The 72,089-nt window shown below is 35.5% G+C and overlaps 2 protein-coding genes across 5 annotated transcripts; one reads left to right on the forward strand and one right to left on the reverse strand.

Annotated features, from left to right (window-relative positions):
• Positions 1-10,476: 10,476 nt before the first annotated feature.
• Positions 10,477-10,950, forward strand: LOC148782680 (VQ motif-containing protein 25-like). The gene has a single exon (XM_088862589.1). It carries the CDS (start codon positions 10,477-10,479, stop codon positions 10,948-10,950), a length of 474 nt encoding a protein of 157 aa, XP_088718715.1.
• A 4,255-nt stretch (positions 10,951-15,205) lies between these two features.
• On the reverse strand, positions 15,206-47,474 carry LOC105421080 (putative plastid-lipid-associated protein 13, chloroplastic). 4 transcript variants are annotated; one of them, XR_966862.3, is made up of 7 exons: positions 47,153-47,474; positions 45,491-45,612; positions 45,237-45,320; positions 32,766-32,862; positions 16,357-16,573; positions 15,645-15,751; positions 15,206-15,490 (listed from the first exon to the last, which is right to left on the reverse strand). XR_966862.3 is itself a non-coding variant. In XM_011627129.3 (7 exons), the coding sequence occupies exons 1-7, from the start codon at positions 47,363-47,365 to the stop codon at positions 15,392-15,394; spliced, it is 885 nt and encodes a 294-aa protein (XP_011625431.1). In that variant the 5' UTR covers positions 47,366-47,474; the 3' UTR covers positions 15,206-15,391. The 4 variants fall into 4 exon arrangements, 2 of the variants coding, with proteins under 2 accessions (XP_011625431.1, XP_088718974.1); XR_016052705.1 differs by having other exon boundaries at positions 15,645-15,697; positions 16,357-16,602; XM_011627129.3 differs by having other exon boundaries at positions 15,645-15,697.
• Between the last annotated feature and the right edge of the window lie 24,615 nt (positions 47,475-72,089).

The raw sequence follows: 72,089 nt of genomic DNA on the forward strand, positions 1-72,089 counted from the left end.
AATTCATTAATTCGATCATGGATTACATAAAATTCAATCATGGATTACATAAAATTCGATCATGGATTACAAAAAAAAACAAACAAAAAAAAACAAAAAATTTAATCGTGGATTACAAAAAAAGAAAAAAACAATTCGATCATGGATTAAAAAAAATTCAATCTTGGATTATAAAAAACTCTATCATGGGTTACAAAAAAAGCAAAAAACAAAAAACAATCATGGATTACAAAAAAAAAAACAAACATTTCGATCATGGATTATAAAAAAAAAACAAGCATTTCGATCATGTATTACAAAACATTCGATCATGGATTACAAAAAATTCTATCATGGGTTACAAAAAAAAAAAAAAAAACAAAAAATTCGATCATGGATTACAAGAAAAAAAAACAAACATTTCGATCATGGATTACAAAAAATTCGATCATGGATTACAAAAAATTCTATCATGGGTTACAAAAAAACAAAAAATTCGATCATGGATTACAAAAAAACAAAAACAATTCGATCATGGATTACAAAAAAATCGATCAAGTATTACAAAAAAATCTATCATGGATTACAAAAAAAAAAAAAATCCGTACGGGACTCGACGATTCACTGTTCGGACTCGCCGATTCCGTACAGTGAATCGGCGATTCACTGTACAGAATCGTCCAATTCTCTCTAGAACCGGACGATTTTCGATTTTTCAACCGATACGATCCACTTTTGCGATTTTCGAGTCGAACCGGGCGAGTCCGGTTCGACTCGGCGTTTTTTAAAACACTGGATAGAAGTATTTAAAAGAATAATTTTGCACTTCAATTCCATTCCCCTCGACCACCATGCCATGTAATTAGTTTTTAAGTACCCATGTTTTACTAACTGGATTGGGCCGTATGCTCGACCTTGGTCCGGACGGAGTGGACTTTACAATGTCAAAAAAAGTTGAGAAAAAAAAAAAAAAAAATTGTTAAAACTTATTAAAAATCAGAAAACTGTGAAATAAGTAATATAATTCACTAGGAATCCATAAAAGCCCAAAAGAGAACACTAAAGATGGATTATTCAAATTTGATTTATATCTTGAAATATTCAAAAAAAAATTAAACGAATTAGAATTAAAATTAGAATATATTGAGAGTAAACTTCCGAAATCATCATAAAAACTAGGGAAAATTATAGATGCCCTACTGTCTCGCCATTCCATCCCCCATTACTCTGTAAATCACACTCTTAATCCCAAAAAGTTCTATATTTGCTATCAACCTCCAAAGTTAAAAAGTAAGCCTTTTCTTTTTTTCTAACCAAAATACCGCCGTTTTAGGCCACATTTTCCACTTACATTTTGTGTCGGTCTGACACTTTTTTGTGCAAGACCAGCACAAGCTTGTCCAACATATTTGTGCGAAATCGATGCATGTTAGGCGTCACATTTTGGAATCATGGGTTAAAACATAATAGTATTTTGATACAAAAAATTAACTTTTTTACTTGGGGGTGGATGCAATGAAAAATGGTGTTAAAGTTAATAGTGTGATATCAAAAATGCTGAGGTGGGGGAAGATGTCTAAAGAGTATAAATTGGGGGGTGTTAACAAAATCATTTAATTAATTTTTTTTAACAAAAGTTAGCTTTTTTTGTACATTTGGAACAAAGCTCCCTGGAACACGTCTCAACTATAAGCCAAGGCCAAGTTACTTAGCTGAGTTCAAGTAAAATAAACTTAAGGCCTTGAACGCTGCTAAGTACGATTAGTTTACATGTTTGGCTTTCGGAATACATCTTGCGAAAGAAATTCCGTTTCCCTTTCTTCACTAACTATTTGGAAAATCAGCTCTATGCAGTGGATATAAGCATGGAATCTTTAGCTTAATTATCCTCTAAATGGGTGATTAAGTTATATATACGCACGTTTACATTCTTAAAGCTAACCAGTGTCATTGATACAATAGGGGATTAGCATGGATAATGACTATTAAGCCTTAAAACGGCTGCAATTAGGTAGTGGGTCGCTTGATTTGCATTTTATACTGTACATATTTCATGTTGACAAAAAGAATTGTTATCTTTATATGCAATTTGGTCTCACAATAAACTCATTTGGATTGCTATTTTCAGCCATGGGAATAAAGCCTTCCTTGCACTTGCACTTGAATGGGTGTTGTGTTGGCCTCGCATGTGACTATTCATTGATGCAACTTTAGGTATTATTCTAATTATTCCTAATTCACCTCTGTTGGCAGGATTTGGTAATAGCGAGAAAAAAAAAAGGCTTTTACTAGACTTGAATACTATTCCGGATGGTTAATGCATGCCTATTTATACAAGGATTTGGATTTTTATAAGTCGGCCGACTCATATGTACACATGCGGTCTAAAATCCATTTCAGATATGGATTTTTTATCTAATTTTTTACGGATTCATCATCTAGCCAAGTTGATCATGAAAATGAAAAGAAAAATAAAATTTTGAAATAAAAAATCTATTTCTTAGGTTTTTTTTTGTGCACCATCTATATATAGAATCTATGAAGGAAACCTTTTATTCAACGTCCATCTTTATGATGGACGTTTGTGAGCAAGGGGGCTCTTTTGGCCGCTGACTCACGCAACACTCGTCCTTTATACAATTGCCCACAAAGGCAACTTAAGCTAAGGGTTGAATGTAGCTAACAGGACATCCAAACAGGGTGTAAAGAAATATTTTAATTCAAATCCAAGCTGAGGAAAATCTAAACTCACAAAAGAAATGGTGCTTTCAACAGGGAGAGAGAGCTATGAAGCAATCCCTATTTTGTCATGCACATGTTATCATAAACAATCACGAGAGAGAGAGAGAGAGAGAGAGAGAGAGATTCTCTAAACATTAAGCATATTATAGTGTAGAGAGAGAGAGAGACTCTAAACACAAGCATATTAAGCATATTATAGTGGTTCTTTGTCACAATTTCCCCATTCTAATTACCCAAGTTGCTTGCTTTCCCACCAAGCAACTGCCCTCTTGACTTGTGAAGGGATGTGCATTGACGTCCATCTACCAACCATTATAAAGTCAGACACATTTCTTTTAAGCTCTTATCAATCAATAGGAACTTTTCTTAATTTTTCTTGGGGCTAACTAAAATACTTTTAATTAATTTAATCCTATATTAATGAAAGTAAGCCCCATGTTCGTCTTTGAACTAATATAGTAAGCCCCATGTTCGTCTTTGAACTAATATCTTCCATACATGTGCTTAGGTTGCATTGACATTAGGGGGTCACACTACCAAACCCCCATCTTCTTCTTTCAAAAGTTATTACAGCAAAAGAGATTTTATCTGCAGCCTATTAATAAATTTTAAATATTGCATAATATTTTCGTCCCCATTAACATTAACATGGACTTTTTTGTTTGAAAACTAAGATTAGCTTGCAGTTTTATGTCAACTAGAATAAATGATTTATTTTTAGGGAATAATTGAAATTTTAATCTCAATAGACAGGCAGGCAGGTACACACACTCTCGCTCTTGAACTTTCACATGCTACTATTCATTGCTCTCTTTCTCTCGCTCTCTCTTGAACCTTCACATTCTACTGTTTCATTGCTCTCTCTCTCTCTCTCCATCACACTCTTGCACATGTAAGCGCGAATGTCCCTGTGGCATGGTCGAGAGAGAGTAATAAAAGCTATGGGTAAAAAACCACAAGGCATATCATAGTTAGCAAGTCTCAATTTAAAACATGATTTTTTCAAAAAAAAAAGACTTCGATTATTTGAAATCAATTAAGAACACCGAGTGTTCAAAAGATCTTCAAAAAATAGCATATTTTTTAGTGGAATGGATATAAATCCATACTTTATCTCTTTTTACAAAAGAACACTTCTTTCCTATAACTTGTTTTCGTCATAAACTTTATAGTATTGAATTTGGTTTAAAGATAAGAACATTAACAGTAAGAGTAAATTAAGAGTCTTGATTTAACAAAAAAATTCCATCAAAAAATTCACCAATAAGGTACCTTGGAAATTTGTACAATAAAATATAAATAACATATTCTCCAAAAATAAGATATCAAAAAAATCGTATATCTCAAAATAATTGGTAGAGTAGGAAGAAGAGTAACCGAATGAATTATCTTTTTTTCTTTCAATCCAAAGAGTATATATAAAGAGCAAGAAAGATATTCAATGATACTAAAGATTTAGACGGCTAGGAATTAATGTGAAAATCAAAATTTGCTTAAGCATTTTGTTGTTTTCTATATATATATATATATATATATATATATATATATCACTTAAAGACATTCATGAACAATTTACGCTCCGACCTACGCCGATCTCCATATGAGATCAACTTAAATCTTTGTAAAATTAAGTTATTTTTATGAAAAGTAGAGAAGCTAGGATCGCTCAAATTATGGGAACTAAAAAATCACAGATCTATACAGATCCAATCTTTTTCTTAGTCAAATATGTATTATGACTTAAAAACATTTCTAAATTTTACTAACTAATTAATAACAAAAAATTACAAGAAATAAACTAAAATTAATAGAAAAGACACTAAATTAAATAAAGGAACCCGGAGTTTTGGGCTTAGATCAGGTTGTTCTGATTTGCACCACCATCTCTTTTTTTGATGCATTTGGTTGCTAAAATTAGTAGATATAAGGTTCTTTGACATAGATCTATAGTTCATGAGGTAAGGGGAAAAACTTGGGAGTTTTAGCTAGAGTCTACCTAGGCATTTTTTGGGATTAGAGATGTTTTCCTTAATTTTCTAAGGATTTGGTGATCTCAGGTTTTGGGGATCTCCTAAGGTAGAATCTGAATTTTGGAATTTTTAAGGAATGTTTGGGATTTTTTCTAATTTTTTAGGAATTTCTTTGGGTTTTTTTTAAAAAAATTTAGGTATTTTTGGGATTTTTTTTTTAATTTCAAAATTTTTTCCTATTTTCTAAGGATTTATCAGGTTTTTCTGATGATTTTTTCAGGTTTTGGAAGAGGGTATTTATAGGCTTGAAATAGGGATTTTTCTTGATTGTTTTGGATTTTTTTCCAAATGTTTCTAGACTTATTCAATTTTTTTGAATTTATCCCAATTAGAAAACACTTTACTATATCATCAGGCCATGTGGCATGTCACACGATGACATGTGTCCAGCCCTAGCAACGACTAATTTGACATTTTATCTAATAATTTCCCTTGAGCTTTAACTTTCTAAACCTTATGTCTGATTCAAGCGATTCTTGGACCCTTAAAAAGCTTGTGACCTCCTTTATAATATAAAACCAAATTTGGTTAAATTTGATATATTTTTTAGGGGTCTATAACGTTAGGAATTCAGGATCTCGATTTCAAGTATTTGGATGTCCGATCGGTGTTTGGGTCAGTTTTCTGGATTCATAACGCTCATGGGTGTCTAATGTGACTATGTGAGGGTATTGTGATAAGTTTTGAGATAATTCTATTGGGTTTAGGTCACCTATGACTAAGGTTTGTGTGATCTTTTGGATTCAGAATCAAAGGTTTTAGGAATTCCCCTAGTCAGAATTTTAAGAGGGTATCTACATGAGCGAATTTCTACGGTATTTTTCTCATGGCTCATTACCATCCAAAATAATCCATCAAACAATTAAGATTGTTATATAGTGTTTTGAATTTTAATAATGTTTCAACAAATCAGATTAACCTGCAAATTTGTAGGTTGTGCGCCATAGTGCACCTAAGTAAAATATTAATCAAAAAATAAAATAACAAAAATACTTTGGTTATTTTCATTATTCGGATTATAGTTTCTATTTTACTTAGGTGTGCTTCACTATGGCGCACAACCCCACAAATTTTTAGGTCAATATGATTTGTAGAAATATTATTCAATTTAAATACTATCAAACAATTGTAACCATCTGATAGACTTTGGATATTAATGAGCCATGAGCGAAGTATTGCATAAATTTGCTCATGAGCATTCGTAAGTACTTTTCATGTATATTATATACAATTGGACTATCTACTTTTGGTATAAAGAAGTCACAATTACTTATAACCATATGATATGAAATATGATAGCTTGAGTGTGTCACAATATATAATTACTAATTATGTAGTTTTAAAAAAAAAATTATTTTTTGTGATATCTTGATCGTTAAATAAGGGTGTTTGTGTAAATATCACTAAAAGACAATAGGTACTTTTTTCATCTTCAAAAGGGATAAAGCAAAAATTTTACTAAAAGATAAGATTACTCTACAAATAAAATTTCAAGACACTAATTTCGAAAATATCATTATACTTTTGTAAAAATTTTCAAATTTTTCCTTACTATATATAATTCACATAAAGTGTTATTATAGAGAAAAAAAGGTTCATAGAAAGCTTTTTATACTTCCCCGACTATAAAGAAGTTATATACTTCTCCGCCCATCCAGCTGTCCCTATTTATGTGCATAGATGGTACAATTAGGATTTATTTATTTATTTATTTATTTATTTATTTTATGTGCATAGATGGTACAATTAGTATAAAGAAGTTATATACTTCAATGCGGTTTGGGATAAAAATCATCACAGACGGAGAGATGTACGCATGGATGAATGGGTAAGAAAAAAGGGTGATGCATATTAGTCATTAAAAAAATAGGAAAATAAAAATAATATGATCGATGGCCTTATCATCAAAAAGTGGAGGTTAAGAGTTTTCATAGACAAACAAAGCACTTAAGCTCATAAAGCATTTGCCAGGCAATTTGGGTCTTATACTTTCTCCATATCAAATCAAATTGATTACTTTCTCCTTCACTTTGGCATTGTTTTGTCATGGCTAAGCAATATTTGGTATCTATCACTTCATTGCAAACCACAAAAATCAGCCAGACATCTCATTCTTTCAAGGCTAGATCACATACAGTTATCAAGACTAGAGAAAGGGTTTTGAGACAACCTTTCACTAAAATTACCCCTGGAAATTATACATTATGAGACTATTTATTTTTATTATAAAGATGTCATGTTACTGGTCATTAGATGTCAAATTGGATGGTTTAGGTATGTCGTAAAATTCAAGAATTTTTTTTAACCTTTGAGACTAATTAGTGACACTCACAATCAATTTTTTTTAACCTTTAGAGTCTAATTAGTGACACACTCACGATCATCTGATTTGAAATTTAATCCCCCCATTTATTCCTAAACTTGTAGTGCACACGGGCACAATAAGGACTCTAACCCACGTGCATACAGATCCACACATAAGAGAGAGAGAGAGCGTGTGAATTAGCGAAACGTTGTTGTCTCCGTGAGAGAAGCAATCGGCCGGCAGGTAAAGATTGTACGGCAAACGCCACTTGGCACGGCGCAGAGTTCAACTAACCACTCTCTCTCCAGTACTCTTGTTTGTTTCGATGGACCTTTTCTATCTCTCTCTCTCTCTCTCTCTAGTAGTACTCTTGTTTGTTTCAATGGATTTTCTCTGTCTCTCTGGCCGACTCAATCCCTTTTTGTCAACCAGCACAACTCTCGTGCACCCTCGCTGGGCCCCACTTCAACCGGCACCTCACTCTACCATTCTCTCGCTCTAAATAGGCTGTTGATCAGTAAAGAATTATATATGGGAAGTGTTTAGTGAATTTGATTTGAGATTAATTGATTGGCGATTAGTTGTCCGAATTTGTTGGGTGTACAGGAAAGGTACGTAAAGATAAAGAGAAGAAGACAAAATAAAAGGGAGAAGAGTTGCAGGAGAATCAGTTTAAAATATCAAAACTCTGGGGTTGCAGTAGTAGGGACACGGGCTTTGCATGTCCACCATTTTACAGGGGATGTATTCCCCTTTCCTCTCTTTTTTAAGCACTTGAAACGCGGATTTGTTTAGTTTTTCTTCTTCTTTTTTGGGATGAGAGAGAAAGTGGATGGGGATTTTATTTACTTGGGTTGATAGATAGAGAGAGTTGGTTGGAGACCCGACTTTTGAGTCGTTGAAACGCGGATTGGATAGCTTTGTCGATAGTGAAAATTCGGACTCGCTTGTTCGTTCGTTCGTTCGTTCGTTCAGTGGGATTTGTGGAGAGAGAGAGAGAGATTAAAATATGAATGGTCCGGGACTCAACTGTACACTTTGTTTCATTAGAGATACGGGCTACACGAGACGGTTTTTATTGTCCACTTTAGAATTAGGTAATCCAATTGCCAAATGACTATTTTTCAGAATAAAAAGAAATTTTGATATTCACTTTCTAAAGACTTCAAAGCTCATTTAAGAAAATTTGAATGCTCCTTACTCAATCCTAGGAGACCTGGTATTGGTGTTTGAAAACCTCGAGATCCAAATCACGAATCGCCAAGTTAAACGGTTGTATAAAATAATGTACTTTAGAAAACCAATTTACCGAGTAGTATATAGAATATGAGTTGAAGAGGTTACATCCCCATAATTAGGGGTCTTAAACGTATTCCATGGTTGGGTTTTGCCTAAAGAGTGAATAGATAGTATGCTCCCTCAGAAGCATGATATCTTTTGGCATAGATAAAGTGAGATGTATATTAGGGGTGGCAATGGACGCCAACCCAACTCCGGACCGTTGGGTATATCTGAAATGGGTTGCAATATGGGTCCAAATACTATTTAATTTTAGATCTGGATTCTATTGGACCCAACCTGTACCTTACCCATTACCAATAAATAATTGGAGATAAAATACTTCAAGTTCTATTCGTTTAGGTGTATTAAGGATCATATATAATAAAAACTCATCGTCACTTTTAACTATTAAACGACAAATCAAATGACTTGAAATCTAATGGTGAGTGATCGTGACCTTGTTGCCAGTAATATAGGTATATGATAGAATAAAAAGGGCGAAAAAAAAACAAAAGAAGCTCATCATGGGAGTTGTAATGGACCAACCAGACCTGAGACCCTACGTGATAGACCCAAGACCTGACGGGTACAGGTATGGGTTCGGGTCCAAAACCTAGACCTAGAAACTATTTCGGTCTAAGTCTAGGTCCTGCTGGACCGACCCATATCCAACTCATTGCCACCCCTATATACTACGTCCTAAGGGGAAAAAAAAAAATATTTACCCCCTCATGAAGTAGATATTTTGAACATAAATTTATCCACTATCGAAATAACATTTTCGAATTAGAGGATTTTCCAATATCAATTAAAAAAAAAAAATTTGAAATCTTAAAAATAGTGCTTTTTGTAATGCGTTCAGGTTTCAAAACTTTCAAAGGTTTACAGATATATCTTTCAATAGGGTCTGAGTCTGGATGTATGCCATACTTTGGCTTTTTTAAGGTTCGACTCCTTGTACAAATTGCACTCCTATCTAAATTTAATGGATCTCAGTATATGTTTGCGCATGACAGAGAAAAGTTGGGCGAAAGAGAGAGAGGGCAATGGGATTGGGCTCCATTGGCTAACGATTGCAAAACTACATCCCAAGTTCGATTCAGCTACTCAGCTCTACAAATAAAAGAAGGAATTGTATTGTTAGTACAAGGAGGTCGCAGAGCTATTGACTATAAAATTTTGATAATCAAAATAACAAGAAATTTTTTATTAGGGGCTTCGTGCCGAAGATATCCTTGTTCATTCGATTTTAAATTTAATGGATTCTTTATACTAAAAATAATTGGTTTTTAATATATTCATTTTCATAAAAAAATTAAAGAAAAAAAAAAACAAAAGTATGTAAAAAGAAAGGGGAGGGGAGGGGTGGGGTGGGGTGGGCTGGGGTGGGGTGGGGTGGGGTTGCCTTTTTTGGGAGAAAGTAGGGGTGGCAATGGACCCGTCCAGACTTGAGACTTGACTTGTAGACCCGACCTTGGGTCCGGTATGGGTGCAAATTCTGGATCCAAAAGATCGGGTCCGGGTCCAAAAACTGGCTATTCAGGTCAAGGGTCGGGTCGGGTCGAGCGACTGCCACCCGTAGTGAGCTGGGGGAGCGTTGGTTGTCAACAGAAATGGGGTGGGGTGATTTTGGGAATTTGGAGTGTGGGCCCCGTGTTTCCCTAATTGACTTCATCACACCCGCATTTTTTTCTCCCATTGTCATTGTCAGGCACTGCAATCATTCAATCGTCGCCTCCATTAATTTCAACATTTTTTTTTATAAAAAACAATTTCCTTGTCAAAAATATGCACACTCGTTTTCACCACCCCACCCCACCCCCTCCCCTCTACTTAAACCCCTCCTCTCCCTCTCACCTTTCACTTGACACACCTCTCTCTCTCTCTCTCTCTCTCTCTCTCTCTCTCTCTCTCTCTCTCTCTCTCTCTCTCTCTCTCTCTCTCTCTCTCTCTCTCTCTCTCTCTCTCTCTCTCTCTCTCTCTCTCTCTCTCTCTCTCTCTCTGAGATTCATCCATTCTGCTACAATACGTGCTCCCTCAAATCTACATTGTGAATCCCCTCACAAATCCATTCCCTCTGCCTCCACACGTGCCTGCAAATTGCATCACTTTGAAACCTCTCTTTCTCTTTCTACTTCCATGGAGAACAAGAAAATGGTTCACTCCCGCAGTTGCGCACCCGACCTTGGCACTTGTCAACCCTCTCACGCCATAACCAAAGAGAGACCAAACCAACAAGCCATCAGAATTATCCACATATTTGCGCCCAAGGTAATCAAGACCGATGCCGCAAATTTCCGGCAACTGGTCCAGAAACTCACTGGAAAACCTGCTGGAAAAAAGATGCGGCGACCCCCAAGAGAAACCAAGCTTGTTGGGTCCCCGAAGAGTCGAGAATTCAGGCTTGAAGCCCCATTGCCCACTATGAAGGAAGATGGGGAGAGATGGGAGGCACCTGGTTCAAGTTTTTTCTCTGATTTCGATAGGCTAATTGCTGGACTTATGCATAATGGTGATTCTCCTTCTTCTTCTTCGGATATGGGTGATTTCCCATTAATTCCAATGGGTTCTTCTCACCATGACCTTCTTGTTGCTGAGACCCATATGTCCTAGGATGTGGGCTCCAAATTTTTTTGTGTTTTTAATGCTCTCTCCCTCTCTCTCTCCCCACACTGTAAATAGATGGAAGACCTGGGGCCTCTCGGGCTTTCACACTTTGACAAATTTTAACAGGTTTAACGCGATGTTTGGACTCTCTCTCTCTCTCTCTCTCTCTCTCTCTCTCATGCTGGATAGGTCATTTAGCTAAAGTCTCTCTCTCTCTCTCTCTCTCATGCTGGATAAGTCATTTAGCTAAAGTCTCTCTCTCTCTAAAAATTTATTTATGATTTGATTGTCGATAGTAATGTGCTAACCATAGGTGGGTGCTAAAGAATAAAGATTGGGAAAATATATCATGAGCAAAGCCGGCTTCCAAAGTGAAGAAAGTGAGACAGAAGCTCCACACAAATTTAAACAAAAGTAGTCATGTCTGAGATAGGTCCAATCAATGTTGGACCTTCCTAATTTTGACATGCCAACAAACCTAATTTTACAAGCCATATTCTCCACCTTGGCAACAAAAACCTAATTTAGTTCCCACAATATAACTGGGCTTCCTATAAAATTGAACTCTCTCTCTCTCTCTCTCTCTCTCTCTCTCTCTCTCTCTCTCTCTCTCTCTCTCTCTCTCTCTCTCTCTCTCTCCACATTATTGTTTATTGCAATGTGCATCTAAATGAACATTTGAATGTGTTGGTAAAAAGCTGTCCATCGGTAAGAGCTCAGACACACACATACAGATGATGTTGGGAGAGGGAGTACTCAAAACCACGTTAGAACCTAAAGGAAAATGGTTTGATAGGGCTGCAGCCCTATCTAAATAAGTAAAACCTTACCTTACAATTCATTAAAAATTACAATCTTTACATCGGACATCTCGGCTTGAACATTATGGTTGTGTAAACAAAATAGGATTTTAAGCTCTAAAAGTTGGGTATATTGTAACAAATTATCTGCAACTAAAAAATTCAGTGTTCATATATATCCAAGAAGATATGTATCATTTTTTTGAGTTTCAAATTTTATTTTTGGTGATGGAAATTGATTTTAGATCTATCATGGAGATTTTCGTTGCCTAAAGTACTCTCAAGATGAGTATTTGAAGTGAAACTTTATTTTGTTTTCATAAACCTAAGCCTTATGGAAACTTCATCGAGAAATAAATAAACAACACTTTTCTAAATCATAAAGCCTGGCCAGGTCGGTAAAGTAACATTAACATATCTTTTCTAAATCAGTCTTGTATCCATGTTTAGAAGATGCAGACTCGGCCTCAAACCAGCCAAATTACCGAGCCAAAGTTGGTCAGAGTTTGGCCAAGTCAGAGGGCCAACGCCACCAACTTCTTTTATCTAAGAACATAACAAAAGGACCCTAGGATCAAGAACTCGACTCAATTTTTGCATGTCTCCCTCCAAAATTGTTAGGTCGTTAACTACCTATGATTCTGAGCCAGCTCAACGAGTTTCAGGCTATAGGTTTTAATCAATGAACTGTTTTGTTCAGAAAAGAGGTAACGGAACAAATTTAAATGGCGTTGCTACTTTGCTCTTAAACTTTTCAATTTTGTCATTATTGATTCGGACATATGGTTTTTTAGTTTTCTCTGAGTTTTTCTTTAATTTTACTACAAGAACTACTGACCTCCATACAACGAACCATCTATTATTCACAAATAATCTCCTTTTTTTTTAGTGTTACAAATAATCTCCTTTTGAAATGACATGATTGGTCAAGAACATATTTCTTTTACATTTCTCTTACTAACTCTTCTATGATTAACTTAGCACGCCTATGATCAAGATAACGTGCTTCCCACTTTAGGAGGCTTAACGCTTGTCCCAAAATATCAACACTTCCAATTTAGGCAAGTAACAAATAATGGGCACCTTAAATTTTAAAACTTTTCTAGCCAATTCACATCTATCCAATATAATCCAAATCAATTTCCACCTCCCTCTCTATTTAGGGCAAGCCTTCATGTATAAAACTTATATAGTTCTCCTATCCAACCATCCATTTTAAATAGATGGTTGAGATAGCTTGTATCAAAATGTCATGTTTCTACACTATTTTATTTTTAACTTTTTTTTACAAAATATTTTATTTCTAAATTTTTGGTGTCCACTCTTCTCTTGAAATCACAAGTGTAAAAAATATAAAAATAATTCTCAATAAAATAAAATAACCAAAATGGCTCTAAAAGGGTATTTTGGTTATTTTATTTTACAAAAAAAATAAGATTTTTTAAATGTGCCCCATTGAAATGATGATACATACCAAATTTATTATTCATATAACTTGTAAAAAGAAATTAAAATAAAAAACTGAAGTGTCGGATCTAAATCAAACGGTCAGTGGCTCACTTGATCAAAATTAGAGGGCCAGATGGGGGGAAGCCCTCTATTTAACCCCGGTTTAGATTTTCAATTTACAGTCATGATGATTCAATTTTCCCCTCTCTCTCTCTCTCTCTCTCTGTCTCTCTCTCTGTGGCTGTTTTAATTCACATTTCCATTTACATTTTCAAACTGCAAACATGGGGATTCAAACTACAGTTCTAGTCCCAACCATCATTATTAAGAAATTCAATCTGGGTAACTCTTTAAGCAGTGCCTAAGGACTCGGATGGATTCGACCAAGTAACTTTGCATCCAACTATGGCTTAGGTTAGTTTGAAAGGCCAACTCGTCACTTAAAAAACTCAAAAAAAATTAGTAAAATGTCTTTAATATATGATTTATAAATACATTTTTGTAAGATTTGTATGGTTTTTATTATTTACAATCTTCTCTTATTACATACTTCAAATTTTTATTTTCCATTTTTTATTTTTTTAAATTATTTTAAGATATAAATCAAATTTTTCAATAATCCACTAGGTATATGCGAATTTCTCAGAGATCGTGAATAGCAACTCCCCCAAAAGCGCACATTATACAGTTACTCCTTTGCGTAAAAGACCTACTTACGAATATTTTTTCGCTTTCAAATTTCGGGATTCGCTTTAGAATCGCCGTATGAGGATTTTCGGGAAAAAAAAATGAAATTTTTAAGCTTTTAAGACCTAGATCTGACTACCCAAAAATTGGATGGTCCATAGGATGATTTTTTCCTTTTTTCAATTTTTTTTTTTTTTGAGGTTAGTCACTAAGTCGAAGAAGTTACATCCTCAAAATTTGCGGTCTAGGGTTTTCATTCGAGGGATCATGCACCCATGGGAACAATCTTTTAACCTTTTTGGATATTCATCTCTCTCTAAACACCGAATATACAAATATCTCACCAATTAAATTGTCATGTGAGATGTTTCTCACTGAGTCTCCTTATGAGATATTATATTTACATCCAGGTCATCCACTCCCTCTTCAAAATGGGATTAACTGTTCCCAGGTGAATCACTGTCACTGAAGTTACAGTTAATCTACACCGTAAATCATTGAAAATTAAAGTTGGGTGGCCCAGTCGTGTACAATACACCATACACGGGATGTGTTATATTTCTTTTAAATGAAAATAAATAAGTTCATTTTGCAAATTGCTCATCTTCTCTACTCTTGCTCATTCGCTTGCTCCTTAACAATATTAACAGTCACAAAGTTCAATTCCTTTAAAAAAATCTCAAAAGAAAGAGATAAAATTGATGTTGTTCTTAATATCACACAATTTTGTTGATTTTTGTTGTACTTCTTCAGACGGTTGTTTTTTTTTTCTAATTAAATTTCTTCTTGAATGCATCCATATTTCACAAAAAGCAGACAAGTCGACCGCTCATAAATTTTAATACACCAGGCAACAATATGTTCAATTATTCTTTAATATTTCTAGTTTTTCATTGTCATTTTTGCCTACTTCATTTATGCTAAGGTTCTATGTTGGCCATCTTTCTTTTCAGTAGGCAAGTCACTTTGTATTAAGAATAAGCTCCGAGTGTGAACACCCCTTGTATTTTCCACGCTTTCACCAGCTTCAGTACTGCAAAAACAGAGTGAGAAAGCACTCATTTACTGCAAAACTATGAGAGCATTAGGAATCCAAGACACAAACAGCCTCTTGCGTCTGCTATAAATGGTTTGGAGGCACAGAAGTGTCTGCATGTTCGGTTCATTTTCAATTAGTCATTTCCAATCCCCCAAACCTTACCTCACATTTGAAACATCCGTTCAAATAGAACAAATCCAGTCATTGTGGACAAGAAAAAAAACCTACTACTAACTGTTTTGAGCTCTTTTTCGGGCACAAGGTGGCAGGTAATTGATCCAAGAACTTTGTCACCTCAACTTTTGTGAGTTTTCATTGCAAGAGGAGTGGATTCAATAAAACACAAGAAAACATAGTTCCACTACCATCCGTTTAAGAACGAGATTGACTTATTCTGGTGCTACACAAATAAATACACATCCCAAGAGGGATATGTCCCACGTGATACATTTAGGAATCCAATTACAAAATACTAGCTTTCATATTCGTCAATTCGATCAGGAGAGATAGGCGATGGGGGTGCATCTTGTCTTGATAGAACCTCTGGTTCACCATTAACATTTCTTAATATCTGCAGGAAACCAATCGAGGAAACCGTGGATATTAGAGAGAGAGAGAGAGAGAGCAATAAATACTAGCCTAACCAGCCCAAAAAAAATATGCAAATTGCATGAATAATTAATTTTTTTTGGTGCTTATTTACAAGCGGGAAAAGCATAACATACGAAGATTTCTTCATCTAGATAAGATATCATGATCATCCTTTGGAATGTCCCACCTGCAAAAATAGAATGCATTTACAATTCAACGGGGACAGTGGCTCGTATTGTACCTGAGAGAGCCATGGGTTATGCAGAGACAAGAATAACAGAAAAAAAATATGAAGAACCAAAAAAGATGAGAACAAGAACTCCCACAATAATCCTGCCCCAGATAGCTAGGTGCCATAGTGATCAAATCCAATAATATTAAGTGTATTGTTTGTTTTTCTTGCTCAGATAGGAAATTGAAGGATTCAAACCCACAATCTGGGATGTCAAACCAAAATCATCAAATCACCAGGTTACAAGGTTTCAAACAAAAGTTTATGGTAAGTTTGGTGGAAAGAATTAGTTAATGAAGCATGAAATTTAAAACTGGTGACATATAAAGTCTATTTTTCTGGGCTAGATGAAGAGATATAAAGTCATTTCAAACTCGTGACATAAAGTCAATGGATTTTAGTAATAGATCTACCATGTATTCATTAACTTCTCATAATCAAATAAATCTTTTAAGTTCTTAAGTTTCATGCCACAAATAAGTAACCCATCATAATTTAAAGACGTTGAAAAAAAGGAAAAAAAAAAAAAACCATCCCTTAAATGCTAAAAGTTTCAGAAACGGAATCCAAAAACAAGAAGTATGGAAGGCTCCAAAAACAAAAGCATATCCTACTTAATGGGATTTTCAGTCCATTGGAAATGGCATCCTTTATAGGATCAGGAAATTGCTGGAGAGTCCCAGACGCTTGTCCATATGCCCCCTTAAGCTGTTCTGGAATTGCCTCTTCACTAACAGATGGTGGTTCTAACAAACCTTCAACATATTCTTCTCTCAACCGAATTGGTCCCTCAACAGTAAACTTTGTTTTCACAGTGACCTTGCTTTCTATCTGTATTTCATATATTAAACTTCAATAAGCTGCCCACAGATTGACACAACACTTAATGAATATACATTCAGATGGATATCCAATAAGAGCACCACAAACAAGGGGCACAGGAACAAGGAAGTCCAATAAAAGCAAGAAAGATTAGGCCAAGATGCTATGAACTTGCATTAAAGAAAGTAACAAATTGTAAGGGCGCTTTTGATTTCAGGGATTTTTTGGAAGTGGGAATGGAAAGTCCCACTTCCATGCTTGATTTTGCTGTGTGAAAGGCGATGCATGAAAGTGCGGCCTTCCACACAGCATTTTTTAGCATCAAAAGTAGTCCATTTTTTAAACACCGCCCTTTCATCAAAAATGACAGATAGGCGGTCTTCCATAATTTGTTGGAGACTCTATCCCACTCCTTTAAGCTCCCGGTGTCAAATACGCACTAGAAGATAGTAAGCAAAGAAAACAATAACTAATCAATACCTACAACAATTAATAAAGCAAATTTAATAAGAAATATAACAATATTTTAATATAATACAATAACTGATTGGGGGCTAGTTCTTATGCCCACTTTTTAGTAAATGCACTTGTCCATGATATTAAACTGCCAAATTGTATATCATGACAGAGAAGACTTTTTCTAGTAAGAAATTCAAATGAGGAGAACACAAAACTGTAACAAATTAAGCATGTCCAAGTAGACCCAGACCAGACCCACCATGTCCAGTGTCAGGTTGACCTCCAGAGTCAGCTGGTCAAACACACCTGTTTAACACCCCTACATATACCATCTTGGAAGAACAATATTTGGAAATTGTCTCATAGATCATCATTTTTTATACTTGGCAATATTTAAACACTTCATTCATCTACAGGATGGAGAATTAAATTTTTATTTGGATACAAATATATATAAGGAAAAATGTTTCATGCGGGCTGGACCGCATTTCTACATATGCGGTCCAGAAAGTGTAAAGCATCCATCTTAAAGATGGATGTCAGTAGGTGTTCCATCTAAAAACAATGGAAACTTACGCTCCAAATTTTTTCTCACTAGAATTGTTATTTCTAGTTTTTAAAATTTATTTATGTTTTCACATTCACGATCTCCATGTTAGAGAGTACATGTCCTTAAAAATTAAATCCTAAAATCCATCTCAAAAATAGATTTATTAAGAGGCCCGCATTTCTAAATATGCGGGCTTGGCCACATAGAAACCAGGTCCTATATATAATAACAATGCGAACATTTAAGTTGTACACAAGTAAAGGAATAGAACTTGCAATGGAAGAATGAGATCTCAAAACATGATAAAGTAGATATCTATATTGATGATATTTGATAGCATTAAAACAATTATGTTATATTTATGAATCCAAACAAGAAATTCAAAAGTAGCAATTCCATAACGATTTATATCCAGGTCAATCAATTTTCACCTGCCAAAATACATTTTCAAGTAATGCTCTCATAACATAATTTGTAATCATTAAAAATGCATTTGTAATGAAATAACATGCTGTGACAATTCTGGATATAAATGTTTGCTTCTTGAATCCCATGCAATAACACCCCCACCATAAGTGAAAATCATCCGCTAGTAAATTTGGATTTTTCAGAATCCGGTATCCAATTAGCATTGTTGTTCCTTCCAATACAGTGGGTTCCCCTACATCATGCAGATCATAATCTGTAGTTCTTTTAAGACATATTGGGACCCCATAGACCGCATTCTAATGTTCTTGAACTGGTTTGCTAGTAAAAATCTACTCAATTTTCCCATAGCATAGGCTATATATGGTCTAGTACAATGACATTATGTGCATAATACTCCAGGGACTCTTCGTCTGATTGGGAAACAAGAACTTTAGTATTCCTTTTGAGTTTAATATGAGGACCATGTGGGGTTGGACACTTAGCACACATTTAAAGTAATCAAATCTTTTGAGTACTTGTTCTACGTAGTGAGACTGGGTTGAAACTGGAAACTTAGGTTCCCTCAGTAACTTGATTCCAAGAATCACACGAGCTTACCCCATGTCCTTCTGTTAAACTCAAAAGATAGAAACAGCTTGGTGCCCTTAATTCATACCATGTCATCGCCAAGTATGAGCGCAGCATCTAATACAGGCAAAAGCAATAACCACAATTCCTTCAAACACTTCGGAGTATATACATGTGTCAATATCGTTGATTCAAAACTCATGTGACAGAACTACTCCGTCAGCCTGTCTTAACATTTTATAACATTGTTTTGATACTTGCTACAACCTATACAAGGATTCACGAGTTTACATACCTTGTTTTTCTGTCCTTTTAGGATAAATTCTTTAGGTTGCTATATGTCCAACTCTACATCTAGTAAGAATGACCATTTGATGAATCTCTAGATAGCATCTCAATGCCAATGCAATGAGTACTCAGATGGCAGCTATTCGAGCTATAGGTGCATAGGCTTCAAAAACATCGACACCTGCCTTACTTATAGCCTTTTGCAATCAGTCAAGACATATTTGCTTGAGGCAAAATCCAGAAATCTTGTGTTTCATATCGATTCTTCACTTCAATACTTCGAAATTCAATAACTTCGAATTCACATCCAGAGAGGTCAACACCCCCTCTTCATGTGTTCCATGTCCCAAAAGTCCAGAAAAATCCTGTGTCAACGTATCTGTTAAATAACAGGAGTTTTAATTATGTCTTTGAGTAAGACAAGTTTTGCCTTGTCAAACAATGATTTCTTTGTAGGTATGGGCTACACTTATAGAGGGCATGTTCAAACATAATGACGTAATGAACCCGATATCTCTTCATATGTGCATATGATTGACTCCTTTGCATTGTGGCATGGCAGATCAAGACAAGCTTAAAAGAAAATAAGTATGTTGGAAGTAGAAAAACATTGAAAATGCATTGTGTAATGTATGCGTACAATCCATATTGTTGGAATCGGGAGTGGAAGAAGAGAATTATGAAATGCTAGAAGATCCCTATAATCGAGAGCCCTGTCCGCACAATGCGAATGTTAGGAATCGAGAGTCAAGATCCCCCAATGTTAGAGATCTTAATCCTAAACTTCTAGGCATCTCAATCCCAAACTTTTGGGATCTTAATCCCAAACTTTGGACAACCTTCAAAAGTATAAATAGTCTAGGATTATGTGTATTCTGTAATGTAACGATCTCTTTATTCATAGCCAGCAAGCAATGCAACAATATTACTAGTATAGTGGCATTGCTAGTAGGCCATAACTAAAGAAAATTATCAGTTTGGTCATTTCATGGTCTTTAAGGTGTGGACCACTATCCCTAGAAGTGGGGAAAAAGATCCCCAAATTTAACAATCGAGATCCTAGAAAGATTCATTTCCCGGAGCAGGATCGCCGCCTAGCTTGAGAGATTCCAGCAAGCATAGTACGATCTAAGATCACAAAGAAACCCTTTCCACAAGCAGAAAGAAGTTTCGAACTATTGAAACTAGTACACAACAATATTTATGATCTAAAAGACATACAGGATTGTTGTGCGAAACAATACGACATGAGTTTCAAACTATTGAAATTAGTACACAACAATATTTATGATCTAAAAGACACATGGTTGTGTGAAACAATATGCCATTTTTATAGATGATTTCTCAAGATAAACTTATATTTATAAAATAAGAAACAAACATGAATCATTTAAGAAATTCAAGGTTCGCAAACTGAAGTTAAAAACCAATTGAATTTGAAAGTTAGAATTTCTGAAATGACAAAAGTGGTGAATGTTATCCCATAGACTTCACTAGAATTTAATGAAATATATGGCGTTATTTACCAAGAAACAACCCCATACACTTCCAAACAAACGGTCTAGCTGAAAGAAAAAAACCAGACTCATGGATATGGTCAATGTCATGCTCATCAGCTCTAACATCCCTACTAACACATAGAGATAAGCCTTAATGACTGCATGCATCAAGGTTTAAAAAAACGGATCAGTGTCCAAGATCGGCATCACAAAAACCACGTCAAAACAATGGATCAGCGATCCGGATCGGAGAATTGACTAGATCAGCCGGTTTCAGCCTCAAAAACATTTTCAAAAATCATTAAAAACCCTAAAAATATTATTTTTTGAGTTTCAAAAAAAATATGTACTTTAATTATTTTACAAAAAAAGGTGAAATATGGAGATGTTATTTCCCTATTTGGATGTCTGTATAATTATTAATTGTAATAAAATATTGTAATATTGCATCAAACATGATTCAAAAAACACTTTCATATCATAAGATTAAAAAAAATTACCCCCTATAAAATCAAATTAGTATCACATCAAACATTTGTTAACTCTGTCTCCTCATCCAAAATTATCACAACCTAACCAAATATAATACTATACACTAAAAATAGAATTATTAGTTTATATTTTATAATTATTTTATTATACAAATAACAACAAATTTAAGCTTTGTCTTATAATATCATTGAATTTAAAAAAATATTATTCACAACTATAAAAAAAATTTATGCAATTTATAATATAAATAAATTAGTATGTAAAATACAAAATTTAGTTATTAACATACAATTACTAATAATATTATAATATTGCATTAAACATGATTCAAAAAATACTAGAAAACACTTCATATCATAAGATTAAAAATTAAAATAAAACCCCTTATAAATTTTGATGTTATGACATCAATAAAAAATAAAAAAAAATCTTCAAACAATGATTGGACTCCAAAAGAATAGCCCTCTTAACATGAAATGAAGCCTCTCTCTGTAGAAGTCATACTTTCCAAAAAAAATTACGGCTAGATAAAATAGACTTGATAACGAAACCTTGAAATTAAAACATACATTACATATATTTACAAACTTGAAATACCTCCTCATCTTCAAATATATGCAACCCACATACATATATTCACAACATACGTCTTGATAGAGACAGCGAGAGAGTTGATAGAGAGAGCAAGAGAGTTGATGTATTTATAAGATATGTTGTGGCAATTTTTGATATGGACATTGCAAGATCTTTATATAGAGAGAGTGTGAGAGAGAGACTAATTTCATATAATTGAGAGAACGAAAAATTAGTTTAAAATCCCACATGGAGCCAAAGCCCTATAAATAGGCGTCATACCTAAGAAAGCCCATATACAGTTGATGGCACCACTTGCGCTGTGTGGTGGGTCCCATGTAAAGAAAAAGATATAAAATAAATAATTTAAAAAAATAAGAAACACAAATTATATTAAAAAAGGGTGAATGGGGCTGATTTGCTGACATCACCTATTGATTTGATGATATCACTGGCCGGTTTGTTGAGCGAACTAGCCGTGTCGTGGGGGAACTGGCCAGTTCTTGATATTTAGCAGGAACCGGCTCATCCCCAACGAAAATATCAGGAACCAGCTCATCCCTGATGATTCCCCATCCGGATTGGCTGGTTTTGATTGGATCGGTAATTTTTGAAATATTGTTTTGAAAAAATACCATATTCAAAATCCAATATTACACCCTATGAACTTCGTAAAGGCAGGAAACCTTCTCTTGGATTCCTCAAAGTCTGGGGATGCATGGCCTTGGTTAGGTTGCCTGATCTTGAGAGGCAGCGAACTTGGACCTGAAAGTATAAGGTTTTGCTTTTGTAGGATATGCTAAACACAACAACGCCTAGATGTTTTTGGACCTAGACTCGAATTCATCATTGAGTACAAGGATGTAGAATTTTTCAAACACACATTCATAGGTGAGCGAGAGAGAGAATATGAAGAACAACATGACAAACATAGATTAAATGAGCACGAGAACCATGAAGACATAGAACCCAATAGAAGTAAGAGAGCCAAAAGACCTGACTTTTAGATGTATCATTTGGAAGATGATCCTCAAAGCAACGTTCAAGAAGGCAGAGGTGCCCAGAAGTTATACCTTGGCTATGGTCTATCTATTTCAGACCTAGACCTTTTTTTTCTTGCGCTATAGTATGCAATACTTTTTTACTTTTTACACAACTTCTTTGTTGTGTAATACGAAAATATATATTGCACCAATTCGTACTCATTTCTTATAAGTTTTTGTGGGGTTTAGCCAAATTTCTTGATTTTCTTATAATTAATCTCCCATCTAACTAAACTATGCAACTAACCCCAAATTTTTTGGGTCCCTTGCACATTTAGTACCACATATCATCGAGACTAGTCCTTTTCATCATCAAGCATCATTTCAAAAATCACTTTTAAAGAATAAAAGAAGCCATCTTTTTAAAATAATCAACAAAAATTACAACTCAATTCCTTAAATTAACCATTAATTGCTCCCAATTAACCATTAGTTTCCATTAGAGCAGCCAAAAATCAGTAATATAATCCCAAAACCTATTAAGACCCTTACGCTTTGCGCCGCCAATGAGACCGCCTTGAGGCGACTGCCTAGGCATGCATCTAGGCAAGGACGCCCAATGTGCTCGTCTAGGCGTTTTGGCTGCTAAATTTTCAAACAATGCCTAAAAGTTTCCAAGAAGCCATAACCTCGCGTGATGCTCCATTTTGGAGAGAGGTCATCAACGATGAGATGGACTTGATATTGGAAAACAACACTTGGATACTTGTGGGTTTATCTCCTAATTCTAAGCATCTAGGATGTAAATGGGTTTTCAAAAAGAAAATCAAGGACGACGGTAGTATTGAAAAACATAGAGCAAGACTGGTTGCAAAAGGCTATAGGCAAATGAAGATCTAAAAGTTCCTTTACCTATACATCAGTAGCTTGAAGAGCTAAATTCCGAGTACTCATTGCATTAGCATCAATATACCATCTACAAAATTTAACAAATTGATGTTAAGATAGAATTTCTACATGGTGAACTACATGAAGGGATACACATAGAGCATCCTAAAGGATCTCTCCTGAAACGACAGGAACACAAGGCATGTAAACTTGTGAAATCCTTGTATAGGTTGAAACCCGCACTAAACAAATAGCATGAAAAGTATGACATACCATTTTTTTTGTTTGTTTATTCCATTGTATCACATTCTTATGGGACAAAATGTTGGGCGGTCAAGAAACAACATACCATAGAATAAGTATAATTGAGATGAGGATGTTGAGATAGATGAGTGGCAAGACAAGAAAGGATATAATTTGAAAGTAATACATTCTGAAGAATTTAGGTGTAGTACCAATACATGATGATAAGATGAGAGAAAGTAGACTTAGGTAGGCTAGTCATGTTTTGTGTGGACCTAGTATAGTATGTTCAAATGGAAGGCTCAAAAAAGACAAGGGGTAGGCCCAAAAAGGCATGGTTGGAAGTAATGAGAGAAGATATGGAGACTTATAACCCTACTTATAACCATTGTTTGCACTCCAACGGCTTCATTAAATGCTATCTACATGAGATTAACACAAAAATATTTTGTGGAATGATCATGTTTATTTTAGATACACATTGCTACAACATATAAAAGTTTTTGTACCCTTTCTTTTAGAAAACATATTTCTGCTCCCCCTCTTTCTCTCATGTACTCATGAACCATCAGCAAGGAAAAAACTCTCTGTCATCAATCTTTAACCTCTTCAATTCAATACCAAAACTATCCCCCCTTCCTCTCCAGCAAGGCACAAGATTTTTTTTTGCCATTTTTCTTATTTTTTTCTCTTTTATCAATCTGAATCAATATTCCAAAAAGCGGACCGTCCAACGCCTAGGAGCCCTCCTAGGTGGATATCCCTGGTCCCCCGCCTGAACCCGCCTAGGCGGCCGGCCAGGGACTGAAATGCGACACTTTGTGGGTACTTTTGGGTCATTTTTTTAATACTAAAGGGGCAAAATTGTAGGTTTTAGGTTTATTTGAAACCTAAAACCCATTAGAGGCTATTTTAGAGAGAGAAAGCCTAAAAAAAAAGAGTATTCTACTAGGCCGCCCAAGTTTTGGGTGTCTGCCTGGGCACCCGCCTAGGCGCTGGGCGGCCTGGACCCCCGCGACCGCCTAAGTGCCGCCTAGCACTTTTTGAAACACTGATCTGAATTTTATTTTTGTTGAGGTTTGTGGCCTTTAAAGCATGTGAGAGCATGAAAATAAAGAACTATAGAAGATTATGCACTTCAGTGGGAGTGTGTGTGCTGGTGGACAGACCTAAAGTTAGGCGATCTATGACCCTAATCATGTCCAAAACCCTTACATCTGGGCATATGACATTACTATAAAGGGTTTTCTTAGAGGGTCATCCCCTGTTGAGGTCGAAGAGATGCCCAAGAATGGTTTATAGCCAAAGAGCTTCATGGTCTCATGTGTTCTGATGTAGGCCTGTGAAAATAAGAGCTAAATCCTCAACAAACTTTCACATGGCATGTACACAAGACCATAATTGTTAGGACTAGGAGTAGGTATGTGTACGGGGGCAGGAGCGGATGCAGGCACAGGCAAAGGTGCGGGAACCTCGGATCGACCCTTAGCTGAAGCTCCCTACCCTGGGAGCGCTTGGGAGTCCTACTCAAGGAGCAACCGAAGAGTGATATCCTATACATGCACTAGATATATATGAGATTCTTATCTATATATATTATTGCAATTACCTTAATGATAATCATAAATATATGTGCGTGCTTGTTGTTAAAATTATGTCCTATCAATTTTTCATAAGTGATATCTTAAAAATAAAAGAATGAACAACCAATCTTTTAGCATTATCCATATGTTGACTACATGAGAATAACAACTCAGAAAGTACCATAAAAAATTACAAAATACAAAAAAGAATAATACACTTAGAGCCCGTAGAGTACACCAATGTTTCCAAAAGCAGACCGGCCAGTGCCTAGGTGGTTCTGGGGGCCAAGGCACATCGTCCAGGTCTAGACGCCCAAAAAAAGCGGCATACCCTAGGCGCTAGCCTAGGCGCCCAAGAAACCGCCTTGGCGGCAACCAAAACCCAGACCTGGGCGGCCGCCAACACCCAGACCTAGGCGACCGCCCATGGACAGCGCCCTGCCTAGGAAAAAACACTCGTTGGGGGCATTTTTTGTCATTTGTTTTATACTAAGAGCCCAAAAAATTGGGTTTTAGGTTCATTTGAAACCTAAAATTCATTAAAGCCCATTTTAGAGAGAGAAAACCCCCAAAAAACTAGTTTTTGGTGATTTCTTTAGGATCGAATGGTTTCTCAAAGTTATGAGAAATTGATCAAAACATCACCCATTGATAATATATTTAATTTTGATGTTTTATAAATCTATTGGGGCGTTTTCTAGAAGATTTTGAGTCCTTAGAAGCATCTTTAAGGTGGAAGTTTGGAGATTGAGTAATCAAAGTAAGTGATTTTCTTATTGCTTGTATAAGTTATAATATTTTGAGATGTCTTCTTCAGGATCTAATAGGAGTGGTGATCCTAGTTGGAAATATGGCTACAACCAAAATCCTATGATAAAAATTGCATAAGATGCAAGTTTTATGAGAACAATACAAACGGAGGCATAAACCGATTCAAAAAACATCTTGTCGGTATCAAGGGGGATGTTGCCCCACGTAAAAAGGCCCCTGATGCTATTAAAGATGAAATAACCAATTTTTTTAGTATGGTAAAAATGAAAAAAAATGAGAGATTTGCCTCCATAGCAGAGATTAGGTTTGGGGTTCGCGTCAATTATGATGATGATGATAGTGATGAGGATGGGATTGTGGAGGGATGTCAAGAGGTAGAACAATCCATTATTAGGGGAAAGGGAAAGGGAGTTGTAATAGGTTCTGGTTCTGGGAGTAAGAAGCCTCGGGTTAAAGGCCCTGTGGATAGTTTTTTGCCTCAGCCTGCCCTGAGGTTGCAGTAGAGAAAACAAAGAAGCAAACCACCCTTGAAAATAGAATGAAAAAAAAAGAGATATAGAGCTACTTATTATGTTGCTACATAGTTTTATGAGGCGAGCATTCCTTTCAATACCGCTAGCCTAAGCAGCTTCTATGCCGCGATAGAGGCAATTGGCCAATTTGGGCCTGAGATGAAACCCCCAACCCCATATGAGCTTTCAGAACCTCTTTTGAAAACAAAGGCAAGTGTTATGAAGGAAGAGATAGAAGTTAAGAAGGATGCATGGGCTCAGTATGGGGTTTCTATTATGACTGAAGATTGGACTGATAAGAAGAGAAGAAATCAGATGAATTTGCTTGTGAATTGTCCTTTTGGGACCGTTTTTTTTAAGTCTATTGTTGCCTTTGATCATATCCATGATGCCCATTACATATTCCAAGTTATAGATAAGAGAATCAAGGAGGTTGGGAAACATCTTGTTGTACAGGTTGTCTCAGACAATGCTGCTCCTAATGTTGTTGCAGCTAAATTGTTGCGCATAGCTTATCCTAGAATCTTTTGGACACCATGTGCAGCACATTATATAGACCTCATGCTTGAGTATCTTGGCGGTTTAACTGAGATATCAAGTGCAGTGAAGAAGGCAAAGTCAATTACAAATTTCATTTATACCCACCATCTCACCCTCAACAATGATGCGTAGATTTACAAAAAAGAAAGAGATTGTAAGGCTCAGGGTCACGAGATTTGCAACCTGGTACTTATGCTTAGATAGCATACATTTGAGGACAGTGCAGTTGAGGCATATGTTTACCTCGGATGACTGGAGAGCATGCATATGGTCCAAGGATCAGATTGGAAAGAAGGCGAGAGATATCCTTTCTAAGGCGTTTTGACGAGGGGTGAAGGGCGGTCTTAAGGTATTTTTTTCCTCTTGTCAAAGTCCTTCGCATGGTTGATAGTGACAAGGCTTCTATGGGCTACGCTATGGAGAAATGCAAAAGAGAGATAGCCCAAAATTTGGATGATGATAAGAACAGCTACAAGCCTGTTTGGGAGATTATTGATGAGAAGTGGGATAGGCAGCTACACCGGCCATTGCATGCAGCTTGTTATTATTTGAACCCAACTTTTTTTTATGTTGACAAAGATATACACATAAATGACACAATTATGACGGAATTTAATAAGTATGTAGATGTGTCAGTCCCTGATCTTGATATCCAGGATATTATATGCACTGATGAGCTGATAAATTACAAGTGCTCATTAAAGTCTTTTGGGAGTCCAATGGCAATGAGGCAAAGGAGCAAAATTGATCCAGGTAGAAATAATATTATTAAGTTCATCAAGTTCAAGTAATCAAGTTTCATTTTTATAATTCTATTATTTACATATGATTTTAGTCTATATCTTTGCAGCCAATTGGTGGAACCAACATGGGTGCAGTTCTCCAAATTTACAAAAGTTGGCCATTCAGATCTTAAACCTAACCACTTCCTCATCCGGTTGTGAGTGCAATTGGAATACTTTTGGAGGGGTAAGGCCATAACGGTAATTTGTATAAATGTATTAATAATACAAGAACCATAGATTTTCATTACTTTCATTTGATTTTGTTAAATTCATACAAAGAAAAGGAACAGGCTTGAATCAAAGGGGCTCAATGACCTAGTCTATGTCAGGTATAATCGATTCTTGAATGACAGGTTTGCTAAAAGAGATAAGAGAGACCCCATCAAATCAAAAAATATGGACAATGCTATGGAGTGGTTAGTTGATGATGATGAGGTCGAGGTGCATGAAGGATTGACATGGGACATGGTCATGGATGCTTCAGGGACATCAGTTGACCCTCCTAGGGCCACTAGATCTTCTAAAACAGATGACAAGGGTGGAAGAAGAGGAGGAAGAAGAGGCAGATTCAGAAGATACGGAGGAAGACGACCAATATGTCGAGGAGGGTGATGAATCCAATGAATATGATGCACATGTAGATGACCCTACGTTCTCTGATGATGAATGATGAATGTTGAATAACGATTAAACTTTGAACATTGATTGAACTATTGAAGATTCTTTTGAGTCTTCAAGTATTACTTTTCATTTTTGTTTTCTTTTTCTTGGTTGTGTGTTGTGGATAGTGGATTTGTAGTTCCACTGGTTTGGTATTTGATAACTTTGGTTTGGTAATTTGGTTAGGTAAATTTTAAGTTTTAATTGGATATGGACCGACTTATGGTTATGCTTATAGAGTATGTGCTAATGTGTAGTATACTTTGAATTATGATGTTCCCTAAATACCTAATTTTTATAGTTTATACAATATATAACTGTAGAATCCTTTTTAGATTCAACTGGGCCGCCTAGGTTCTGGGCGCCAACCTAGCCGCTGAGCGGCTTGGACCCCCCAGGCCGCCTAGGACCGGCCTAGTGCTTTTTGAAACACTGGAGTACACATAGAAAGAGTACATTTAGAGTATATAAAGTACACTTAAGGGTCTATACACATAAGAAGCAAATGATAGACATAAGAAAGCCCGGAATCCAAAATTAGACTTTCTATTATAAATAGTACAATTTATACGAAATTAAAAAGGAAATTTGTATTAAAAATATAACATACGAAAATCTTAATAATAAAATATCAATGAAAATATTTTAGGAGAAACTAAACACATAAGGGCACTACGAAATCCAAGAAAATATTTTCTACTATAAACAGAAGTTTTCAAATGAAATTAATAGAATAAATAAATCAACGAAAAAAGCAATTATTTTTATGCACTTTCATATAATATAAAACAAAATTGAGCAGACACTTTTAGAAGAGAAGAAAAGACATTTTGCATTAAAAAGCATAATGTTATTAAAATATTATTAATTACAAATAAAGGAACAGATTTTAGGGAATATATGAAGTGAGATACAATAAATGCATGACATGACACAAAGGGATGACATGACACAAAGGGCATTACGAAATCCACAATAAAAATTTATTACACAATCATAGATTTTAAATGAAAGAGAAGAAAAAAAAACAAATATATGAAAAAATTCCATCATTATAATGCACTTTGGAATAATATTAAACAATAAAAATCATCAATTAAGTAGACAATTTGGAGGAGTGGATCAAGATCCTTTGCAGTTGAGGATCGAGATCCCTTTAAGTTATAGGAACTGAGAACCCAATATGTAGGGATTGGGATCCCCTGATAGTAGGAGGCACGTATTGCTCGAGCTCCGGATAAAGGATAGCCGGATCGAGATCGCCACCTTGCCCAAGATCCCCTCAACTATGCACATGACAATTGCATGAAGTAACCCTGAAAATGTGCATAGAGATAGTCCCCCTTTCACTATAGTAAAATGTGCGTGTGACTTGCTCGTAAGGGGAGGAATTGTAATCTACATTCCGAGATTGTGGTTCTATTATTTATTGGTCACCTTTGACTAGTCACTAACGAGCCCTTGCATGAGATCATGGGCCTCATTGGTTTGGTTTGAGAAGATAGTTGAGGATCACGGTTATTGGGTCAGGTGAAGTGCCCTGACAATCACTTATCTTGACCCTTCTAGAATTTTTAGAATTTTTAAAATTATTTTCAGCAGTAAAAGCCCTTGGATCCAAACCCACATTACCATCACATTCACAAGGGTGGGGAGTGGAGCCCATGGGGCCTAAACCTCACACGTGAGGTGGCACACCCCTCCGCTTTTTCTTGTTTCTATTAAAAAATTAAAAGGTGTTTAAATTGGTTAGAAAATCTTTTGAAAACATTACATCCTTACTTTGTGGGAGTCGATTTTTGAAAATATGTTTTGTATCATTGACCAATCTTTTATTTTTGACTTCCTACAATTTATGGATCAAAGATTCAAGCGATAAGGTTCCTAGATTCCTTTCTAAATTCTGATGGTTAATTCATGGGACGGTTGGCTCAGTTTTCATCTCTCTCACCTCACAGATTTTCTAAAATCTGATTGGTCATGATGAGTCATAAATTGGATAGGTATACCTAAGGCCCTTGAGGCCTATATAAAGAGAAGAATCCTCCTCATTTTTTGGGTAAAATGTGGGGACTACAATTTTCCTAGCCTCTCTCTCTCTCTCTCTCTCTCTCTCTCTCTCTCTCTCTCTCTCTCTCGCACGCGAAGCCCCACTCTCCTATCTCTCTCCTCTCTAGTCACCAAACAGTGGCACACACCAACCTAAGTTACTGGGGTTGGCATGCCACCCAAAGATAATAGAGAGGGGAACACCCAGCCCACAGTAGAACCAAGGGAAGTGCCTTTCAAGGCATGCCCTAGAGAGGTCTAAAAGGGGTCTAGAAACCCTAACCTTATTTATGCTCTAAAACACCTACATATGAAAGGTATTGCCCAAGAGAGCTTCTCGACTCAGAGAATTCAACAGGATTAGTGTGCTCCATTGGTCAAGAAATCAAATATGGGGTATACTAAGTCCTACGGGGGTCAGCCTTGACAAATTCATGTAAGTCTTTCCAACTGTTTAGTTTTATTATCAGTCATTCTTTGCTTGTTTATTTGAATTTCCAGGATTATTATTTGTATTACCATTTATAGTCAAAGCTTGTTTTTCAATCCTCGATCAAGTCTATTTATTTGACAGTAAAAGGAAAGATCCTAGGTTGTATTTTGGGTTTTCTTTCTTGTTTACTGCAGTGTTTTGTGGCACTTGTAAGTGAAATTCAGATACAGTAATAAAAGAAAATAGAAATTTTGATTTTAGTTTTACTCCTTTGAATTCCACGTAGCCGCTAGTTTCAATTTCATGTCTTTTCATGGCTCTGTCTATTTTGATTTTCATACCTATTTTTCACTCTCATGTTATCAAACCATTCCTTTTGGTCAAAGAAGCCCTGTGCCCTCATTGACCTTGCCGTTGTCTTCTATTATTAGAATGAGCCATACATCTACGAGGTTTTGCAGCTGCTAGTAAATGTGGTCATTCTCTCTTTCTAAATTCATTTTCTCCCTAAAACTGGCTAATTTGTGGGGAGGAAAGATCTGTAAAGCCCCATACGGGGGGGTGCTTGGTCTCCGTAACATTCTTTGGAAACGTGGTTGTCCTAAGAGAGAGGACTAGTAATTAAATAATCTAGGTCTTTTCTTGTATTATTTTTGGGTTCTTCCCCCAATTCATTCTCTCTCAATCCCTCTCATTGGATCGAGGAGACCTCTATCTGTAGAAGATAGCATTTTCAGTTGGGATTTCTCCATGTTCACCCCCCATCTCTCTCTCTCTCTCTCTCTCTCTCTCTCTCTCTCATCATGTCCACAACTAAAACTCTCCAAAGCCAGCAACAAATCCCAACCCATCAACTCCTCTCTCCCTCAATTCATCATGTCCACAACTAGAACTCTCCAAAGCCAGCAACAAATCCCAACCCATCAACTCCTCTCTCCCTCAATTCATCATGTCCACAACTAGAACTTCTCTCCAAGATCCATTTGACCGCTCAAAGCCTACAAAATCACATGCAGCCGCAGAGTGAGATGCCATCAAAGCTCCTATATAACCTCAAGGAGATGGCGAACCATGAAATTTTACGGACTAGTAGCCATCGGTATTGTAGCCGTGAGAGAGAGAGAGAAAGATTAGAGAAAAAGAGAGAAGTTAGAAAGAGAAAATTGGCAAGGGTGATCTATTGATGGGTAAGAAAACTTCTCGTTTGAAAGAAACAGGGTGTGGAGGGGTTTGAATAGGGGAGGGAGAAAAAGGGCAAAAAGGTTAAAAAAAATGATCTTAAAAACATATTGACATGTTCTCCAAGTTAAAGGCGTTGAGAATTTTTATTGATTCAAACGGACAGTCCGAAACTCATGTACACCCAGGAAAAACTCATGTACACCCTGGAATTGTGTGGTGAAAATACATAGGACCATTTCCCAAATATTTTATACAAAAAACACAGGTATATCAGACGATTTCAGTCATATAACTCTGCAACCAGCCAAGTAGATTTGACTCTGAGTTATTTTGAGTTAAAATCGAATTTTTAAATAGTAATTCGATATGCACCTCACACATTACAGAAATTCAGTAGAAAAGGTAAGCAGACATCTAATTTACAGCAAATGTTCCAGGAGTAAAGTAACAGCTTTTGAATGAGCTATGTCAAACAACATGCACCGAGCAAGAAAACATAAAGCATCTCTTTACTGGTACTCTTCAAGAGAAATGAACAATAAAAAGTGCCACAGGTTACGTCAGAAAAGAATTTGAACACAACATACGAAAGATTGAATAGGACTTTGTGACTTAATGGAATGTCAAGGCAGTTAATAATGACAGAAAACACAATAAGAATAAATCAAGTTACATCATCATACGATTGCTACAGGTTACATATATTATGCATTACCGCGTTTATGAACTTCAAAGATGCTGTTGCATATCCAAAGCCATCCTTGAAGAGAGCATCCAATCCTGACAAAGATGCTAGAGCAGAAGGAACTATCCTGTTGAACAGTTCAATGAAAAGTAGTAAGCTAACCTATTTAAAAAAATTTCCCTGTCCAATTATATAACAAATTTCACTCTATTACTGTCTCATGCTTCCTCTTCGGCATCTTAATTCAAGAGAACCATGATTGAAGCATGAGATTAGAATATTACAAAAGAGAAAGAACAAAGAACACAGCCTGTATATGGCATATAATGCACAGCAAGGATATCTAGCATCTGTTCTCAAGTATTTACGATGGAGATTTAATGAAGTCCCAGAGGATGCACATTCCCCTAGGTAAAATTATCCACCATACACTGATATGAAAGGACAATGAGTGCCCAAGTTACCCCAGATCATACACAAGCTACATATGTCATTATCATCATCAAAGCCTTATCCCAACTATTTAGGGTTGGCTATACGAATCTTGTTCTGCCATTCTATTCTATCATGGGTTATAACCTTAGTAGGACCATAAGTTCCCATATTTTGTATCACTTCTATCCATGTCCTTTTGGGCCTTCCTGTTGCCCTTTTAGAGCTTTCCACTTGAACCAAGACAGTGCACCTAACCAGTGTTGTATTAGGTCTACTCTACACATTATCAGCGCACCCAAGTCTACTTTCCCTCATCTTACAGTCTATCGAAGCAACACATTAGTTCAATCGAATATATTCATTGCAAAATTCTATCGTTTCTTGTCTTGCCACTCATCCATCTCAACATCCTCATCTCAGCTGCAATCTTCCTATATATATTCTTTATTGACCACCCAACATTCCATCCCATAAAGCAAAGCTGGTCTCACAGCTGTTTAAAAGAACTTCCCCTTCAACTTCATTGGCATGCACCAATCACATAAAACTCTGGAAGCACATCTCCACTTCGCCCACCCAACTCTAATTTTATGTGCGACATCTTCCTCAATTCCTCCAGTTTCCTAGATTATCGACCCAAAATATCAAAAATACTCTCTTTTAGGTATTTCTTGGCCATCAGTCTTAACTCTTAACCACTTCTCCATTTCCTATTATTACTGAGCTTGCATTCCATAGATTTCGTCTTAGCCCGGCTAATTTTCAAACTTTTAGATTCTAGAGAATCCCTCCAAAATTCTAACTTTGCATTGACGTTGCTTCTAGTCTCATCGATCAAACTATATCATTCAAGAACAACATACACCATGGTACCTCATCTTGTAAGTGCCTACTTAACTCGCCCTAACTAAAACAAAGAGATATAGGCTCAACATTGCTGATGTAGACCTATTGTCCCTCCACTATTTTTTTCCGTACACTAGTTAGCGATCCGTTGCACAAATCATTCAAAAATGTTAATATAGCATCTGGAAACTCCTTTCTTATCCAACACCTACTAAATTACATATTTGTGTACCCTATCGCAAGCTTTCTCTAAATCAATAAAGACCATGTAGAGGTCATTTTCCCTCTCCCTGAACTTCTCAATCAGTTGCCTAAATTGTTGTACTCCCTTGCATAAAATCGAATTGATTTTTCAATACACAAGTTTAATGCCTTAATTGTTGCTCAATCACTCTCCCCCGCTAACTTCCTAATGTAGCTCATAAGTTTGACCCCTCCATAGTTTACACAATTTTGTATGCCTCTTTTGTTCTTAAAAATAGGAACCACAATACCTTTCTTCCATTCGTCTAGCATTTTCTTTGTTCTCAAAGCCTTGTTGAATAGCATGGTTGCCATCATATACCAATCTCCCCCATGCACATCCAAACCTCTGTCAGGATACCATCTGGTCCTCAAGCCTTTCATATCTTCATCCTCCTCAAAGTTCCTATCACTTCCGATATTCTAGTCTTGCGAAAGTATTTATGACCTCCACCCTCATTTATGTCAAAGCTAGCTCCTAAAGGTGTGTTCCCCTAGTATTCATCATTTAACAATTTTTGAAATTAATCTCTCCACCTTTCGTTGACCTCGTCATCCTTCACAAGATCCAATCCCCACTCTTAATGCATTTAATATGGTATAAATTCCAACACTTCCTCTCTCTCAGTTTTATTAGCTTGAAGATGTCTTTTTCACCTTCTCTTGTTCTCAGTTTATTGTATATATTATTATATGCCTTAAATTTAGCCTTACTTACTATTGTATTATCATTTTTATTAATAATTTTATTTCTTCTAAGTTTGATCATTTCTATTACATTGCCAAGTTTTATAACATGATCATTTTTAGCTAATGGCCTTCTGAACCTCATCACTCCACCACTGAGTTTCACACAAGCTACATATGTATACGTTCCTTGCATGAAAAGATTCTGTAAAGACAACAAAAGGAGGGTAGATTGTAATTATTGATTACCAAAAGAAGAGCAGCAACTACAATTATGGTACAAAATAGTGAAATGCCACTAAACCATCCATTTTTTAGCACAAGGATGAGCTTAAAACCAAAGTTTAATTTGAAGTAGAAGAGATGAATCATAAACTCTCATCACTGGAGTAGAAACACCTCAAACCGAATAGTACAAAATATGCATGCAAAAGCTCCAAGCTTTGGCACACAAATTATGTTACTTAGATATTGTACTCATGTCGGACAGATGTCGAACACATATCAACACACGTACCACTATAGATTCTTGCAAAATTTACTGTAAAATCTTATCTTATTTTTGAAATTTAAAAATAATTCCATATATTTCATACTTTACACTCACATCCCACTTTTTTTGAGAAAAATGTGTATTTCAATTTTCGCTCTTTTTCTACACATTGGATTAAGCTCAAATTTGGCAAGTTCATACTTCTCACCATCACTGACCTATAAAAAATAAAAATAAAAATTTAAAATAATAAACTACTAAAATACCCCTGAATATTGTAGGGGTATTTTTTTTGGCATTTATTATTTTAATTACTTGTTAATATTTTTATGGCGGATAGTTCCAGATCTGGTCCAAGACAGACTATTCTAGGGATTTATACAGTAGGAGTACGCCATGCTAATGTGCCTTGGAAGATCCACATCTCCGGGTCAGGTCTGTGATGGCGAGAAGTATGGACATACCAACTTTGAGCTTAATCCGATGAATGATAAAAGAGATAAAATTAAAATACACTTTATGCTCACAAAAAGTGGAACTTTGAGTGTAAAACATCAAATATATGAGACTATTTTTAAATTTCAAAAATAAAACAGGACTTTTTGCAAACCCTCCTAAATTTTTTAGATTTCTTCTTCTTTTTCTCTAACCATCGACTAAATCATTTTATAAATCATATTCTTTTTTGCTTTCAGGATTTTTTGCATACCTCCTAGATTCTTTAGATTTCTTCTTCTTTTTCACTAACCATCGACTAAATCATTTTATAAACTTCATATTCTTTTTTGTTTTGAGAAGACATAGACGAATTTGAAGAATATGCATGGATTCAGCCCATAAAGGCATAACTACTTTTTTCTTTTTCTTTTTTTTGACAAGTCATGATAAAATGATGTATTGGCAGATTATATTGGATTTCTTCTGTCCCTTTATAATATACCAATGTTGTTAAATCCTATTTTTCATCGTATGAGGAATGACACCCCCTACCTAACGCAGCTAGAGCTTTTTTATTTTATTTTTTTTTGAAAAGATATTTTTTGTTCTCTTGAAAGAGATACTTTTAGGGCTAATTTAAAGGGAACCATGCATAAATTTGAAGCGTAAGTAAGAGTTTCCACTTCTATTAGGGTTCTTTCAAATTTTAAATTTTTTGTGTTTTTTAAGGAGTCTAAAATTGGTTTATTTGAGGTCTTTTTATTATTATTCTGTATCTTAGGGTATTTATGTCTCTTTTCTTGTAGAGAATTAAGGGGTAAAGTTCAATTGAAAGATGAAGGGCTATGATTAAAAAATGATTAGGGTTTCCCATGGAGGAAGTGGGGGTATAGGGTTTCTTCTATAAATATGCAAGTGTTGGACAAGATAGATGGAGATGAATTGATTTGTGGGTCTTGTGAAAGGATAGAGTCCCTTGAGATCCAACAATAAGTTATATTCTATTACCATTTTCAACTTTTATTTATCTCTCCCTCTTCCCTATATCAATCGGCATTAGACCAGCACAAGATCCAACCATCATAATGCCTGCCAAAGCTTTTGCAATCGAGGGTATAGTGCCACAAATGAATCAGCAAATTAAAGAGAGCATAAATCAAGCCATAGAAGATTTTCCAATTCAGATCAGTGGAAGTTCAGGGGGAAGTGGCAACATCCGAGGAGAAATCAGTAAAACAAATCAACGGTTGCAACAACTAGAAAGTGATGACCGCCGAGAAAAGGGTGCTGGCAATCTAGTAGATCCTACACCAAATCTCAACTAAGGGATGAAGCAAGCTTCATGGCCAACTCCGAGAACTTATCTTGTTTATAATGAGTAAATTTTGAGGGAAGGAACACCTTTGGAGCATCCCCCAAGACTCTGGAATCAAAGTTCACCATCATCATCATCATCGAAGCCGTATCCCAACTATTTGGGGTCGGCTATATAAATCTTTTTTTTTAAGCGATTAATTGTTGCATTATGTAAAAGAAAAAGATTACAGTAGTCCATCTAGAGGCCCCACAGGCCAGGCCACTCGGCAAAAAATAGGCTTCCCCCAAAAAGAGTAGCCCTATACAAAAATTGAGTGATTATAGAGGATTTACAAAAAAAAAGAAACTATGGATCCAAAGAGTCCAAAAGCCCTTGAAAGATAGGACCGAAGCAGTGTTTCAAGTAGCGGACCGCCCGGAGCCTAAGTGATTCTGGGGGCCTGGGCGCATCGCCCAAGCCTAGGCGCCCAAAACAAGCGTCATACCCTAGGCGCCCAAGAAACCGCCTAGGCGGCCGCCCAACGCCCAAACTTGGGCGGCCACCCAAGGGCAGGGGCAAGGGCATTTTTTGTTTTTTATTTTATATTAAGGGCCCAAAAATGTGGGTTTTAGGTTCAAACCTAAAACTCATTACAGCCCATTTTAGAGAAAGAATGCCCCCAAAAAACTAGTTTTTGGTGAATTCTTTAAGATTGAATGGTTTCTCAAAGTTATGAGTAATTGATCAAAACATCAGTCATTGATATTAGATTTAATTTTTACTTTTTTATAAATCTATTTGGGGGGTTTTTTAGAAGATTTTGAATCCTTAGAAGCATCTTTAAGGTGGAAGTTTGGAGATTGAGCAATCAAAGTAAATGATTTTTTTTATTGCTTGTATAAGTTGTATTATTTTGAGATGTCTTCTTCGGGATCCAATAGGAGTGGCGATCCCGATGGGAAATGTGGCTACAACCCAGTTCCTAATGATAAAAATTGCATAAGATGCAAGTTTTATGAGAGGGATACAAAAAGGGGCATAAACCAGTTCAAGAAACATCTTGTCGGTATCAGGCGGATGTTACCCCATGTAAAAAGGCTCATGATGTTGTTAAAGAGGAAATAACCAATTTTTTTAGTATGATAAAAATGAAAAAAGATGAGAGATTTGCCTCCATAGCAGAAATTAGGTATGGGGTTCGGGTCAATTATGATGATGATGATAGTGATGAGGATGGGATTGGAGAGGAATGTCAAGAGGCAGAACAAAATCCATTATTCGGAGAAAGGGAAAGAGAGTTGTAATTGCTTCTGGTTCTAGGAGCAAGAAGCCTTGGGTTAGAGGCCCTATGGATAGTTTTTTGCCTCGGCCTGACTCTGAGGTTGTAAGAGAGAAAACAAAGAAGCAAACCACTATTGAAAATAGAATGAAGAAGGAAGAGAGAGGTATAGGTGCTTATTATGTTGCTACATGGTTTTATGAGGCGAGCATTTCTTTCAATACCGCTCGCTTAAGAAGCTTCTATGCCGCGATAGAGGCACTTAGCCAATTTGGGCCTGGGATGAAACCCCCAACGCCATATGCGCTATTAGAGCCTCTTTTGAAAAAAGCGGTGAGTGTCACGAAGGAAGCTGTAGCAGTTAAAAAGGATGCATGGGCTTAGTATGGGGTTTCTATTATGACTGATGCTTGGAGTGATAGGAAGAGAAGAAGTCAGATGAATTTGCTTGTGAATTGTCCTTTTGGGACTGTTTTTTTTAAGTCTATTGTTGCCTTTGATCATATCCATGATGCCCATTACATATTCCAAGTTATAGATAAGAGAATCAAGGAGGTTGGGAAGCATCTTGTTGTACAAGTTTTCTCAGACAATGCTGCTCCTAATGTTGTTGCAGCTAAATTGTGCGCATAGCTTATCCTAGAATCTTTTGGACACCATGTGCAGCACATTATATAGACCTCATGCTTGAGGATCTTGGCGGTCTAACCGAGATATCAGGTGCAATGAAGAAGGCAAAGTCAATTACAAATTTCATTTATACCCACCATCTCACCCTCAACAATGATGCATAGATTTACAAAGAAGAAAGAGATTGTGAGGCCACGAGATTTGCGACCTGGTACTTATGCTTAGATAGCATACATTCGAGGAGAATGCAGTTGAGGAAGATGTTTACCTCGGATGACTAAAGAGCATGCAAGTGGTCTAAGGATCAGGTCGGGAAGAAGGTGAGAGATATTATCTTTTCTAGGGCTTTTGGCGAGGGGGTGAAGGGCGCTCTTAAGGTATTTTTTCCTCTTGTTAAAGTCCTTCGCATGGTTGACAGTGACAAGGCTTTTATGGGCTACATATATGAGGCTATGGAGAAATGCAAAAGAGAAATAGCCCAAAATTTTTGATGATGATGAGAACAACTACAAGCCTGTTTTGGAGATTATTGATGAGAAGTGGGATAGGCAGCTACATCGGCCATTGCATGCAGCTGGTTATTATTTGGACCCTGCTTTTTTTTTATGTTGACAAGGATATACACACAAATGACACAATTATGACTGGATTTAATTAAGTGTGTAGATGTGCTAGTCCCTGATCCTGATATCCAGGATATTATATGCACAGATGAGCTGATAAATTACAAGTGCTCATTAAAGTCTTCTAGGAGTCCAATGGCGATGAGGCAAATTACCAAAATTGATCCAGGCAGTAATAATACTCTTAAATTCATCAAGTTCAAGGAATCTAGTTTCATTCTTATAATTTTATTATTTATTTATGATTTTATTCTATATCTTTGCAGTCAATTGGTGGAGCCAACATGGGTGTAGTTCTCCAAATTTACAAAAGTTGGCTATTCAGATCTTAAACCTAACCACTTCCTCATCCGGTTGTGAGCGTAATTGGAGTACTTTTGAAGAGGTAATGTCGTAAGCGTAATTTGTATAATTGTATTAATAATACATGAACCATATATTTTAATTACTTTCATTTGATTTTCTTAGATTCATACAAAGAAAAGGAACATGCTTGAATCAAAGAGCCTCAATGACCTAGTCTATGTCAAGTACAATCGATTCTTAAAGGACGGGTTTGCCAAGAGAGATCCCATCAGATCAAAAAATATGGAAAATTCTATGGAGTGGTTAGTTAATGATGATAAGGTCGAGGGCATAAAGGATTGACTAGGACATGGTCATGGATGCTTCAAGGACATCAGCTGACCCTCCTAGGACCACTAGATCTTCTGCACAGAGGACGAAGGTGGAGGAAGAGGAGGAAGAAGAAGCAAATTCAAAAGAGACGGAGGAGGACGACCAATATGTCGAGGATGGTGACGACTCCGATGAATATGATGCAAATGCAGTTGACCCTACTTTCTCTGATGATGAATGATGAATGTTGAATAATGATTAAAAACATTGATTGAACTATTGAAGATTCTTTTGAGTCTTCAAGTATTACTTTTATTTTTGTTTTCTTCCTCTTGTTTGTGTATTGTGGATAGTGGATTTGTAGTTCCACTGGTATGGTATATGGGAACTTTGGTTTGATAATTTGGTTGGTAAATTTTAAGTTTTAATTGGGTATGGACCGACTTATGGTTATGCTTATGGAGTGTATGCTAATGTGTAGTCTACTTTGAAATCTGATGTGCCCTAAATACCTAATTCTTATATTTTATACAATATATAACTGTAGAATCGTTTTTGGATTCAACTGGGCCGCCCAGGTTCCGGGTCCCCGCCTAGGCACTGGGCGGCCTGGACCCCCCAGGCCTCCTAGGACCCACCTGACTCTTTTTGAAACACTGAACCGAAGTACAAAGGTGTGCCAAAAAAACCCCAAGCTCTTATGAACCTACAAAGAAGACTCCAAAGAGAATCCAACAAAATTGCCTGTGGCATGTGCGACTACTCCATTTTTAGCTAGTTGGTCTGCCAGGGCATTTGATATCCTCTGGGTATGCCTCCATAAGACAGTTGTATGCCTGCAAATGTGCATAATGTCGTCATAAATCGAAGCAAGGTACCAAGGGGGAGGAGCATCTCCAGCAGCCCAAGTGATAATGTTTTGGGTGTCTCCTTCAACAATCAGTGGTTGTCCCCATGCGCGGTTGAACATTTTGAGTCCTGAGAGGAGAGCTGTAGACTCAGCAAGTTGGGAGTCGGCATGGCCAATAAACTTGGAAAAAGAGGCCAGGATGTTGCCATGGTGGTCTCTGAAGACCCCAACCACTCCTACTAGTCCTGGGTTTCATAGAGAACACCCATCAAAGTTGAGTTTTGTGAGGCCTGCCTGAGGAGGGGACCAGTTGTTAGCTTATGAGACCTTATGGGAGTGGAAATGGAGGACGTCTTCCAAATTTTGTAGGAAAGTCAAAGTCGTTATGCCTTTGAATTCCTTGTGGTTAGAAGCCCAGAAAATGACCTAAGAGGTAATTTTGTGGAATAGTGTCGAAGCATCACACTTGACTCCTCGGAAGATCCTTGAGTTTCTTTCGGTCCAGATGACCCAGATCGTTGCCACTATGGAGACCTTCCATAAAAGTCTGCCTGCCTTTGGCCATGAAGAGTCCATCGAGAATTTATGGAGGGCCGGTAGGGAAGCAGGTGTTACCCAGGTTAGGCCGACAAGACAAAGACACTGACTCCACCGGTTGAGGGCAAGATTGCAATGGATAAAAAGGTAACGGTTGCTCTCTTCTTCACAGAGACACATAACACAACTATTGGGAATGGGAATTCCCCTCCGTTGGAGTTGGTCAACTATGAGAGCTTTTTCAAAGCACGCCATCCAATTGAAGGCTTGCACTTTTGGTGGGGCTATTGAAGATCACACTTTTTGTAACCATATTATGTCGGCTACATAGATCTTGTTCTACCATTCTGCTCTATCAATGGCCATATCCTCAGTAAGACCATAAGTCCCTCAATATTTTTCTCGCTACTTCCATCCATGTCCTTTTGGGCCTTTCTCTTGCCCTTTTAGAGCATTTTACTTGAACCAAGTCGAACCTCCTATCCGGTAATATATTAGGTCTATACTATACATGGCCAACCCACCTAAGTTTATTTTCCCTCATCGTATCACCTATTGAAGCCATACCTAAGTTTATTTTCCCTCAAATATATTCATTCTGAATTCTATCCTTTATTGGCTTGACACTAATCCATCTCAACATCCTTATCTCAACTACACTAATCCTATAGGTATGTTGTTTTTTGACCACCCAACATTTTATCTTATAAAGCAAAGTTGGTCTCATGGCTGTCTTGTAGAACTTCCCCTTCAACTTCATTGGTATGCGGCGATCACATAAAATTAGGGATGCACATCTCCACTTCGCCCACCAACTCTAATTCTATATTTGACATCTTCCTCAATTTCTCTATTTTCCTAGATTATCGATACAAGATATCAAAAATATTATCTTTTAGATATTTATTGGCCATCAATCTTAACTACTTCATCGTTTCTACTCCTATTATTACTAAATTTGCATTACATATATTCCGTCTTAGTCCGGCTAATTTTAAAACCTTTGGATTCTAGAGCATTCCTCCAAAGTTCTAACTTCGCTTTGATGCCACTTTTAGTCTCATCGATCAAAACTATATCATCTGCAACCTCAGTATCAAAGTTAATCTCCCCAATTTCATGGATAAGCTCCACATTGAAGGTCATATTGATTAATTGAGTTCAATACAAAATTTCTTCGAATGGAGTGAATTGCCAAAGGAGCCTAAGGTTAAACTTGTTGCAACAAAGCTCCATATGTATGTCATGAGCTAGAGGAACAAGTTCAACAACCTCGACTGCACTAAAAATTTCTGATTGGGAAACAGTGAAAAATAAGTTGAATGAAAATTTCCATGTGATGAGCAAATATTCTTTCAATACCTCCACAATCTCTAATATAATTATTAGGGGATCATTCAAGGGAAAATTATAGACTTGTGGCAGAAACAACCTCCAAGAATCTGAAGGACAAAAGGCTGCCCAAAATGTTAATGGGTTTTAACCAGTTATTGGGAATGAAGCTTTTCTACTTTGAACATGGACCTTAAGCAAGGCATTCCAAATTACTCTACAAGAGGAGAACAAATTACAATAGAGCATTGACCAAGTGATTCCTTACGCAAAAGGAGGTTTCCTACCACCTAAAATTCAAAGAAGAAAAGAAGGAACGGATCAAGTGGGTACCTATAAGGTCATTTGTTATAGGTTTAATGAAACATGACACATGCTTTTGAATGCCCAATGAGGAGGATGGAAATACACTTGCCTAAAGAAACCAATTGAATCAACGAAGAAGATTTGCATTCAAAGGGACACTTGTATGGTGATGAAAAAAGATAGTCATTGATCCAACCTTTAAGTTTTAGGGTATTTTTTGTCTTTTTTGTTGTATATAAGGCAAGTGTAAAGTTGGAAATTCAATTTGAAAGATGAAGGGCAAGGATTTAATAGTGATTAGGGTTTCTTATAGAGAAAATTACGGTTTTTTCCTATTTACAGGTGTTGGACAAGATAGATGGAGAAAAATAATTGATTTGTGGATCTTGTGATAACATCATTTTGGGGTGGTCTCCCCTAGAGATCAAAATGGTATCTTCTCGCACCTGTTCTTTTATTTTTATTTTCTTTCTCCAACTTCCCTACATCAGTACCAGTTTCTACCACTAACACACATGTTTCCATGCAACATAGACCCAATGTCAAAAAATTCCGAAAACATGAAAGCAAAGTATAAAGAGTTTCCAGCCTTAAACTTTACCTTATTTTTTTCAATCAATGATTTCCCCTAAGTTAATTGATATTATCAAATTTCATTAATTTACAGCCCCTTACAATGTTTCTTGCATACTTATTGCCCCCATTTAGCATATTATCCCAAAGGCACGTTTCCAAGCAATTGACAAATAGCTTGGCATCTTCTATATACCATTAGAAGAAAAGTCTAACAACCTTTCTAGCTTTTCAAATTTGTCATCCAACATCAATATCCTCCAAGATATCCATCTCACTTTCTACAACCATTAGAAACACTGACTGATAACTACTTTCATCACGAACCAATTGAAAACACCGACATCACTAGTATATATTCAAATCCCCTAATATGTCTCTGCCACAGCCTTTCAGCAGGGTTCCTGACCACTCACAGGCTCCATCCCCTTCAAGAGCCACAAAATGGATAGTTGAGAAATGATCAATACGGTAATAGTCCTCCCCACTTTGTAAAAGGATCCATCATATTTGGATTCAAGCTTAGTAATGACATTGTAAAAAATAAGTAAGTACTATACACGAGGAAACTCATTTGAGTCAAATTACTAAATTATGCTAAGAAACAAATTCCATAAATTTCATGCAAAAGAATCAACACAGCCAATTATTACCCAAAGACCATGCCTTACTTTTAAAACCAAGCAATTTAATTAAGGGAAAGATTTCTATGTTCCCCCTATAACATAGAGGTTCTATCCTCCCCCTTATCTAACCGTCCATTTTTTAATGGAGGGCTAAGATCGGCCCAATCACAATGTCACGTCTCTACACTGTTTTATTTTTAATATTTTTTTTATAAACTGTTTTGACACCAAATTTTGGATGTCCATTCCTCTATTAAACTCGCACTAAAGAAAAATATAAAAAAAATATTTTCAATAAAATAAAATGACCAAAATAACCCTAAAAGTTTTAAGGGGTATTTTGGTCATTATTTTTTATCGAAAAATTATTGTTAATATTTTTTATGGGTGTGCCCCAATGAGAAGATGGCACGTACCAAATTTCATATTCAGAAAATTTGTATTAAAAAAACTAAAAATAAAATACTTTGAGACGTCGGATCTAAGATCAAACGGTGAGTGGCTCTCTTGATAAAAAATGGACGGCTGGATGGTAGGGGGAGGATAGAACTTCTATGTTGTAGGGGGAACATAGAAAGCTTTCCCTTTAATTAAATGAGTTAGTGCATCCATTGGTTTCACACTAGTACATCTGCCTTGATAATGCATTGTGAGAAAGCCCATTATCTCAAGCCAAAAAATTGCTTACTCAAACAAATATCTTGTAGCAAACAAAAGCGGGGTGCCACTTCCCCACCACAGAAACTTCCATTGACCTTCCACATAGGGTGACCTGGATCAAGGAAATAAAATCCAATTCAACATTTGAACACAAGTAAATTTAAAACAATGCCCCTCTAAAACATAGATTTGTTACCTCAATCACAATAATCCTTAATATAATGCAATTTGTAAAAAATGTAACACGCAAGTTTATGTTATGCATAATACTGAGTAACTCACGAAGTAGGACGAGGTGTGGGGTTAAGCCTCTCGAGACTTGTGATTCTTTCAGTCACATCAATTTTTTGCTCATTGGTTATGCTCCCAGTAACTAAAGCTTCATAGCCTCCAGAATCCTGAAGCTGAGACAAGTGAACAAGGAAGCAGCTACCATTAGGAGCCATCTATGGAATCACTGACAAGAGAATAAATCAGAAAGTATCAACAATGAGGGAAATAAGGTCGTGCATATACAATAGTATTAGTTTTAATTGGCCAAGGGATGTAAATCTAGAGTTTGTCACAACTTTCATATCAACATGCCGAAATACCCTTCATTTCGGTAAGCATGACATGCTTTTGCTAAAATATTGCGCTGATGTACCTCAAGTGTTGGCCAGTATCATAGGCTTTTATTAGGCTAGAAATTCAATGAAAGTTCACCTGAATCGGGGAAGTTCTTGTCCCAAGTTCATTCAAACTGTTACTAAATGTATGCAAATTATAGAAATTGGAAAAAAAGGGGAGTCAAGCCTATGAATCTTGGATTTAATTTGAAGTGCACAAAGTTCAAACAATAAAAACACAAAATTTTCCAGAATCAACCTATTCAGCTGGGCCAAACCAACCTTCTTTATCTAACCAGATAGTACAGAAAAATTTTAACCACTTTTGCACGATGTTCTTAAACTCCTTGGGCCTCAGACTCGGGCCTAGCCCAAGCCAAGTAACTCGGCCAAGTAATGTACAGGGCCCACAAAGTCCCTAAAAGGCTAAAAAGAAAATTCAAATTTTGTTAAAAAATAAAATAAAATTTTAAGAGTGAAACAAAAGCAAAAAAAAATATAAAAAGTCCAAATAAGCTGAAAAAAAATAAAAAATAAAAAATGGATTTAGAAAAATATTTAAGGACAGACATTTGAGAAAAATCCAAAAGAAAAACAGAGGAAAACACAACAAGTGAATGACAAGAAAAACTCACAAATCATTGTTAAAAACATCCAAGTTAGATATATAAGTTTTATACATTGATCCCACAAATTTATACAATTTCTATGTCTTCCTTCTTATTTTTTCTAATAGGCACGAGCTCTACCCGGGTACTCGGTTCAGCAAGGGGCAGAGTCCGAGTGGACTCAGCCAAGTAGTTAAACACTGCATTCGCAAAATTCCTGGGCAAAATTCAGCAAAATTATGGCTGAAAGTTGACCTAACAGTACTATAGTAGGGCAATGAAACAGAAACGAAAGGGGAAAGGTGTGCAAAACCAAGCAATATTCTGAACTCAAAGTCCCCAAATTCAGGAAAAAAATTCTCCTAAAACTCTTGGAGAATCAAATCAATCCTCGTGGCTCATTCCGTGTCAATTTCAGGACAAATGTGATACCAAAATAGAGATTTTCAAACTTTGATTCCAGACACACGAGAAAGCCCACTAGTTTAGCCAAGCAAAATGACATTCATATCAGAGACTAATCAAAAAGAAATCGATGAAAAATCAGGAAATTTCCCCCAATTATTTCCTCACATTCAAGAACAGGGACATAACCAGCACAAATGTCATAGAATCACGGCTAAACCAAGCATAAAAACAAAATCATGGATACTATAAGCAAATTCCGCCCACTTCGGCACAAACTCTCAGGGAAAGAAAGAACAACTAAGCGTCATCCCAAAACTTACAGCAAGCATCAACGATTCTTTAGCAGCAAGTCTCTCCATTTCCTGTGCATGAAAGGCAGGAGCTCCAACAGCTGGCTCTGCAACTGCTCTAATTTTCACACCTATCCTCTTAGAACGGGTAGAAACCCTAAAACGGCAGATAGGGCCATTGCCTGGCTTCAAAGAGTTACAAACTCCAGTAAAAGAAGGGATTATATGGATAATCGCAGCCATGGCGGAAAGCAAAAACCAAGAATAGGAACAAATTTTAGAAAGGTTTTCGTCTCGCCATTACTTAAAGCCTGTGAACACCGTAAAATTCTAGCGTTTCAAGGTGAATGACAAACGACTGGTCCGTGCATTTTTTTGAGAGAAAAAGCCTGCAAAATTCCTTGGTACTTTGATTGGGGGTTAGTTTTTGCGCTCGTTAATTTAGTAAGTTCACCATCCCGTACAATAATATAGTGAAGTTTGGAAAACAAGCTGTACGTGATGGGTGTGTTACTAAAAATAAATTTTAAAAATTACTGAACTTGATAAAGGGATTGAACACATTAGATTGTCAAATTGAATGGCGTTAGATTAATCACGAAATCCGAAAAACACCTATAAGACAAATTTCAATTATATTTCGCGCTCTTTCGAGAGGGCGAGGAGAGACAATAACGGAAATGCCCATAAGGAGTGCAGGACACGTGCATGCTGATGGTGTGATTCCTTTTTATCGAGTGCAAAATCGGGGCTGCTTGTTGCTGCTCAACAGACTCACATAATCGAATGTGAAAGGAACCGGTTTCTATGCCGTCAAGCCCGCATACTTACGAATGTGGGCTTATTAATAAATCTATTTTTTATATGGATTTTTGGATTTAATGTTCAATAACATATAATTTCTAACATGGAGATCATCAATATGAATAAATTTAAAATAATAATTCTAATAAAAAAACATTTGGGCCGTTAACTTCCATTGTTTTTCAATGGAACACCTACTTGCATCCATCTTTAAGATGGATGCTTCACACTTTTCGGACCGCACAATGTGGTCTAGCCTCCATGAGTCAATTTTCTGAGCGTAAAATGTGACAGATCATGAGTCAGGGTTTAAAAAGAGGAAAAATTTTTCATGCGGGCTGGACCGCATTTCTACAGTATGCGGTCCAGAGGTATAAAGTAGGTGGTCCATCTAAAAACAAGCTTAACTAACGGTCCAAATGTTTCCTTAATATAATTATTATTTTTAATTTTCAAATAAATACTCTAAAAATTATGATTAAATTGTATTTACAAAATGATAATATATCCTTATACTCTCTTTTTTTAAGTTTCATTCGATCCAAAGTTTCAAAACATATCTTGTGGTATAGAGTTCTTGTCTTTTAACCTCTAAATCAACTTTATCTATCTTTTTAACCCAAGCAAAAATTCAAAATACATCATTTTTTATATTCCTAACTAAATCCCCTTTTTTTCTCTTCTCGTATTTATCCCCAAATCTCTCTAAAAAAATGATGTCTTTTGAAATTTTGTTTGAACTAAAAAATAGATAAAATTGGCCCAAGGGGTTAAAAGATATAATACGACATTTTTATGACCCAAAACATATTTTGAAACCTTGGCCTTGGGTATGTTGAGAAATTAAACCTAAAAAAAAAGTGTATGTCTCGATGAGTGAATTGCATAAGAATCATTGATTTAATAGCATAGTTATCGAGATTGGAGCTAATCAATTGGACCGTGGATCGGTGCCTAGGCTAGTATATATTAGTTTGACACACTGAACAAAAATGGGCAATAAAATTCATATTTTTTAATTTGTTATTCATGATTATTCTGAGGACCCTTCTTTATGCTCAGCATGTGCCCCGCTCAGCTTACGTGTCTAAGCACTACTCGTTTCTCTCCAAGTTCATCTAAAATTTATTCGAACACGCATTTAATTATTGTGAAAGGTTGCTTTATAACTAGCTCATTGAATAACATTAGTCGAATCTCCTTTAAATGATAGCAACCGTATACTCTATAGTCGAGATAGAGTTTTAGCATTAGTCTGGTGATACTAATAATAAACTAGATAAGTAGAATCGAGTTCTTTTGTTTTTGTGGTCATGTGAGTTGTCAGTCACTATAAAACGTTTGTCACATCTATTTCAGGAATCATAATAATAGCGTGATACCACTAACTCTTGTGAGTCCAATATTCTATAGCGCTTGCATTCGAGTTTTACTTGACCAAACCGGCATCCAAGTTTAATTTACTCAAACACGTAAGGGGAGGGACAGCATGTACTTATTGTTGTGTTTATTTTGTAGCAATTGATCTAAAATACATGGGGAAGTCTGACTAAGACCCAATTATTTAGTAATTATTATATGTTTTTCTCATGTCCATATATCTTAATGCCGGAATGATTGATTTTAGGATTTTTTGGGCATAAAAAAAACCTCATCTTGGTGAACTTTTGAGATGTGCCCCAATTTGATTGTTTAGGGCCTCAACCTTGTGTAAACTTTTTTTTGTTTCACATGTTTGAGCCAAACAATAGGGTTTCTATTCAAACTTGGGGAAAAAACAGAAATAAGATTTTGATAACATTTTTTTTTTTTAGCGAGAACAGTGATTTTATTGAGAAAATGAGAAATTTACGAAAGTGCTAACAAAGAAAAAAGAGAGAAAAAGAAAGAAGGGGGGGGGGGGGGGAAGAAAATGAGAGAGTGAGAGAGACGAGAAACAAGGAGATTTGAAAAGAAGCTATAGGGGGGGACAAAAGACCTAATTGAAAACATCGAAGACATTATTTCTCCACATGAAGACGTTGGACTAAAAATAGCAAATATTGAGTTGTTTTTCTATTCCTAAGTATGGAGATGACAACCACCCCAGCTATCCAATGTCGGCGAGGACGACACCGACGTTCCAAATCTATTTTTTAAATATGAAGACATTAATTGTCTTTGGCTCTTTGCTCACATGGGTTGGAGAATCAATTTTGGGAAAATCATAGACGTCCCTCTCGACTCAATTCTTTAGGTGAAATCAATGGTTTAAAATACGGATCGGTGACCCCGATCGGGCATCCAAAAAATTGATTCGGATCGACAAATCGACGATTCGAATCGGAAATCGGGTGAATCGGTCATAATAAAGCTTCAAAAAAATTCGAAAAATTTATTAAAATTTATTATAAATATTGTTTTTTAGGAATTCAATAAGAAATGAGGGTACTCCATTAAGAATTTTCATGTTTTTTAATGAATATGCGAATTCTTTCACAGAGCCAGCTAACATCAGTCATTCCAACTAAAAAATCCATGAACAACAGATAAAAAAAATACAGTTTTGTATTAAAAATATAATAACATGCATTTTTTTGCATAAATAATCTATCAACATATAATTTTTTCAACAAAAACTTTAACAATAAAAATTTAAAATATGGTTTAATACCTCATGATAATTAAAACCTTGTCACGATTTTCACATCATTTCGGAAAATCATCATTTTTCAAAAAATTCAATCATGGAAAAAAAAAAAAAAACAAAAGTACAGCAAACTCAAATAATAAAAATTAAAAATTGGGTTTAATACATCATAATAATCAAAACCTTATCACGATTTTCACATCTTTTCAGAAAATCATCATTTTTCAAAAAATTCGATTATGGATAAAAAGAAATAAAAAAAAAAAAGTACAGCAAATTTTCAAAAAATTCGATCATGGATTACAAAAAAAAATTCGGTCATAGATTAAAAAAAAAAATTAACAAATTTTTAAAAACGTCGATCATGGATTAAAAAAAAAATCACAAATTTTCAAAAAATTCGATCATGGATTACAAAAAAAAATTCGATCATGGATTAAAAAAAAAAAATCACAAATTTTCAAAAAATTCAATCATCGATTACAAAAAATTTGATCATGGATTACAAAAAATTCGATCATGGATTACAAAAAATTCGATCATGGATTACATAAAATTCGATCATGGATTACATAAAATTCGATCATGGATTACAAAAAAAAAAAAAACATAAAAAAACAAAAAATTCAATCGTGGATTACAAAAAAAAGAAAAAAACAATTCGATCATGGATTACAAAAATTCAATCATGGGTTACAAAAACAAAACAAAAAACAAAAAATTCGATCATGGATTACAGAAAATTCTATCATGGATTACAAAAATTCGATCATGGATTACATAAAATTCGATCATGGATTACAAAAACAAAAAACAAAAAAAAAAAAAAAATTCGATCGTGGATTACAAAAAAAGAAAAAAATAATTCGATCATGGATTACAAAAAATTCAATCATGGATTACAAAAAACTCTATCATGGGCTACAAAAAAAACAAAAAGCAAAAAATTCGATCATGGATTACAAAAAAAAAAACAAACATTTCGATCATGGATTACAAAAAAAAAACAAATATTTCGATCATGGATTACAAAACATTGGATCATGGATTACAAAAAATTCTATCATGGGTTACAAAAAACAAAAAAACAAAACAAAAAATTCGATCATGGATTACAAGAAAAAAAAACAAACATTTCGATCATGGATTACAAAAGATTTGATCATGGATTACAAAAAATTCTATCATGGGTTACAAAAAAAAAAAAAACAAAAAATTTGATCATGAATTACAACAAAAAAAAAAAAAAAAATTATGTTCTTCACATAGCCATTTTACATAAGCCATTTTAATTCAAAAATCCACCTCTAAGTGAATAAATTACATCCAATTGAGTACATTTTTTGATTAAAAACAATATAAGGAATCAAAACCCTAAATTTTTAACACATTATTTCTAATATATCATGAAAAAAAAATCAAAAAGCGAAAAAAAAAAAAAAAAAAACAGCGGAATTTTGGTTCCGCAGACATCTCTATGTTCATCTCAAATTTCATGCTGTAATTGACCAAATTACATAAAATTGAAAATTTTAAATCATAATAGACACAATAAAGATTAAAAACCCTACAAATTGAACTCATTATCTTCAAAATATGTCGTGAAATAAATCATATGGCGGAAAAAAAAAAAAACCCAAACTTTTTACGTGATTTTGTGAACCGAAGCTTTCAATCTCCAAAAAACTCTATTTTTCTCAACGATTATCATAAATTATTAACAAAAGGTTTTGATGCACAACTTTATGATCAAAATGCCTACAAATTTTGAAAGATTCATGCCCTATTTGGCATGAAACACAAGGAAAGGCAGAAACCCTAAAAATGCAAGTTTCATGATCTAAAAACACCAAATTTTTCAACCATTTAATCCGTGTAAAAGCTGAATAAAGCTGTTTACTGCTTGCAAATTAGATCACATGCCAAAAAAAATAAGAAAAATGATCAAAAAATGACAAATTTCGAAGAATCCCGTGAAGAACACTGTGCAACTCGTGTTCTTCACCGACTCGCCGATTCCGTACAGTGAATCGGCGAGTCCCTGTGCAGAATCGTCCGGTTCTCTCTAGAACCGGATGATTCCCGTTTTTTTAACCGATTCGATCCCCCCATGGCGATTCGCGAGTCGAACCGGGCGAGTCCGGTTCGACTCGACGTTTTTTTAAACACTGGGTGAAACCCACCGCATTGGTTCCAAAACTAGTTTTTTTCATCTACCCATCAAGTACAAAAATTAGAAAAAATATTTTCATATTTTTTATTTTTTATTTTTATTTTTTGACAAACCTAAAGTTTCAAAAGATATTTTTTTACCTCTAATCATTTTAAACATATTTTTTAACCTAAACAAATATGAGAAAGACATGTTTTTTAAAACCCAATCATTTATCTCTTCACTTATGTACCACAAACTTCTCTCTTTCTCTCTTGTGTCTCTCCCTTTCTCTCTCCTCCCGTGTTTCTCCAAACACCTTTCTCTCCTCCCAATAACTTCTCACCTCTATGAAATCTAACTCAATCATTTATCTCTCTTCATTTATATACCTCAAACTTATCTCTTTATCTCTCTTCCTACATCTCTCACTCACTCTAAAATCATGAAGAGAGAGAGCAAGAGGAGAGAGAGTGCGAAAGATAAAGAGAGATAAGATATGCGGGGAGAAAGAGAGAAATTTGAGAGGACACCTTTTAGAAAAGGCATGTCTTTTTATATTTGTTTGGCTTAAAAAATAGGTTTAAATTAGCTTGGGGGTTAGAAGAAATAAAATTTACAATTTTTATGCCTCAAGATGTATTTTAAAACTTTGGGTCTATTGAAAAATGAAACCTAAAAATATGGGGTATGGAGATATTTTTCTAAAAAACTAACTTCTTTGACAAAAATATCCATATTTTTCTACATAACGCCTATTAGGAAAAAATGAATAGTGATTTCGCATTGTCACAATTGGCCGGTAGAGTTTCAATTTTCATTGTCTTTCTACAAATCGAAATGATCTGAAATTTGAAGTGTGTATTCATAAAAAATAGGAGAATCTAATAAAAATATAAAAAAATATATCAAAATATAAATTGATCAAAATACCCTTAAAAATTTATAGGGGTATTTTGGTCAATTTATATTTTACAAAATATTTTTTTTTGTATTTTTATTAGGTGCACCTCACTAAGATGTACACATGCTTTAAATTTCAGATCATTTGATTTATAGGAAAAAAATGAAAATTGAAACACTATTGGACAATCGTGACCATGCGATGAACTTTGGAAGGTGATGAGCATAGGCAAAATCACTGTTTATTTTCGCCTATAGGCATTGGGAGGAATTTTCCTATATATATATATATATATATATATATATATATATATATATATATATATATATATATATATATATACACCCATACACCAATGACCCAGATTGAATCTGGGTCATTCTGTGGCCGATCTGACGCTCATTGATGTCCGATAGTGTTTGAATTTTAATTTTTTTTCTACAAATCCAAATCACTTAAAATTTTAGATATGTGTTTTTCTCAGTAAGACTCACGTGAAATAAATTGACCAAAATACCTCCAAATCTTTTCAGAGATATTTTGGTCAATTTATTTCATGTAAAATATTTTTTTGATATTTTTCATAGATTCACCTATTTTTTAAGAACATATGCCTAAAATTTTAAATGATTTGGATATGTAAAAACAAAATTAAAATTCAAATACTATCAGATATCCGTGATCGTCATATCAGTCCAGATTCAATCTGGGCCGTGGACATTTACTGTAGCAGTACGCACTTGGGCGCACATGATCTTTTCCCTATATATATATATATATATAATCCCTATTAAAGTTGATTCCGCACGAATGTGTGCCAGACCGAAGCTAGCACGCATTTGTTGCTTATGTTAATTTTCAAAGTGGCTTATGTTGCTCTACAAACATATCAAGTTATATCAATCAAAACCTGAATCGATGGGGCGAATCGTTCACCTTTGTATCCGTATCAGATAGATGGATTTGGATCGTGTCTGAATCAGTTTGAGTTCGTGATGTAGAAAATATTAAAAAGTAAATAAAGTAAAATAAAATTTAAAATAGGTTGGGAGGACCAGGCGAGAACCCATGCCATCCCAAAATCATTTCGGTCCCCACTGATTCCTATCAGGTTCGCGATCTGGGTAAAATATCACCGACTTTTAAAACACTGAGTTATATAGTCTTTTTTAACTTGTTTGAGCACAAATTTTGCATATGGTCCTCAAATCACTACACTAACAACAAATAAAAAACTAAATTACAAAAAATCAAGCACATCTAAAAAACATCATTATTTTCAAGTTTTTCCTAAAACTTTTTAATTGGGGGTACATATTACTTTATTTTTTAACATTACCAAATAATTTATATTGAAAGAAATACAAAGTTACAAGATACATACAAAGTCACCGGAAGGAATTAATCACCAATGAAGATTGGTGCACTCCTTTTGCCAGACAATCACCCTTGGCATTAGACTCCTTGTAACAATGATGGATTTCAACAGTTATAGTTTGAGAATGAAAAATTATAGTCAACTTCCATGGTATATTAGCTTCATCTTTACTTGAAACTATAATGTTTGATGAATCCCCTTCTATGATCTTCTCTCCCTTAATTCTTGACAAGAGCTTAATGCCTTCCAAAAAACCTCTAGCATCAGCTTCATTAACTGTAGTGACACCACAAGGGCCAGAATATGAACAAATTGTTGGATATGGTGATATCCAAGAATCACTCACATAATGAAATCTTATATAATGTGGGATTGAGATTGATATTAATAAGTTTCTTAAATGAAATAAAAATCCAAAAAGATTAGGACTCTTGGGTAAATCTCTTAATTTTGATATATATGTAACATCTACGAAAGTTTTCTATTTGGTGTGGATTACTAACCTTATCTAAATGGGATGAAAGAGGAAAGAATATGTCTTATCTACTTGGGTCACCATATGGGAAAGGTGGCCTCCGAGAGAGAGAGAGAGAGAGAGGGGGGGAGGCAAGGGCTTCCTCCCTTGCATTAGAGGCAAGGCATCCCCTTGGAAAGAAGAGACTGCTGGTTGAAGTAGTTCCCATAAAGACTTTGGATGTTTCCCCTTTTAGTGAGAGAAAGTATCGGTTGCTCTCAATGGTCTCTTCCTTGACAGCGGTTTAGTCGTATGGACATCGGTTTAGTTGCGGAATAAAGATGGGTTTCTTCTGGACAATTGTTTTGTTGTAGAATATAGATGTGGAACAAAGATAGGTCTCTTCTTGGATAGTTGTTTAGCTGTAGAATATCGATGAGAGATCGGCAGTGGTGTTGGTCGGGAGAGCAGGTCTAAAAAGGTTTGCTCGGTTTTGTCGAGAGTTAAAGAGTTAACTTTATAGTAGCGCGGATTTTAGTTTGCCGTGCCAGTGGATATAGTCTTTTTTCGGTGAACCACTTAAATCTTTATCTTGTCGTGGTATGTGTGTTTCATGTTTTATTTCTCGTATTATGATTAGTACTCGCGTCTATGTTTCTAGCTGAATAAGTACACGATCTTGGTAGAATCCAACTTCTGAGATTCCTCTTTTTGCATCTAAGAGGGCTATTAAATCCTAACACAAATATTATGTCCCATATGTTCTCTTCCACCAAAACCAATTGCACGTAGGTTTACAAAAGATCTTCCATCAAATTTTAATTTGTGTACATCAACAGGTGGTGGTGTCCAAAGAGTGGCTATTCGGCGTCATCTTGGAGAAGATAAACTAGCCACTGCCCTAAGATTAGCAATGATTTGGTTTTTTGGGATAAATTTAGTATTTTTATGTATAAAAAACCAATCTATTTCCAGTGCCAAAATATTGGGGGTACTTGTTTACCTAGGATAAAAGGAGATGCGTGTATGAAAAATAGGATTAAAACTCCTAACATCAACAAAGGGGGTGGTGTGCTTTACAGTGTTAGCCTATAGACTAACGCATTGATTTTGAGTGCCCACTCGCATATGCAATAGCACACACTCATCAGGCCTTGTTAGAAGGGGGGGGATGGAATGGATTGCCACGATCATTGTATCAATTTCTAATTTTAATTTTTTTCCGAATCCAATCAACTTGAAAAGATTTTGGGTGTTTTCTCATATCAATCACTTGCACCAGAAAAAATATGTAATATATATATATATATATATATATATATATATAATTTGATTAAAAGAGTTCAACCAAAACACCCTTTAAAGTTTTCGTGGCAGTTTGGTCAATTTGCTTTACTTAATTATTATTTTATAATTTTTTTGGGGGTGCTCCAGCGAAGTGCACAAAGTACTCAAATTTCATGTACGACAAGTTTGTACAAAAAGACTAAAATTCAAAGGCTTGTGTCTGTCTAATTTTTCCCTTCACATCTAGGTCTAAATGTTTTGGTACTAGACATGCTTTAATTTTTAGTTTCCATCAAAATTCCCATCAAATTAAGAATTCATATAACTATTTAAAACAGAAAATGGCACCTGGCTGAAGTTTTTGTTAATTTTGGTTTAATAGTTTTTACCTTTGAAATAGTCACTTATGTCAACAAATTAAGTACCTATTTAAAAAAAATTAAAAACTTAAAAATAGAATTAAATATTAAAATTTAACAGACTTTCTATAAAGTTAAATAAAAAATGCATGAGTAACATTAATGACTTTCAATAATGCATGAGGTTTGCATAAGGTTGGAACCTTAAACAATCCAATTCTTAGAATGGCCTGAAAATGTATTTCCATCTCGAGTTATAAAATCTAAAACTTAAAAAATGATTTAGATCAAGCACAACTATAATCATGCAAAAATCTTAAACATTGACAATCCAATTTATGTGATACGAGATGTGCTATTTATAAGACTTAAGATATGTTTTTTTTTTTTTCATATCCATATATATTGGTCCAGATGATGCAATGATGTACTATTTTGTATACTTAAGTAACAAAAGTTTTTCATCGTCAAAAACAACTTTTTTCAATAGATTTGTTTTTTTTTTTGGGTAAATCAATGGGGATGACGAGCCCCTACTCATTTTGTTTTTATTAATGAACACAAGAGAAATGTTACATTGTAGATGAGACCATGTACCAGAAATTAACAAGCCTTTCAAGGGCGGACATTGGCATTGTCCCATGAAATGAAAGGAGTGACGAAATCAGGGGGACGGGCCTACCAAACTGTTGCTTAAGCTATGAATGCTGCTTGCTTTAGTCAGGTAATCAGCAGTCAGATTTGCTTCTCGAAATACATGCAATATCTACTGCTGGTGATTTGCAAAATGATAGAGCTTTGCCCTACAGTTGGATAAGAGGATGCGAAGCCGTGAGAGCTGTGGTTGGTAAGTGAGTCAGCTAGCAACTAGGTGTCACTCTTCATCCAAGGCGTGGAACTCAGTGGCATTATTGGAGTTGGTACCAAGAGGGGCAACAAATACCACTACGAAGCTACCTGTGCCATTTCTAATGGTCCCCCCACACACTGCAGTGCCTGGGTTGCAAAAGAACGAGTCATCGATGTTGAGCTTAAATGTTACACCCCAAGAATTTACAATACTGATATTCCTGAGATGCGACAGTCAAAATATATATACATCTCTTGATAGGACAAATTTACAGTGGCGAATTCTTACAAAGTAACAAAAGAAAGTTTAAGCATAACTACAATATCTTCCAGAGTTGATCCTGACGAGCACTCAAAATGAAACTGCAGTTATCCTGAAAAAAATGTTTACTATAATTTGATGAGTTTGGCTACTCAGTAAGTGATCATCATAATCCTAAAAATAATCATGGTTGAAAGATATCAATATTTTCAAAAAGGAGATCTATTAACATAAATGCATTAACAGTTTCACTTTAAAAAATGCATAATTAAGTATAATTCGAATAATTGAAATGCATATAACATTTAAACGACAGTACATAATTCAAAAGATTGCATAAATTACTCTACTGACGTCCCAAGTAGGTCACCTATATACCCCATCAGCGTCCTGATGGGTCCACTTAATCCCTATCGGCGTCCCAGATAGGTCCACTTAATCCCTGCAGGTCCATTTATACCGCACCGGCGTACCGGATGAGTCTACTTAATCCCTACCGGCGTCTCGAATAGGTCCACTTATACCTCACTGGCGAACCGGATGAGTCCACTTGTATACTTAAAGTATTTATAAATCTCTTTAAACATTCGAAAGTAGCAATATCATGTACTCAACATATGACTAAAATTATTAATATGAATTTCACTGAAACCATTAATAACAATCACTTTTAATAACATCTCAAAAATAACCAGTCAAATATTTTGGGCTCAAATTTAGAAAGGTAGCAATTCGTAAAGACATTTTAATATATTGCCAATCTAATATGTATAGAAAAATTCTTATAGAAATTCAAGAATACGGAATTATCACAATTTATGGGATGTCAATTTGCAAATAAACATTTCACAGACAATGCTATAATCAAATGCAAAAATATTAGTTTTCAAATAATAAGGCAGTCATTTGTATATGAATTTTTCAATGTCTAAATATTCAAAAACAGTAGAAAGAAATATCACAATTTTACTAAAAGCAGAAATATCACATTTATTTCTAATAATTTTACAGTATCTAAAATTTTCTAACAATAGACAAGAAAAATAAATAAATTTATTTCTAAGAATTTACAGTATTTAAAATTTCTAGCATAGATAAAATATCACAATTTTATTAAAAAGATTATTTTCCAAAATAATGAGGTCGTTTGCGTATAAAATTTATCGCGCCTAAAATTCATGAGATAATAAGCAGAAGTACTAATTTCATTTCATTTTTAAAAAGAACAGATTATTTTTCAAGATAATGAAGTCACTTACCTAAAATATTTGAAAGGGAGCTTCCGATAAAAATTCGGCTTAAGAGAGAAAGAGCTAACTGCCTTTCGACTAGAAAGAGAAAAATCTCAAAAATTTTCTAGGGTGGGAGTCCTCGCCTCTCATATTTAAATTCTTAAGATACCTTATTATATTATCTTATTAAGTTACACCTCATATATGAGGTGTAACAATTATATTACACCTGAACGTTTAAAACCCACGTCCACTAAAGGACGTGGCAAAGCAGCAAAAACTTAAACCAAAAGCTTTTAAAAGTAGTGATGGTCCTTAAAGATCATCACTTATTAAAAGTTTCTTTCTTTCTTTCTTTTTTATTTTTATTTTTATTTTTATTTTTGAAATTTTAAGATTATTACATTAAAATACCCTGTAAGGGCAGAGACCATACAATAGGGACTGGGGTGGAGGGGGATTGATATGCAACTTAAGCTTGAGGTTTGTGGAAATACGAAGCTTAAAGGGATGGAATGCCTAACCTTTTCATGTTAGCTTGCTCACAAAGTGAATGATGCGCCCAAAGAGGTGCTCTCTAAATAAATTTTTCCTCAAGCTTAATACGTCACTTAAATTTTTCCAATAGATTCTTGACACCTTATATAAAATTTTCTTTTAACAATTAAACAAAACCCTATAATAATATAAATATTTACGAATGGGTCATCTGAATCAAACACTCTATTTAAAAGTAAAGCTTCATTCACGTGACACTCGCCATAAATAAAAATAAAGGGTATCTCGATAAAAAAACAATAAAAGAAATAAAGAATAACGATGGATGGCGTCTTCTGTTGTAAGCAATGGAGAAAATAAGAAAAACAAATAATAGATGGGAAAGACCTTTTCAATGAACAAAGGAAAAGAAAACTACTAATTGAGAGAGTGTCTTTTCGTAGGAGAATAAAAAAGGGTGGAGAGAAACAAATAATTGAGAGAGTTTATTTTAGAACGAGAATAAAGACAGAGTTAAAAAGGAGAGGGTTGAATGTACGGGTGGAAATGGATCCGGACCCGACTATTGGACCCAACTAGGATATGCAAATTGAACCCAGCAAGCCGACTTTGGGTCCAAAATTTGGACCCGAATACTATTCGTGTCCGGGTCCGGGTCCATGTGGACTCAACCCAGACCGGTCTCGAATAATGTTATTTGAAAAATAATACTTAATATATGGTATTCTAATAATAGTTAAATAATATTTAGATAAATATAGCTATATATTTTTAGTGTAACCGAAAATCAATTTAGTTTTATGCCAAGAAGATCAAGGCTATTTTCCTACTTAGGCAACTGATTAAGAAGTTTATGACGAAAGGAAAGGACCTCCAAATGGTCTTTATTGATCTAGAGAAAGCTTATGATAAAGTACATCGAGATTTGATTTGACAGATGTTGAAAAAGAAAGAAGTCTCTAGACACTAGTGAGAGATATATATGATGGAGCAGTTACTAGTGTACGGAAAACTAGTTGAGAGACGATGAGTTTTCAGTGACAATAAGTCTACATCCAGAGTCATCATTGAACCCATACCTCACCTACAGGATGAGGTACCGTGGTGCATGTTGTTCGTAGATGACATAGTCTTGATTGATGAGACTCGAAATGACGTCAACATAAAGTTAGAACTTTGGAGGGATGCTCTAGAATCCAAAAGTTTTAAAATTAATCGGACTAAGACATAGTATATAGAGTGCAAATTTAGTAATAACAAAAGTAGAGATGAGGAAGTAGTTAAAATTGACGACCAGGAAATACAAAAAAGATCACACTTTCGATATCTTGGTTCAATAATTAAGGAAAATGGAGAGATCAAGGAAGATGTCGCATACAAAATTAGAGCTGGGTGGATGAAATGGAGATGTGCAACTGAAATTTTATATGATCGTCGCATACCAATAAGGCTGAATGACAAGTTTTATAAGACAACGGTGAGATTAGCTTTGCTATATGGGGTGGAATGTTGGGCGGATAAAAAACAATATACTTATAGAATGAGCGTAGCGAAGATGAGGATGTTGAGATAGATGAGTGGCAAGACAAGAAGGGATAGAATTTACGATGAATCTAGTCGAGAGAATTTAGGCGTGGTATCAATAGACGATAAAATGAAAGAAAGTAGACTTAGGTGGGCTAGCCATGTGTGGTGCCTACCAAGTACAACACTTGTTAGGAGATACAAATTAGTTCAAGTGGATGGACTGAAAAGAGCAAGAGGTAGGCCTAAAACGATGTGGTTAGAACTAGTCCAAACAGATATAGGGACATGGCCTTTAATAGAGCAGAATGGAGAACCTGAGTTTATGTAGCCAACCCTAATTAATTGGAAAAAGGCTAAAATGATGATGATGGTATATTTTTAATTATAATATTTAGATAATTCATGTATATATTCAATATAACATTTTAATATACTTAAATTATAATTTTAAAAACTTTTGGGTTGGGTCCGATCGAGTCGGGGTCTGGGTCCGGCCAGACCCAAACCCACCCGACCCGCTGCCACCCATCCACTTGATCTCATGCAAACCCACTCCAGGCTCTGAGAGGGAGTGATACAATGGGTACCCACCGCTTTTTAAATTTCAAATGTGGATAGTAATTTTGTTGGACTTTAAACTCATTTGTCTGCTCACGAATCTCTATAAAATTGTGGCCAAAATTTTAGCTAAGAGGGTGAAACTGGTGCTGCCATCTATTATTTCAGCTCCACAATCGGCTTTTATTCAATATCAATTGATTACATATAGTGTCCTTGTGGCTTAAGAATACATTCATTCTAGAATCTCAAGTCACTTACTTGCATTGGTTCTAAAGTTGGAGAAAGCTTATGACAGAGTGGAATGATGCATCCTGATGGAGATCATGAAAATAATGGGTTTTGGGTGGAGAAGTTATATTTTTGTTTGTCTTTCTTCAGCCCACTTTTCGATTTTGATCAATAGGAGTCCCTAAAGGCTTCTCTAAAGCCTCTAGGGATCTTCATCAAGGTGATTCGTTGTCACTTTGTTTTTACTCTTTATATTGAATACTTTAGTATTCTGGTTAGAAATTTAGAAAGTAGGGGTAATTTCTCGAGTTCCAAAGTTGCTAGAGAAAGGCCGATTGTGTCTCATCTACAGTATGCAGATGACACACTTTTTTCCTATGAGACAAACGTAGTACAAATGAGTAATATTGGGGGGTTCTTTAAATGTTGTGAAGTGGTCGTGGGGTTGAATGTTAATTTTAGAAAACCTCTTTTGAGAATTAACTGTAATGAATCTCCTATTAAGGAACTAACAAACTCTTTGGGGTGCAAGGTAGAAACATTCTTTTTTACCTATTTGAGCCTTCCTATCTCAGATGCTAGATTATCAATTTCGGTGTGGGGCAAATTCTTTCAAAAAGTTCATGTAAACTGGATCTTTGGAAGCCCAAATAGTTATCTTTGGGTGTGAGAATTACTCTATTCGATCTTGCTTGGCAAACATCCTATATATAAGATGTCTCTAATTCAGATGCCAAGTTTCCTTGCTAAAAAATTGAAAGTATGATGTGCAATTTTTTGTGGGGTTCTTATGATGATGCTTGAAAATATCATCTTTTTAGGTGGGACAAGGTCTGCACTCCTAAAAGTGAAGGAGGTCTAGGAATAACAAAAATATTTTTTGTTAATATATGCAAATGGTGGTGACAAAGCTTTAACCTTAAAGGCCATCTTTGGACTCGAGTTCTAATTGCAAAATATGGTCTTGACAGACACCGAATGTAGATTGGAAGTGGTACAGGTAGTTCCAACAGATCTATTTTTTAGAAATCCATTTTCTTATGTAAATCTCTACTAGATCGGAATCTGTGATGGTGTGGGTAATGGAAGCAAGGTGTCCCTGTGGCGCCACCACAAGTGGCTTGGTGATAGGCCATGAAAAATTATTTATTGAGTTATCTTTGAGAAGGTGGCCGATCCAAATGCTAAGGTGGTTGATATTGTGGAGGTTAGGGGAGACCAAGTCATTTGGAATTTAAATTTTCCTTACACCAAACTGAATGATGGGTTGCTCTCTCAGCTTAGTACTTTGTTGGAGGAGTTGGAACAAAGTGTATGCCATTGAGGATGAACGATGAGACTGGATGGAAGGATGAAAGTGACGAATAATTCTCGGTAGAATCATTATATAGATTCCTTTTTCATGATCGGTAGCGATGGTCTCTACCACAAGTCCCTCAAATTTAGAAGTGGCATATCCCTTATAAATTTAGGTTTTCTTTTGTCTAGCTATTCAAGATAGGGTGTGGTTTGTATAGAGCCTAGGCTCTAAACAATCAAATTAGAGCCTACCTTCAAATAGCATCGAGAAATGTGGTTTCAATATAGGAACTCTCAGTGATAGCCTTAAAATATATTTTAATCTTTATTTATAAATTTTAATGCTTCAAAAATAGTGTAGATCGACAGATCTAAGAAAACTTGAAAATCTTGAAAATTGACGGTCCAAAAATGTGTTACAAAATACACTATTTCCAGAACTTGAAATCCACTTTTTCCTCATGTCCATGCATCTTGATGTCGAGATGATCAATTTGAGGATATTTGGACATCAAAACAACCTCTTCTAATGAAATTTTTGAGGTAGGCTCAAATTTGATTATTTAGAGCCTCAGCTCTATATAAACTTTTTCCTTCAAGATAAGATTATTACTATTGACAATTGATTAATATGGGTAAAATTCTACCAAACATTTGTTTTATGTGTAAGGTAGATGGTGAATCCATTTTCTTTTGCATTATTCTTTTGTCTCTAGAGTATGGTGTTGGTTCTTTTCGCAATTAGGAGTTAAGCCCCAACTGATTATGTGTATTGTAACTCAATTAATTTTTCCCAATTTACTAAAAGTTGGTAGCATGCTTTGGAAAATTGTGAGAGGGGCACGTTATGTGGGAAGTTTGGAAAGATCACAATAGGAGGACTTTTGATGGGGATATTCTATTTTTGAGAGAGTCCTCAATAGTATGAAACACATTCTATGGTGCTGGTTGGCAGTTACGAAAGAGGGCATGGCTATATTAGATGTGGATGTAAGGATCAATTTGCTGAATTTATTATGGATGAGAATTGTCAAGTGTAGACCGAGAAGTAGATGGATTCTTCCTATGCCGGACAATTTCAAACTCAATTTTGATGGGAGAGTTCCCTTGGAAATCCTGATATGGCACGCATAAGAGGGATTGGAGTGGGGTATCTATATTTACCTATGCTAGCCTCATTAGAGTGGCTACGGGTAATCATGCTGAAATTCTAGCTCTCTTTCATGGTCTAAGGCTTTTTAGAAGCAAAAATCTAGGTGATTACTGTCTTGTGGACGGGGACAGGGGGACTCTTTGAATGTGATCAGATGGTGCAACAAGGAACAAAGAGCGCTGTAGGAGTTGAGATTTGTCTGGCTTCAAATTTTAGATATAGAGGAGTATTTTTTTTTAACAAAAAAAGAGAAAAGGCGATGATGGGAGGGATTTCTTTTCACTATGTATATAGGGAAGCCAATGTTGTTGCAGATACTTTTACAAAGAGTAGTGCTTCTTTACCATAGCTTTCGGTGACCGATGATATAATATTTTTCGCATAATTCACTTTTATTAATAAAATAATGAATATTTGTCAAAAATAAAAAATGAAAAAGAGGAAGTGAGAGACCTAGTGGTCCACGTGAAAACTTACTCCAACCAAACCACAGACGTATAATACTTTTTCACAGCAAACAGAGAGGGAGAGGACGCTCCAAATGTTGCTGTGTATGGGAGAGAGAGAACATCCTAAGCCGTTGTTGGAAGGAGAAAAAAAACAGGGACCCCAACCAATTTTTGTAGAGAGGTGGGTCAAGAGAGGTAAGTTGAGCGAGTCGAAGAGAGCACCACAAGTCACAACCAATTGTGGTAGAGAAAGAGAACACCCTAAGTAATGGTGGTAGAGAGAGATAGAACAACGGCGAGAGAGCCGCTGTATTTTTGCTCAAAAAATACTGTGATATTTCAAAATGAGTAATGATTCTATGAGACTCTTCCACACCCATGTGTGTAGGACCCCAAAAGATCACCATTAAATTTGACACAGATCATTAGAAAAATTATTATATGGGTGTGAAACTTGACTTTTCTAGAGATCTGTGACAAATTTAATGGTGATCCTTTGGAGTCCTACACACCTGGATGTGAGAGGGTCTCATAGGATCATTACTCTTTCAAAATAATGTCTATTTTTATATAATAATGTTTTAGAAACTATAATGCCGTGAAAAGTGTTATATTTTTATCTGTGGAGCACATAAAGCGTGCAATGTTGCAAAGGTGCACTTTACATAGGGTCAGCAAGTATTATCTTAACGATCATAGTTTTCATTTATTAGGAGCAAATATTATCTTGAGAGAGTGAATGAAGTTTTCATTGATTCAACCATATCTACGCTTTTGATGTTTCTAAAGTCAATCATCTCATTATATATTGTAGTGATACCTCAAACGACGACCACCACCAAATTCAGTGGCAAATTCTTTCAGGGAAGGAGACAGATGCAACCTAGAATACTACTCTCGAATATCTAGACAAGAGAGATAAACTTACTGTTTACAAGGGCAATCACAAAAGGACAAATTAGTTATTGAGTCCATCATCTTATATCTTTTATTTATTTCTTGAGTCTTTTTATTCACTAAGGGAAGTAAGTAGTAATTTCTATTGTCTTTTTATTTACTTAAAGTCTTTTATAATGAAGAGCCTTGAGTATATTAGATGGAAGGCTAAGCTTAAGTTTTAGAAAATTGTTTTATGTGGGTTGAACCGTGTTTCTACATATGCGGTCTAGAAAGTGTAAAGCATCCATCTTAAAGATGGATGGGTGTTCCGTCTAAAAACAATGGAAACTAACGGTCCAAATGTTTTCATACTAGAATTATTATTTTTAGTTTTTAAAATTTATTTATTTTTTTCATAGTCGTGATCTCTATGTTAGATATTACATGTCCTTAAAAATTAAGTTTTAAAATCCATCTCAAAAATAGATTTATTAAGCGGCCTGTATTTCTACATATGCAGGCTTGGCCGCATAGGAACCGGGTCCTTAAAGTTTTTTTTATATAAGAGATGTACTTAAGCATAATGAGGGATCATGTTATGGATTTTAATTCAAAACCTTAAAGTAGCAAATGCTTCTATTACTTCCGATTTTTTAATCTTTCTCTAACTTTGGATCTTCCCTATCTTCTCATTTGCTAAAACCCTAGCTCAAGCTACTAAATTATCTTGAGAGAGAGAGCGATCATTCACACCTAAGATCAGAGAAATTGAAAGTTATTTTGTTTCGTTTATAATTTATATTTGCCCTGCTTCATTCTCTATTTTCCAACAAGAGAGAGAGACCAGCTGTGGTAGAGAGAAGGCTTAATAATAGAATGAGAATAATTCAAACAAAAGGTCCTACACCTACACTAACACATGACAAGAAACGGAATGGTTAAGTCATATACACGTAGATGACCCGGACCCCAACACCAGAAGGCCAAAGTATCTAATTGGAAAGGATTTACAACTCCATCAAAATATAGTGTCCAATCCAAATCTCTCTCTCCTTCTCAATCTCGTCGTTTTTAGATTCTTAGCTTAGTAATATCTTTTGGGTTTTTTTTTTTTTTTGGTAATTTACCATCAGCAGCCTGCCATGGAGGATGGAGCGGCAAATAAATGTTGCTTTCGTATGAAATTTGGATCATCACTACCAGTCCATGGTAACTCTTCTTTAGCAGATTATGTTCAACTTTTATGGAATTACGGATCATCTTCACTATCCTGATGGTAATCCAGGATCCTACTCATTTGTGACCGGGTACTGTATGATGAATCTAAAGCTGTGAAGTCCATATAGAAGGCCAAAGATTATATGTACCAATAGAGCATACAAATATTTACTCCTACGGGAAAATCATATCTAGGAGTATTCTTAAGCTCCAAAATATACTCTTCACCTGTTAACCAGCATTCAAAGAAGTAAATTAATAGGGGTCGATGTGCATAAGGATGTAACCTTATTTGTAGGAGTAAGGTGCATAAGGATGTAACCTTATTTGTAGAAGTAAGGTTTCAGTACTCTACACCGTCTATTTTAATTGGTTGATGAAGATTTGACACGCCTTTAAGATAATCTTAAAAAAGTGGAAAATATTTTAAGACGATATCAAATCTATACCTTTCAAATTAAAATGCACGGTGCATAGCAATGCAACGCAATGCAACCTTATCTCGTAAGATTGGATCCTTATAAACTTTTTCATAAATAAATTATATGCATTCTATGTAACGCCTAAGTGTGATAAGCTTCAACAGAGACCATCTCATCCAAGTGTTAAAGTAACTCAAAGTCCTTTTTTCATTCATATGGTAATTATGAAGTGGATCCCAAAAATTTTGGACAAAAAAATAATGCTTCCAAGTAGGTCTATTACACGATGGAGTAAATCCATAATATGCTCCTGCGGAAACACAAGATACATGCTCCTAATTGAAAATTTATGTGACAGGAAGGACATTATCCAACATGACAATAAAAGTCATCATATAGAAACACTATGATTATTGAATTCAACTTTAGAATACATGTTACTCCACATACATTTCATAATTTTGTTAAAAATTTTTACTCATTAATGCTTTTCTTGATCGATTCATAATTTTGTTAAAAAATTTTACTTATTAATGCTTTTCTTGATCGATACAAGGAGCTAGGTAACTTTCCACCACATTGAAACTTAGCTGTTGGGTTTTTGTGGCCATTAAAGACTTTATGAGAGCTTTGATACCAACTGAAAGTTGGACTATTCAACCCAAGCAAGTGTATACCAAGTAAAAAGTTTTCTTTTTCTTATTTGCACTACCTGGATTACTTACAGATGTCCAAATACATAATAAGAAACAACAAAAATACTATGAATCTCAAAGACTCCCACTTACTGTCACTTTAATAATTGTTTTATTATACAAATAAAATTGCATACACTTGATTTTAGGATCATGAAGCACAAAATACTCATGGGAATAAAAAATCAAAAGAAAGCATAAAAGGGAGATGCCAGATAGTACGTCAACCGAAATTAGTACACCCTGCACCGGATCTCCTCCACCAATAGCGCATGGGATGAATGGTCTATCTCAAATATTTGAAGTAAGAGAAAGCCTTGGCTACAACTCTTAACTAAATCAGAGACCAATAGTGCAACTATATGCTAGGTCTTAGTACCTAGTATGATGGACTGGGTCTTAATACCTAGGCTTGGTGGACTAGGTCTTAATACCTAGGCTTGGGGCATGACCCCCTTTTCTTTTCTCAAATATAGCTCTATCTTAGAGAGGAAGAGAGATCAATAGAGAGAAGAGAGATGTAGTGAGAGTGTAAAGATTTGGCCCTTATTAATAAATAGGGTTCCCTTAGGGTTAGTCATCCTTATGCAGATTGAATCTAGACCATTGATCATAGGAAACCTATGGGGTGAGAATCTGAGTCTCTAATCTTTAGATCAGCCATCATGATTCAAAGGAATGTACTAAAACCTTATTCTTCAGCTTCCTAAACTTAATCCTATCAAATATTCTACTACGAAAACTATTATCAATCACATTATATTTTTTCATAATCTTCTTACATAATATTTTGAATGAAATCAATCTCTTTTAGATTTTAAATCATACCTAATTTCATTAACTTGATTTGCAAACCTATAGTGGCATGAGCACAATTAGAAAGTTTTAGTCAATTTGGGTGGGGTGTGTCGTGTGCCCCCCTTAGGTGGCCTCAAGTGGTCCCCACCACACATCACTATGTGCATTATATTATGCAAAGAGGAAGTTTCCCTTTGAGTATGGCCTACCACCCTTAGGTGGTTACATTTAGTCCCCACTCAAATCTCCCATGTGTTTTAATAAATGGTGGGCCCAAAGCTCATGGTAGCCCCCAACAAGTTTGCATTTCTAAAAATCATTTTATAATTTTTATAAATCTTGTAGGGGGGGTCACCATAAGCTTTGAGCCCACCATTTATTAAAACATATGGGGGAATTGAGTGGGGACTACATATAGCCACCTAAGGGTAGTACACCTCACTCAAAGGGAAACTCCCTCTTACTATAATACAATACACATACTGATGTTTGGTAGGGACCACTTGAGGCCACCTAAGATTGACACACCCCACCAAATTGACTAAAACTTTCTAATTGTGCTCAAGCAACCATAAGCTTGCAAATCAAGTTAATGAATTTTGATATGATTTGAAATCTAAGAGAGCTCGATTACCATCAAAATATTATGTAAGAAGATTATAGAAAAATATACTACGATTAATAATATTTTTCATGTTATAATATTTGATGATATTAGATTTAGGAAGCTGAAGGATAAGGTTCTAACACCTTCATTTGAATCATGATGGTTGATCTAAGGATTTGATGACTCAAATCTCTCGCCCCACAGGTATTCTATGATCAATGGTTTGAATTCAATCTGCATAAAGATGGCTAACCCTAAGGAAACCATAACTCCAAAGAAAGTCTATAAATAGAGGCCAAATCTCTACACTTTCGCTACACCTCTCATCTCTCTCTCTCTCTCTCTCTCTCTCTCTCTCTCTCTCTTCTCTTTATTGATCTCTCTCTCCCTCTCTAGCCTCGCTAAGATAGAGTTATCTTTGAGAAAAGAAAAGAAGGTCAATGCCCCAAGCCTAGGTAGTGAGATCTAGTCCATCATAGTAGGTATTAAGACCTTGCCTATAGCTCCACTATTGCTCTCTGATTGAATTAAAGGTTGTTACCAAGGCTTTCCCATACATCTGAGATAAACCATTGATCTTATGTGCCATTGGAGGAGGAGACCCAGTGTGGAGTGTACTAAATCCGGTTGAGGTAATTTCTGGCTTCTTCCTTTTATGCTTTCTTTTGATCTTTTATTCTTATGAGTATTATGTGCTTCATGATCTCAAGATCAAGTTTATGCAATTTTATCTGTGTAATAAAAGAATCGTTAAAGTGACAGTAAATGGGAGTCATTAGGATTGTTAGTGTTTTTGTTGTTTCTTATTATATATTTGAACATCTGCATGTAATTCGGGTGGTGAAAATAAAGAAAAGATAGAAAATTTTTAATCGGCGTATACTTTCTCGGATTACATAGTCCAACTTTCACCAGCAAGGAAAGCAACAAACCAACACTTTTTGAGTCCAAGACCAACCTTGAGTTCAGTAAGAGAACAAGTAAATTTGCAAAAGGGAACACCTTAGGCATGAAATCCTGCACATGTATCCATAGTGAAAAATACTAAAAAGTGCTCAAAAGATTAAGGGCAGCTATACAAATAAAAAGTGATGGAAAGAGAAGGAAAAATCTTTTGGGAAATATAATTCACTCCATATTTTTCCAATATTACTACGGCGCTTATAGCATACCTATTAAGTTTAGCCACCAATATGTATCATGGGTCTTGTCTTTGCCAAGTCAAAGATCCCAGCATGAGCAGCTTTCTTTCTGTTCACCTAATGAAAACAACTCAATGTTTCTGAATAGTGTCAGCTCAGCTCCCGAAACATACAAGCACAGACCTTGAACTTAATCCATTCGTATGCTAAATTGTTGTACACATTTAGAGATTGCCACACAAAATTCAAACTATATAATGAAAGAGCATTCACAGAGTTAGTGTCTAGGGCTAAGGCTTTAGAGTTGGTCTTGTTCTTCAGTAAATTTTGGTGTCCAAGAAGCATGCACACAACAATATTGTATATATAAGAATGTAATGGTGGAAATATGACTATAATCGTTTATGTGGATATCTCAAAGCCTAGGACAACTCAATGTTTGATTTGGGGTAACCGTGGAACAAGAACGTTTTACTTTCTTAACAAAAGAAAGAGTCAGACCTGGGATTTGGGTGTCCCAGATCCTCTCTGTCTGAGCTCTGAGTTCTTGTTAACCTTCAGTATTTCTTTCCTCCCCAATTCAGGAGCAGTTCAGTCTTCCCAACATAAAGAGTTAATATGATTTAACTCACTAAACAAGTCAATAAGATCATAACTTTACCCTGTTCAAGAAGAAACTTCAAGCATGACACACTAGAAAATAGAAAGGCTAGAAGCATGCCGCAACTCTAATTATTTCTCTCAGCCCATTATCGTCACTGCAGATTGTGTATCATCAACTTACCTGTGAATGACAAAGCATGTGATAGAACAATTTTAAATGTTCTGATTTCTACAAAATAACTCATTTGAATCAATAGCATTTGATGGTTTAGGCTTCGTTGGCCAGCACGATCAATTCCCTCAACTACATGATTGGAGCAGCGCACATTATAACAAGAACAATAGAAAAGGAAAGAGCTCATGAGGTATTTTCTTTTTCTATTATGAAACAAAAGCCATGAGATGCATTTCTAATACCTGTTCAATCGCAAAAGAAGCTGAAAAATAGGGGTCCCTTGATCACCAATGCATTCTTAACCATATGGGATTAAGCCCTTCCCAAACACAGCATTAATCATATATAAAACAATGACACATTGACAACCCTCTGCAGCAGTATCAATTACACATTGAAAAGG

The sequence above is a fragment of the Amborella trichopoda genome, chromosome 3, assembly GCF_054954075.1.
Source record: "Amborella trichopoda isolate Santa Cruz 75 chromosome 3, AtrichopodaSantaCruz75HAP2 v2.0, whole genome shotgun sequence".
NCBI lineage: Eukaryota > Viridiplantae > Streptophyta > Magnoliopsida > Amborellales > Amborellaceae > Amborella > Amborella trichopoda.

What these genes read in the sequence shown, in the direction of transcription:
- LOC148782680 (XM_088862589.1), top strand. Translation starts at nt 10,477, where the DNA reads ATGGAGAACAAGAAAATGGTTCACTCCCGCAGTTGCGCACCCGACCTT.
- LOC105421080 (XM_011627129.3), bottom strand. Translation starts at nt 47,365, where the DNA reads ATGGCTGCGATTATCCATATAATCCCTTCTTTTACTGGAGTTTGTAAC. An exon ending in CCCACACCTCGTCCTACTTC is followed by an intron (nt 45,321 to 45,490) that starts GTGAGTTACTCA and finishes TCCTTGATCCAG; the next exon opens with GTCACCCTATGTGGAAGGTC. An exon ending in ATCTAGATGAAGAAATCTTC is followed by an intron (nt 15,491 to 15,644) that starts GTATGTTATGCT and finishes GGTTTCCTGCAG; the next exon opens with ATATTAAGAAATGTTAATGG.